This window comes from Mya arenaria, chromosome 12 (genome assembly GCF_026914265.1).
Source record: "Mya arenaria isolate MELC-2E11 chromosome 12, ASM2691426v1".
In the NCBI taxonomy this organism is placed as follows: Eukaryota; Metazoa; Mollusca; class Bivalvia; order Myida; family Myidae; genus Mya; species Mya arenaria.
Genome location: NC_069133.1, coordinates 29,464,385 through 29,536,473, shown reverse-complemented (window position 1 = coordinate 29,536,473; position 72,089 = coordinate 29,464,385). Strand labels below are relative to the sequence as shown.

Below are 72,089 nucleotides of genomic sequence, written 5' to 3'. Positions count from 1 at the left end.
TACCACGGATCCTGTAAGTTTACAGCATCAGCTAAATTCTCTGTATATGTATTCATGCAACTGGGGTTTAAAAATCAAAATAAGGAAACTAAAATATGTATGTTTGAAAGTGGGAAATGTCAGTGTATTTTTAGATGGTCAATTAATGACGATATTGTTGAAGTGGTGGGTAACTTTTGTTACTTAGGTATTAACTTTTCTTATACTGGGAATATGAATAATGCTGTAAAAATGCTGAATGAAATGCTGAATGAAAGGCATACAACCATCTACTATCTGTTTTTAGTAGATTAACACTAGATATTAAAAACAAACTATCGTTGTTTGATGCTCTAGTTGTACCAATTATTTTATATGGCTCGGAGATTTGGGGAGCATATGATCATAGCGAGCTAGATAAACTCCAATTAAAGTTCTGCAAACATAATCTTCGTGTCTTGTTGATTAAACAGACATCCAATGCCGCCGTTTAAGGCGAGCTAGGGCGGTTCCCATTGTCAGTTATATGTTATGAAAGGGCATTAAAATATTGGATACAAATTAATATGAATCCGAATTTATTAATGCACCGTGTGTTAACAAAACAATCCAATATTTATCATTATAATAACATACGTCCTGCTAGTAAAATAATATGGCACTCAGCTTTATCTGATTTGTTAAACAGCATGGGTTATGATAACTTGTTAGTTGATATTAATATCGATTACAATTATTTTCCTTTGTTAACCCAAAGAGAGCGGGATCAATATGTCCAAACGTGGTATGATAACTTAACATCTCAACCAAAAATGGAATACTATTGTAGATTTAAACAAGAATTTTATTTGAAGAATATTTGATGTGTGTCAAAAATGATAAACACCGAAAAGAATTAGCAAGATTTAGACTGTCATCTCATTCACTGGAAATAGAGACTGGTCGATATACTAATACTAACAGAGAAAACAGATATGTAAACTTTGTTCACATGACACTGTGGAGTCGGAATATCATTTTCTACTTTTTGTACAGCCTATTCAGATATTAGAAAAAAATATAATATGAAATTTAATTGGCCAAATATGTCTAAATTTAAATTATTAGGATATTGCTTTTGTAAGTATATATGTTATGTTATCACATAATTCCTTTATAAATCATTACACTTTTGTGTCTTGGCCATAAGTAGATAGTTTGTAAATGGCCAAAGGCAAACATACCGATTCGCCTATAAACTCTTGAAACTCTTGGTGATAGACAGAATGACTTTCCGAAAACAGCAACTTGACCTAGTTTGTGCTGAGAAACAAGGTTGTTATAGTGTAATAAAGCAAGATCCTCGGCCGGTTAGCAACAAGAGACAAAAAAAATAATATCATTCTTTACCAAGTACACATTATTATATATAATTAGAAACGGCTTTTGTAAAAAAACTTTTTCCAATCGTTTATTTTTTTTTAGACAGGGCTTTTTCTTGAGTAGCCACGGGTCCGACTATCGAACCCTTTCCCCTAGCAAAATGTTTATATGATATATTTCCCAATCTGGAGAAAAAATCCCTATGAAAAGTATTTTCTTCATTTTTGTTATGAATTATTTTTACCTGTAATGGTTTATTCAATCAAAGCGCGAATGCGCTGAAAGACTATCTGCAGGCAAATATGTGAGAGTTGCAAATTTTATTTGAACAATGGGAATGGGTGAAGGGCACATATATAAAAGTGAAAACTGTGCCAAGGGTCAAGAGAGCTTGTGCCCAGATCCCCATGTGTTTCATGTTACAATGCATGCCCTTTTCAATCGTTTCTAAAGGTTTTTCGTTGCTTCGATTAGATATCATACGATAGGAAAGTATAATACATAATATATTTTATACCATTTCCTTTTATAAACATACACGTTTTGTTTAAAGCTGTACTCTCACAGATTGACCATCTTAACAACTTTTTTTTAATTTTTGTCTGGAAAGAGCAAATTTTTGCGTAAATATCTGCAAACCAATGATATAAGATTGCTAACAAAAAATCAGATCGTAGATTTTCATATTTCCGTTCGAAAATTAATGTTTTATGGCTTAAACCGTTACTAACGGTTTAAGAAAAATGCATAAAACATCATTTTTTGTACTTAAATATAAAAATCTGCGATCTGATTTTTTGTCAGCAGTCTTATGTATAACTGGTTTCTATGGATTTTCGCAAAAATTGGCTCGTTCCAAGACAACAAAATAAAAAGTTGTCAAAACGTCCAATCCGTGAGAGTGCAGCTTTAAGGAAAATCATTTGTTTAAAACCAACTTCATCAATAATTCCCTTCAAAATGCACAGCTTATCATTTCAGTCGACGTTTTCATCCTCATGTATTTGAAGTTATAATGCATGCCCCTTTCAATCGTTTCTAAAAGGTTTTCGGTGCTTTGATTAGATATCATACGTTAGGCAAGTTTTATGAACATACACGTTTTAATTGTTTAAGGAAAATGATTTTATTTTACGAACAACTTTAGTAATAATTCCTTTCATAATGCAGAGCTTATCAGATGGTCTTTTTCCCACGGTGAGGGCAAACATGTGGTCAGTTAATGTATGTAGAAACTATGTTTAGAATATCGGTCAGTTAATGTAGTTCAAACTATTTGTAGATTATCGGAACTTGTCTGTTCTAAGAATGAGAATATGATTGTGCTTTTGTTTATTGATAAATTTAATGTTATGTATGTTTATGTAAGCATCTGTGTAGAAATAGTACTAGTGCTGTTTTGAATGCTTTCGTACTCTTTTGATGTTTTACAGGTTTAATCCGAACTATACTTTGATTCACCAAACGTACGCATGACTCACTGTCGTATCAGGGCATGTGTGCTTTATTGGCGCCGCTCTGAAGAGCGCGCCTATTATGGAATGGGAATTTATTTTAGTTAGTGGTAGGAGCGGTTTTTAATTTGATTGACAGTTGGGTTTTACTGTTATTTTATTATGATTAAAAAATGCAAATGGATGGCGATTGCATGGGTGTTAAAAATGCTATTTGTGGTTGAATAGATTGTCTTCAATTTATCTTCAAAACATTATATTTGAAGAACGACAAATAAGTTTAATAACTGTTCCCGTTTCGTTTACGTTTTCCGATTGGTTAACTGTAATATCATGTGCCGGAAATGTAAATATTCGGAGGAGTTTCGAATGAAATGTAAAATGTGTGGACCGGTAATTATGTGAATGGGAATAATTATGTTGTATGTTGTTTTGTTATGTTTACTGCATTAATAAACAATGAGTTAAGCTGTTTTCTTTAAAAACTTTAAATTTAATCGATATTGGATTAAATCATCACCTAACTTTATTTTTTAATGTGTTGAAGGTGACATTAGTGACAGTTGATTACGATACATCTAACAATTTGAGTCATTACAGTAAAACATGGATTATAAATGAATTATACGCGTAAGAGAAGATTTTCTGTCGAAAAAACTAATGTCAACAATCAGCATGGAATTGGGATATTCGTATCAAAGGGCTATTCATGTAAGTAACCTTGAGTAGTTGTGTAAGTTTATGAGTTCAAAAATGTTTGTTTTTTAATTTCTTTGGAATTCTTAAATCATTTTTATTTGCTAAACGTTAAGACAGCGTTTTAATATTTCTACATGTACTATAAATATACATGTTACATACTTTACATCTACTTATAATGCACCAGTCAATTGTAACCAAAGCCCCACCAGGTCCGAGGAATAGCTGGGACTTTGACTTTCTGTCCAGCCAACCCCGGGTAAAATCGTCGTCAGACGAACTGATGGTCAAATCCTCGCCATATGCCCCGTACCCCAGGGAGCCTAGGTAAGGCATATTCCCTGCTATATCTGGCTCAAAGACAAAACCACCGTATTCACCCGGCACTGCGAGGCCACCTGAAAGTTAAAAACACAGCCCATTTCCCCGGCATATCCCCATACCTGGAGGGCCGTGGTTACAATTGACTGGTGCATTATGTACATGTAACATATTTTTAAATGTACTTATGTACATCATTTATGTATATGATATGAGTATGTAATCTTTTATTTGATTGTTTTATCTTAGAAAAATATTAGACTTAAAAATACCCATTATTTGTTTACAAAGAAAAATATTAGACTTAAAAATACCCATTATTTGTTTACAAACTGCATATTTTCAAAATAAACCTACTTAGTATATTAAAAGATGTACATGGTTTCGGGCTGGAAGCCACAACAGCTTGGACACAAGCGACATTCATTTGCTTGGTGTAGGTCTCGTTGAAAGCCATACTGTTGTGAATCATTATCAACCATATGCACAACATCTACACATTTGTGCCTACCAACCCTTACTCTTGGCTAAAACGGATATTAGTGCATAATGTATAATTAATACATGTGCATTTGTATTTTACGGTTGTAGTTTCTGTTGGTTGATAATCAGAAGTCTAATTTCTTTCAGGCAGGAAAAGGACTGAATATTACTATTATATGAAGAATTCCAGCCTGCATTAAATACTTTGTTGGATCATTGAGACAGATTTGACATCCATGTATATCCACATCTGATAGAGATGATGTGAGTATTTCATATAAAACATATTTGAGTTGGTGTTTGTTGTTTTATAAACTCACTGTTTTCAATAATCCAGTGGTTGTGGTGGTGGTGATGGTGGTGGTGATGATAAATTTTTTTGATAAATTTAGTAATTTTCTTTATATTATATACATGTATGTATCAGCTTATTGTTGTTGTTTTTAAATAATGTTGAGAAATATTAAACTGTTTATATTTTATTTTGTATATGTATGGCAGTATTATTATTTATACAAATTAGTTAGAAAGTACTTTTTTTTTCTTTTACAGCACTAAACATTCTAGATGGGTAAAGACCTGTTAAATCAGCATTGACTCAGCATTGAGTAATTTTCATCTGTGCAGACACTACAAGTACAAACGCATGGGAACAAACCAAACTTCAAATGTTGAAGAGTGAAGAATTATTGTGAAAAGTTCTAAATGTTAGAATACCATTGACTAAATAAAACAAATAGACATCGATTACCAACAGAGACTGTTTACATGTTATAATATTCAAAAGACATTAGCTGAGAACTTTCACTCTGACATTTTTGGAGAGGCATTACAGCTACTTAGTGTTCTTGTTTCTTAACATATTTTAATTTAAAAGTACATTCATTGTTTTTAAATCTGAATTCTGAGTTAGTATCATAAGTAAAATTCATTTATTTGAATGATTACATTTTATGAATAAGTCCAATTGAGCTTTTTACAAGAAAAAGGTTGATTTTTAAGCAAAATTGTATAGTTACATGACATTATGTATATTTTCTTCAAAACTGAACGGTAAACTATCATAAATTGTCTTTTGAATTGTTCATTAGACATCATAGAAAATATTTAAATGATTTCAGCAGGTTGTCTTATTATTAACTATTTTTTATGAATTTATAAAACTGCTATATATTTTCAAACATCGAAATACTGCTCTGTTCCGAAGACTCACAAGATCAATCAAAACGATTTTTTTCCATGTGTATCAATAATATGTTCGGTTGAACGTAATTTTTCTGTTAACTGAAGTTTATTTTACCAGAAACTGTTGTGTTTATTTCATAATCTCTGATAATGTGAAAAAAAATCAAATAAAGACAAAATATTTTTAATTAACAGTAAAAAATCTTCAAAATTTGGATTAAAGTCCCATAACGTACCATGATAATGACTATGTTGTCCGTAAAAGCTTTATAAAAGTGTGTATTACTTATACCTTAATTCAGTTCAAATAATTATGGCTTAATTAATAGTTATATTGAGCTTTGTCAATTTGTGTTGATGTTTTGTTTTATGTACAATTACTACTTCTATTTCCTAACTTTTGTCTCATTTGTCAAATTGAATTGTTACATATTTAAGTGAAAAAACACACACACTATTTTTAAAGATGCACTCTTACTCCCCAATAAGACTTATGATAATTAATATTATTGTTTTCATTTTTCAAAATGGGTTGATAGATGTCAACAACAATGTTTCTAATGAAGGATCTTGAGTTCAATTTGCTAATAAGAATGAACTTAAAACATGGTATTTCTGCCTTGTGATACTATAGTAGACCACAGAAAATCTTTTAGCAATCACCAATTGATCATTTAATATTTGTCATGCATTCTGCTATTATAAACAGGGTGACAAGCTTGTTATCAGTAAACGATATTTCAGTAAATGCATTATTTAGTAAGTAGTTATTGTTTTTTCATTCAATTTGATGTGTGTTATATATACAATTATATGTATTGATTTCAAATAAGAGTTTCACTTTAAAGATGCTCATTTAAAGATAATGAACAGACACACAAAAACTAGACACATTTGATACTAATTATACCAATGATTATTGTTTTATATATAGGTGACCTCTGATTTGTTTTGGAGATATTCATAAATGGGTGTTATTCTTTATTGTCTTCAGTTTCTTATACATTTAAGGATTTTTATAATTGCTTTTCTGTTATATATTACAATGTAATTTAATGCAAATGAAAACACACTTTAAACTGGACACATTTTCTGGTATATATTCATTTAATGCACAAAGAAATTATTTTAAGTGTTCAGTATCACTTTCACACATTGTTTACTATTTTTTTTTTTGCATATTTGGCCTATTTATGCTTATTTGTGCATTGTTGTATTTCAAAACCTTTGTGAAAAATAGAAACAGTATTATTTTCATCATACATAGTCTTATACATATTCAGTTTGAATGCGTTATTTTTATCATATTTGAAAAAAATGCCATTGTTTAATAAGACACATGCTGTTTTTGTGTTAATATCGACTAAAACATCCATTTTCTACTCTTCTTTACTATGTAAATGAAGAAGTTAACATTAGTATTATTAAACAGCTAAAAACAAGGCATGTTATGTTATAAATGCATTTCATCTAGTAAACAATGTTCACTTTTTATATAACAGTTCAATAATTATGTTCTATTTATGTTTGCAACTTTACAGTTCAATAATTATGTTCTATTGATGTTTGCAACTTTCGGACGAAATGATAATATTTATTAAAGTACTACACAAATTGTTCAATTGTTATTTCATATCACTTCTTCATGATGAATGAGGTAACTTATTCTTCCCTACAAGTTGTCATTCCAGCATGGTGACGTTGCCCCCTCCCCCTATATGATTAGAACTGCAGTGTACATGAACAATAACTCTATTTCAGCGTATTGCAAGAGTTATTCCCTTTGTATCTTTTCCTGTCCGGAGCATAACTAGAAAACTACTTTTTTGGAATTTCATTAAACATCATTCAATGGTATTTAGCACAACGAGAGGAAGTGCAGTGCACAATGACTATAGCTGTTTTTAAGCTAATTACATAATTATTGCCCTTTGCCGCTTTTTCTTGACCAGAGCATTACTTTAAAACTACTTATGGTATTGAAATAAAACTTGGTATATGGGTATGTGGCAATGACAAAAAGTACAGTGCACAAGCACCCTAATTCTGTCTTGTTCATTAATGTACCCCACCCCTAATGAAATGTTCAACTTGAAAATCTTCCATTTCAATGCTTTTGCCTATGTTGTCATGCAGCAAACTACAAACATTTTGAGAATTTCATAGATGCGGTTCAATGCACCATAATATGCTTGTTGGCCTTGACATTTCTTGTTTTTCAACATATAACAAGTGCATAAACTATTAAACGGCGCCCTTTGATGCTTTGCATCAATGGTCTTTCTTGTATAAATTGAAAGCCTAATGTCTTAAACTATGCCAAGAATACACCTGAACGAAGCTTTTATGCAAAAAATGAAAACATCTCATGAGAAATATAAACGCCTAAAATCATAGGAATAGTATCTTGTTATTGTGTAGCAGGTAAATTATAGTATTTGAAGCATTAGTAACGCATAACCTGAGATACATTGCAACTGTTTTAACACTCAGACAATCATTTTCGTTTCTTATCTTATAAAAGTAAAATAGAAAATGCACCATTACAAATAAGCGTGCTTCAGGTCACGTCAGGTTATAATAACAAACCCTGCAGGCGATGGGACACTTGCGGTCGGTAATAATTTCTGGAACATCTAGCTTGAGTGAATATCATTATGTTACCTTCCTACCAGAGCCTCCATTATTTTGACCCGCACTTATCTGATAAATATAGCGATCTAAAAATAGTTATATTTTGCTAAAAATAAAACGCCGGGACACAGAATTACAGCGCGGAAATAGCCGAACAAGCGAAAACTCATACTCGGAATGCAATACAACCAATCTATTATTATGGTTTCGACGTCATTCGGCTAAACATAGAGCGCATTGAGACAAAAAATGGGTTAAAACGACATGAATAGAAGTAGTTCTTTGGAGTTTGCGGTCTTAAGACTACCTGTACGCAAGCGCAGATAGTCTAAAAACCTAATGAATTGTGTGATGTGATTTTGGCGATTAATGAATTGAGAAATCGTTGTTTTTTCATCACATTCAGAGATCATTATGCAATATTAACTGTGAGTTATTGCAATAGATATTTACACCCCAAGGATTGATATTTCAACTATTTCAAGTATGTTGAAAGAAAAAAGAAACTTATTTGCAGGAGACAGAAAAGCATGGCTTGTTTTGTTTTAATTGAAATACTTCCAAATTTTTAATGTAAAGCGATGTTGTTGTTGTTTTCAAAATGGCATATTTCGCTATAACTTGATGATTTTGCTTTTAAAAGTCAATGTTCCAATTGCCAAGTTATGCGTCAAAACCGAGTGTGTTAAATTGTAATACCATAATGGCTATTTCAGTACAGTTTGATTATATTTGTTGATGATGTGATCAATAATGTATTATTTCTGAAAACAAATATATTTTTGTTACTCTTATAAAAAATGATGAAAAAAAAGGATTTTTCTTGTCAAGGGTGATGTCATTTTTATCAAAAATTCTGAAATTGGGGTAAGGGTAATTCAAATTTAAATAAAATAGACATTTGACGGTAAATTTCTTTTAAATTTGTTTTTGAAACCACGTAATGATACTCATTAAAAACTTATCAAGCTGATCATAGTTTGAAATGATGCCCATTAAATAACGATTCTTTTGCTAGAATGAGATGTACTGTATTGGAAGAAGAGATTGCATATAGGATACTTCAAGGTAGCTTTATCCACATGCAGTTACTTGGTATTTTGACTGCGTTTTTGGCCAGTTCAGCTACGTATACCTGATTCGAGCGATTGTTCTCAAGTAACTGTGGCTTAATCCTCAAAAAAGCTACTTTAGTTCTCTGATAGCTTCATAAACAACACTGTTTAATTTATTGAACGTTGACCATGACCCGCAACCATAGTGATCAAATTATACGCTCATAATCAATACCTAGGGTGCCGTAAGCTTTTACTTATGTAGCGAATTTGGGCCGAGCGATACGTTGTTAAACTGTTGTCTGCCGCTTTTACAGTAAGGCGTAGGATTTTGCTATTGTACACTTTCACTTTCATTTTGAATAGTTAGGAAACCCGCTATATTTCAATTATCTTAAAAGTTATTATTTCATTGGCAAAATACGTTTCGGAAGAATAGGAGGCGTAAGGAAATAGTAAGTAGTCATAAACAAATAGTATTTGGATTGCTTATATATTTGTTATGCACTCAATGCTAAACTTTTAATATGGGGTATGAAATTAGTTTAGAGAGTGAATTTCTCAATAAAAACAACAGCTAATAATACAACTTGATCGTAAATTGAAATAAGATGGTTGAATAATAATAATCATGATGCGAACAGCGATTTATTATAATAATGTTGTTTTCTGAAAATATGAAAATATAAGGCGTAACCCCCTATGAAAAAGACTTTACGTTGAAAATGGACTATTCCAACTGGTTAGGACCGTCCAATGTGGTCACGTGATATCGTGGGTATAAATACAGCAAACCAGCGGGTTTTATTCATTCTTGTGCTGGCTTCTGCGAGAGCAACAACTTGATAAGACAAGGTGTACTATATTTATTGTCTCTAATAGGGGTTAAACACTATTTGTCCTAGCGGCAAATATACATGTTAATTCCCTAGGGGTTTATACCGAACTATCTATATTAATATAGATATAAGTATGGTATAAACTGTGAACCAGAGAGAGTATTAAATAGAAAAGCGCCTCCTTAACAATAGAAGTAATGAAAGTAAACTCAAAAGTCCTTACCATACATTGACATAATACTATTAAGTACAGTTTTTAAGTGAAAAGCTAGGGATATAGGAAAAGTTAGATAATTTAATATGTGCGTCTATGAAAACTGTAAATATTCCAATCTTTGTTGATTTATCATTGATTGAACGATAATTATTTTCACGATCCAATCATTTTAAATAATCATTAGTGCAAATTATTTTGGCAAAGTAGCCAAAGAGGAAAATCTTATATATAACCATTTGAAAGTTAGCCCCGGCACGTTACAAAATTTGGCGCCCAACGAGGGACTATTTGAATTTTCATATATATTCACAAACCTATGACAATGGCCGGAAGAAGTGATCGTGAACGTCATATGGAGCAAGAGATAGATGATTTAAGGCGACAGCTCCATATAATGAAGTTACAACAAGAAATTGATGCAATGCAACGAGAGATTGACATAACTTCATATAAAATAAATGCTTCTACACCAGTCAGAGAAAATATACCGCGTGGTAGGATGGATATGCCTAGTTCATTTGTTAAAAGAGAACTGGTAGAAACAACCCCAGCTTTTCATTTAAAATTGACAAGACCAAGACGGTTGTTGCCTGAAACGCCAAATAAATCAAGTGTTTCCTTTACAAACATAGCATGCCAGACGGAGTGCATGGATAATGACAGGCCAGATAAATTCGTTACTGAACGAAGGAAGAAGGCACGTTGTTCAGAAACTGTGCCATTAGAAGATACGAAGCAGATATGCAATAGTGGGGGCACAGTTGGTCGGGGTTTAACAATGAAGCCCGCGACTTATGATGGGACTAGTGCCTGGGCGGACTATAAAGCCCATTTCGAAGCATGTGCTTCATTGAATGGTTGGGATGACCATCAAAAAGGCCTGTATCTGTCTGTTTCATTGAGGAGACAGGCGCAAGGTGTATTCGGAAACCTTGCAAATAACACTACCGACTACAAGAAGTTGGTGAGTGCTTTGGAGGATCGATTTGCACCTCCAAATCAAACTGAATTGTACCGGGTACAGTTAAGGGACCGGCAACAAAGAGCTACTGAGACAATGTCAGAGCTAGGCCAGGATATTCGCCGTCTCACAAATTTGGCATATCCAAGCGCACCAAATGACGTGCGAGAAACGCTCGCAAAAGAGCAATTTATCGATTCATTGATAAATTCAGACATGCGATTGAAAGTTAAACAGGCTAGGCCTGTTGATTTAAACGATGCTGTTCGGCATGCTGTTGAACTAGAGTCCTTTTATCGTGCAGAGAAGCGGCAGAAAGGAATGGTTCGGGCTACCAACCATGATGAAGACAAACACTCAGGGGAGTCCATGTCTCAAATGAGGGAAGAAATTCGAGATCTTCGAGCAAAGTTGAACGCTCAAACACAATCGAAATCGTTCAGTAAAAATGAGAGTGGTAGTAGAAGTTATCAGCAAACACCGTACAAGAAACAGTTTTATACTGAAAACAGATCATTTGATAAACAGTCGAATGAAAGACACGTTGACAAAATGAAAGCATGTTTTGAGTGTGGGTCAGAACAACATTTAAGGTGGGACTGTCCAAATATTAAAAGTAAACCTTACGAGGGAAAGAAGGAAAATAATAAGCAACAACAGCAGCAAAGCTTAAAACAAGCTCATATTCAAACATCGGCTGGTTTATATGTGTCAGCTAAAATAGGGAGTATAGACGTCGCCTGCCTTGTAGACACAGGAGCTACGCTAACATTAATTTCCAGTAAAATATGGGAAATAATTAAAGGTTACCACATCCTTTCGACTTTTGAAGCTCCAATTGTAACGGCTTCTGGAAGTAACATGAATATAATCGGTAGCACAGAGCTTGCAATACAGCTTGGTGAAACGAGTTGCCCGATTAAAGTTGTAGTTGCAGACATGGATGTTGATGTTGTACTTGGGATTGATTTTATGAAAGTGCACACTGTTCATATCGATGTCGTACAGGACTCATTAACCATCAATGGGCAGAAAATTGCCTTGCAAAGCGTTGGGAAATTAGGTTGTTACCGCGTAGTGTTGATGGAAAAAGTTGACATTCCTCCAAAATCGGAAATGATTGTTACCGGAAGAATAAATGATCTTGGAGTAAACAGGTTTGGGCTAGGAATAGTGGAACCAAATGAAAGGTTTGTTGAACTTGGGAAAGGATTGGTTGCCCGAACGCTGGTGAATGTCATGGACAATATTCCATTGAGAATAGCAAACTTATCTGAAGAGACACGAACCTACTATCCGGGGACCAACGTAGCAGTTATAAGCAAGGTTGACCGAGTCGAGGAAACATCTGAAAAGATCAACAAATGTAGGACTTTACCTTCTCATATGACAGACTTGTATGAACGGGCAGCAGAGGGAATGTCTGATGTTGAGAAAAAGCAGATTTTGAATCTACTGATGAAGTATGCTCATATTTTCTCTAAATCGGACACTGATTTGGGTAGGACTGGAATAATACAACACCGTATACCCACTGGAGAGGCACGACCAATAAAACAGCCAACCAGAAGAATACCAGTGCATATGCAAGAGGAAGTTGACTCTCAAATTGATCAAATGTTAGAAAATGACATTATACAGCCGTCAACGAGTCCATGGGCAAGTGGTGTAGTTTTGGTTAAGAAAAAGGACGGTTCAAGGCGATTTTGTATAGACTATAGGCGTCTGAATGACATTACAATGAAGGACGCGTATCCACTGCCTAGAATAGATGAGTCTTTGGATCAACTGTCTGGTTCTGTCTATTTTTCTTGTTTGGACCTTAGTTCTGGCTACTGGCAGGTTGAAATGGCCAAGGAAGATAAGCCAAAAACTGCATTCTCGACACGTAGGGGACTATATGAATTCAATTTTATGCCATTCGGTTTATGTAATGCGCCAGCGACATTTGAGCGTCTCATTGAATGCGTATTAGCTGGACTGCATTGGCAAATTTGCTTAGTGTACTTAGATGACATTATTGTTACTGGGAAAACTTTTGAAGAAATGACACAAAATCTTGAAGCCATTTTCAAACGATTTGAAGGGGCTGGATTAAAATTGAAGCCAAGAAAATGTCAACTATTCAGGAAACAAGTGGAGTTCCTAGGTCATGTCATAAATGAAGCCGGGGTATCAACGGATCCGAAGAAAATTGAGTGTGTCAAGCAGTGGCCAACTCCGGAGAACGTAACAGAGGTACGATCTTTCTTAGGACTCTGTAGTTACTATCGGAGATTCATTGAGGGATATTCAAATGTTGCAAAACCACTTTATCAGCTGACAGAGAAAGGAAGAAGGTTTGAGTGGTCATCAGATTGTGAGAAAGCATTTGAAATGTTGAAAAATAAGTTGACTAGTGCACCTTTGCTAGCTCACCCAGTGTTTTCAGTTCCGTTTACACTGGATACGGACGCAAGTAACTTTGCCATTGGTGCCGTTCTCTCTCAAAAACAAGATGGAATAGAAAGAGTTGTGGCTTATGCAAGTCGAACCTTGTCAAAATCCGAGAGAAAATACTGCGTGACACGGAAGGAAATGCTAGCCCTAGTATTCTTTGTAAAGTATTTTAGGCATTACCTTTACGGCAGGAAATTCCTTCTCAGGACTGACCATGGATCTCTGAGGTGGTTGTTGAGTTTTAAAAATCCTGAAGGACAAGTTGCACGATGGTTGGAGGTTTTGTCAGCATATGATATAACTATTGAACGCAGACAAGGTAGAAAACATGGTAATGCAGACGGCTTGAGTAGAATACCATGTCGACAGTGTGGCATAAGCGACGAAGAAAAGCAGATTGATGCAAAGGAAACTGCAAAACCGGTAGAAGTTCACCGAGTGGCTGACGTACATCAGGGAGATACATCTTGGGACCTACAAAAACAACAACAGGAGGATCCAGATATTAAAACGGCTATGGGATGGGTTGTTAACGACAACAGACCAGCTAACAAGGAAATTGCATCAGGAAGTTATTGTCTGAAGTCGTTGTGGAACCAATTCGATTCTCTTGAGATTGATGATGGAATTTTAGTGAGAAGATGGATTAATAATGATACAAAAGAAATCGTCAAACAAGCAATTGTACCAAGCAAATGCAGAAGAAATGGTCTAAAATGTGCACATGATATCAAAGCAAGTGGTCATTTGGGAATAAGGAAAACATTAGCCAAAATTAAAAGAAAATTTTATTGGTCTGGCATACGAAATGACGTACGTATTTACATCGCTGGTTGTGAAGTCTGTTCCAGGAGAAAAGGTCCTAATAGAATTAAACGAGCTCCAATGCAGGTAGTTCGAAGTGGTTACCCAATGGAACGGATAGCCATTGACATATTGGGTGAGTTGCCAAAAACCGATCGGGGAAATCGCTACATAGTTGTGATATCGGATTATTTCACGAAGTGGACTGAAAGTTTTCCAATGCGGGATATGGAAGCCGCTACAGTTGCAAAGATTCTGATTGAGGAAGTTATTACCCGATTTGGTATCCCGTCCCAAATTCATTCGGATCAAGGAAGACAGTTTGAGAGTAAACTGTTTCAAGAGATGTGCGAGCTTTTACAAATAAACAAGACACGGACAACTCCATATCATCCTCAATCAGACGGTATGGTTGAGCGTTTTAACCGCACATTAACAACAATGCTGAGCGCATATGTCAATGAACACCACAACAACTGGGATGAACAGATTCAGTATGTCATGATGGCATATAGAAGCGCAGAGCATGAAACGACTGGGATGAGCCCAAACATGTTAATGTTAGGTAGAGAAGTTTGCACGCCCTTGGACATCGTTTTTGAAATGCCGTCAGATATCAAAGCAATACCTGACAATGAATGGGTATGGGAGCTGAAAGAAAGGTTAGAAGTAGCGCACGAAATGGTTAGACAAAATACTGGTGCATCAATACAACGACAAAAGCAGATTCATGACCGCAATATATCTTATGAAACATTTTCCGTAGGGGATCAAGTATACGTATATTTTCCTGTAAAGAAGGTTGGGACATCATCAAAATTTACCTCTTTTTGGAAAGGGCCATATACTGTTTTAAGGAAAATGTCCGTAGTGCTCTATGAAATCAATTGTGGTAGAAAGGGAATAGGGCAGGTTATACATTGTGATCGAATACGAAAATCTAAGAGTCAGGCATTAGATAGGGAAAATGATAATGTAGAGGTACATAACGAAGTAAGAGATGATCAAATGGTAGAATCTGATAATATCGATGATGAACATGATGTAGATTTAAATACTGATGATAGTTTTGATGTTCATGTCAGAAAACGTAGGAAACCTGTATGGGCTCAAGATTATGTATTTTCTTGTTCCAGGTCTGAGATGGCCAAGACAAAGGTAACGGCGCGGAAGTCGATGCAGCCTATATGCCCGCAATGTAAAAAGAGTGTACCACCCGACGAGAAGTTTGAGCAGCATCTTATCAAATGTACTGAAGAGAAAGAAAAGCTCATGTTAGCTCAACAGGCAAGTTGTGATGAATGTGGAAAAATCTTTAAAAGATTTTCATTCATGATGAAGCATAAGCAGATGGTGCATGCTACTGAGAAAGGTGATACAGTTAAGGATAAAGTTGAGCCTGGGTGTAGTGAAATTGACATTGAGAAGTCGGAAGCTGTTGATGAAGGATGGGATCGTGATCCTGATATTGAACTTGATTATAGTGATGAAGAAGAAAAGTGTGTTGAAAAGATGGATGTTGAAAATGATGATGATTTTGTAGAGGATACAATTAGTAAGAAGAAAGATCTCGCCGAGGAAAGTATTGCGGAGAAATGTACTGAGAATGAAGGAATGAAAGAAGTAAATGTTGATATGGCTATAGGCAGAGTAACGCGCAAACCCACTAAACCTTTACTTCCAGGGGTCAGAAAACGATGTGTGAGCGAAGTCAACGCGACCAAGAATGTCGAGTCCAATGTTAAAAGGAGGATTACGGTAACCGAGGACACTAGTCGGATTGAACAGAGTGACAGTAAAGTCAAAGGACATTGTCCTGTATCAACACCATTACCCCGAAAGATTGGTTTTAGTTTTCTGAGGTGTGTACAGGATGGAAAACAACGTCAGGAAATGACTATCCGAGAAAATGAGGACGTCAGTTTGGAGGCGAAGATTGTATGCCCCGAGAAGAAGACGATTTCCAAGCAGACATATTGTCTTGGAGATTATGTTGCTGATGGGTTAATCAAACCTGACAATATCATAATAGAAGTTTCTGAGGACGGGATGCTTCAAGTGAGCTTTGAAACTGAAAAATGAGTGTATTAAACATTATTGAAACCTTTGCGAACTGTTAAATTTTGAAGTAGATTTTTGTTTTTGTATGTGTATCAATGCTACAGCAGGAAGCTGAGGAGAAAGTTTATTTGTTAACAGCATCAAACTCATTTTTTTTTTTTTTTGCCATGTTGTTATTGTCGTTTTTGTAAATTTCATTAAAATGTGTTAAGCTTAGATTTGTTTGGATTGTTCGGTTCAAGTACACGTAAAATAGGTTTATCCCCGCGAGACGCGTGGTAATCGGAGGCGTGGGTAATGTAGCGAATTTGGGCCGAGCGATACGTTGTTAAACTGTTGTCTGCCGCTTTTACAGTAAGGCGTAGGATTTTGCTATTGTACACTTTCACTTTCATTTTGAATAGTTAGGAAACCCGCTATATTTCAATTATCTTAAAAGTTATTATTTCATTGGCAAAATACGTTTCGGAAGAATAGGAGGCGTAAGGAAATAGTAAGTAGTCATAAACAAATAGTATTTGGATTGCTTATATATTTGTTATGCACTCAATGCTAAACTTTTAATATGGGGTATGAAATTAGTTTAGAGAGTGAATTTCTCAATAAAAACAACAGCTAATAATACAACTTGATCGTAAATTGAAATAAGATGGTTGAATAATAATAATCATGATGCGAACAGCGATTTATTATAATAATGTTGTTTTCTGAAAATATGAAAATATAAGGCGTAACCCCCTATGAAAAAGACTTTACGTTGAAAATGGACTATTCCAACTGGTTAGGACCGTCCAATGTGGTCACGTGATATCGTGGGTATAAATACAGCAAACCAGCGGGTTTTATTCATTCTTGTGCTGGCTTCTGCGAGAGCAACAACTTGATAAGACAAGGTGTACTATATTTATTGTCTCTAATAGGGGTTAAACACTATTTGTCCTAGCGGCAAATATACATGTTAATTCCCTAGGGGTTTATACCGAACTATCTATATTAATATAGATATAAGTATGGTATAAACTGTGAACCAGAGAGAGTATTAAATAGAAAAGCGCCTCCTTAACAATAGAAGTAATGAAAGTAAACTCAAAAGTCCTTACCATACATTGACATAATACTATTAAGTACAGTTTTTAAGTGAAAAGCTAGGGATATAGGAAAAGTTAGATAATTTAATATGTGCGTCTATGAAAACTGTAAATATTCCAATCTTTGTTGATTTATCATTGATTGAACGATAATTATTTTCACGATCCAATCATTTTAAATAATCATTAGTGCAAATTATTTTGGCAAAGTAGCCAAAGAGGAAAATCTTATATATAACCATTTGAAAGTTAGCCCCGGCACGTTACACTTATATTTAGTATATTTTTGTATATTCTCTTTCTGCACATACAACCGGTTAAAAGTGATACTAAAATAATGGCCAACCACCGGTCATTCAAAATTCAAGTGTTTTTCTATTGCCTATCGCCAGTATCGGATACATTGCTATTTTTGTATTGTCGCGTATCACATTAAATACATATAGTGTGAAATTGCGCGTACATACTTCCTTAGTAGTAACGCTACTGTATCTCGTATCGACCGTTATCATGCGAGAGTTTGAAAAATTAAAATGGCGACCTCTCGTCGCTCACTTACTGAGCAAAATTCTCCATCACTTAATGACCCAGGTCGGGAATTATTTGAAGCTTGTCGGAATGGCGATTTAAACAAAGTAAAGAAACTTGTTAATCAGCATAATGTTAATTCCAAAGACACTGCGGGAAGAAAATCCTCGCCACTTCATTTTGCTGCTGGTAAGTTTGTTTTGTTTTTTTCTACGGTTCGGTGACCACGAATGCAAGTGATAATTGTTTGAGTATTTCTAAACTAAGCGCTTTATTGTATAGGTTGAAGAATAGCGTAACAGTTAATTGTGAAATTGCCTGCCAGGTTGTCAATTGCTGTAACAGTCTGGTTAGATTTGACCAATTGGGCATTATTGATTATCATTTTAATCATATATACTCATAACTGTTACCAACAACCTTTACACGATAAGATTTTATGAGCTCCGAAGATAGATCGTGACGAAACAAGTTTAGACGAAGAGGGGTTTAAAAAGGGCACAAGTCCTTATACAGAACCCAAAATCATCCTACAGGTATCCTACAGGTATTATGGCCATGGCAATTTTGACAGATTATCTCATTCTCAGCCTCCAAGACTAGCATTTACCACTGTTTTTTATATATTGTAATATTTTTTTTGGACACTGTATCAAACTTAAGAGATGTACAAGTGGTTTAAATTCTCAATATTAAACAAAAATTAACTTTAATTTTATTTGTTTAATCGGCACCAACACATACAAACCACAGGCATCTGGATCATTGTTTGTCTCTTAAATTTTGTTTAAAACCATTTTGGGTACATACAATGAGATAGACAACACATCTGAAGATATTTAGTGTCTTTCATATACAAAAAAGAAACAAGGTATGTAACTCAAATTTACCCGATTTCACAGTAGAGTCCAGTTTTATGCAAATTTCTCAACCAACATAAAAACAATCCATTTTTAAATAAGTGACATGGAAAGAAGAGTCAATTACCTTTAAAATGGTGTGCGATATGTTGGTATATCTATAATGTCTTTAGACAAACAAGCATAATTCAATGTCCAATTCTCGTGTTTTTCTTTAGTCGGAAAGAGTACAGCAAATTCAAATCTTCAATTTTCCCCGTGTAAACAGTACTAATGACAGTCCATTTCAAGTTATTTAACGTTTCAGTGTACAGATAAATTAATTCCATTTCTTAATATCACCATAAGACTAACACCACGGTTTAAGAAACAACCGTATCAGTCTTCAAATTAAATCCCTTAATAATATATAAAAAATTGAGGTTGGTAAAGTATTTATAACATATATTGAAGTAAAAACCAAACAAAAAATTGTATATCAGGCATATTTCGATAACGATCTTGTGTATTTCGATAATTATCATCATATTTCGGTAATCTAGCGTACACAACAATGATATATGTCTTGACATTTTGAGAACATTCACGCATATGATAAGACTTATACAAATGCCGTAATAGTCCCGACTTGCCTTCTGACTGACAGTCAACCGTTGCAACCGTTGCAACCGTTGCAATAGTCCCGACATGCCTTCTGAATGACAGTGAACTGTTGCAATCGCATGTATTGTCAAAACTGATGATTGTTTTGATAAGGCTTGTCGCTGTGCGGATGAAAGCATGTCAGCATAATTAATGCGTGTCGGTAATTAGCTTTGCCAGTGGAAGGCATGTCGGGTAAAGTGCAAACAAACAACCATACGGTATTACCATCGCAATAGTTTGTTCTATTGATGTTTTTCTAATGACAGACAGCGGGTGTTTTTCACACCTTCACACATTTGAAAAGATTTGATAGTGACAATAATGCTACTTTGCGTTATGCACATTCCTTTATTAATTTTTTAAAACAGTAACATACAACAAAATGATTTGTAAAATATCGAAACATTAAAATCATGAACAACGATTAATTGATATTAACCTCCTTTCCCAATTTTCCTTTGCCATTATAACTCAATCCAGTTAAAGTACTGACTCACATCGAGTTTTGTGAGTAGGGTCTCTTATGTAAAAAAGTAAACACTCGTGTTTGTTTTCAATTTATTTCTCAATAAATCATTTTAAAGTAAACATTCAATATATTTCTGTGTGTGTTAACTTGCGTGATTTTACCTATGTCAGTTGTTCTCAGGGATGATAAAATTCCGGATTGATCCGGAATTCCGGATTTAAGGCCTCACGGATCGATTTTGAGATATATGTAAATCCGTTGAGTTTTTTTCTAGGGAGGGAGGGGTACAGGGAGCGATTCGAGCTCTGTTCAAACAATATGGGTATGAAAGGTGAGTTTTCCGGAAGTGTAAAGCCGGAAATTAGCGAACCTATTTACGTCTTGCCAATCGAGCTATATGATTGGTTAAGATAGCATCGGGTGATTACGGAAATTACTGATCGGACTAGAAGACAGTATCCGGATATGACAGACGACGAAGACGAATAAACGAGTATTGGAAAAACACGACCACCACCAACTTCTAAAAACATCGATTCGTCGATTTAAAGGTATATTTGCTATTTTTTTTAAGAGAAATTCCCGAAACGTTTCTTTTAAAGTTAATAGAATGTGTTAAAACTGAGAATGTCTTTTGCGCAAGTAGCAATATTTCGGACATCCCGATTCGGACTTTTAAAATAAACGATTTTTATTTAACAATTTTTATTTGGCCGATTGAAGTTTACGATTTAAACCGTTTCTTTATAGTTCTCATAATGTTTAAAGCATTGTTCTCAATAAGAAGTGACTGTTGACCATAATGGAAGGTACAAATAAAAATTGGGTTGGTTAAAATTTAAAGAAAATATTAATTAATATTTTGTAGTAGTAATATATATTAAGTAGGAGCAGTCAGTTTATTTTCTATTTGAGACAGTTTAACAAATCTTCTTGATGACCCAGTTTGAGTGAGATTTAATTTCTATAGTTGTAATTTGTATTTCCAGGTATGTTGATGGTTCCAAAAGTCAGGGATGAACAGACACCTCAGCCAGTGCATCCGGTTGTTCCTGTCAACGACCGACAATTCAATGCAGAAGCCATGATTCTTGGATTTATGGCTGAACATGACCTACCATACTCCATGGCACCACATGTAGTGAGTTTTACTTAAGACACTTGCCAAAGATCTATACAAAAGCTCTCAGCGAATTAAAACTTCAAAGGTGTACAGCTTCATATAAGATGACTCAACAAACACAAACAATGAGAAAACTGCTGCAGCTATTTTTGTGCTATAGAGAAAGAAATAGTGTTGAGACATTTGTCCTCCTTAAAAATCACAAGGGCTGATTCTGAATCAATTTTCAAGGAATTTGAAAGCCTGTTTGAGAGACTTAAAATGCCGTGGGACAATCTAGTGTGTGTGCTACTGGACACATGTAACAACATGAGAGGAAAAATCTGGCTTGGAGACCAGAATACGTCAACTTGTCCCTCACCTTATAGACTTTGATGGTGACACAGCCCACCATGTCCACAACGGTTACCCTGCCAAAGCATTTATAGTCCCATTTGGATATTACTTGGAATAGTATATATAATATTTAATAATAATATTTTATTTTCATCAAATGTGCAGATAATGGAATAAATACTCTTATGATATATAAAAATTGAATACATAACACTTTTACAATAAACATTTGCAAGCTTGATAATTGATATGTTGTTCATTATTATTTATCAAATATCCCACAGTGTAGACTATTCATACACAGGCATTTGATCATAGCCAGTTGAGTTTTATGGGAAGTGGACAACTGAACCAAAATGTCTTATGCCTGTGACTTCAGGTAAAAAAGTAAATTTAACTTTGTTCAAAGACAAAAGTGTTAAACTTTACTGCTCAGATTCCTGATAATTGTTCTGATTGCGGAAGTCTCCTGTTGGATATAATTATATCTACCAAACCGAAAGGTGTACTCCTTGAACACTATTTTAAGGCAAAAAAGGGTATTAGAAACCCTGAAATACTGAACGCTTCCCCTTGTCCCCCCACCAGGGCTTTGCCCTGGACCCATCGGGGCCTTTAGCGGCCCCCTGAACCCCACGCAGACATTTTCAGGATTGGCAACTTGGCCCTGTTATCATCCCTGTGTTCTCTTCGGTGACGCAGTACATATACTTTCTATTATCGCGATTTTCCCTGGTCCGATATTTTCGACCTGAAAATGGACTTGGAAAAAAAACAGATGAAATTCTAATAGCATAGAAATGACGCAGGCAATTTTTAAGACGAGAATTGGGGGTAAAAAGTGTGTCCTATGCATGATATAATACGGTAAGTACTAGGCTTAATCATTAGGAATTTCAACTTTCGCAGGTGTTTAAACGTCAGCCCACTGCGACTCACCCGATATATTATCTAAGATTTTGAGTTGACAATGTGTTAGCCAATGAGGTTGTATTCTAAGTTCAACGGTACAAACAACATTTTTTCTCACCATTTTTGGGGCTTCTTATTGGTAAAAATGTGGCATGTTTAAGATTCCACCAACGCTTCCTAGTCTTCCCGATATTGTAGGCACGTTTGAAGTTTAAGCCTGTCTGAAAAAATATTTGCCTGTCCGAACAAACATGACACTGAAGCTGAAGCATATTGAGTACTGACGATTTTGATTGTGCCTTGTTGCAAACCAAGAACTAATGAAAACAGTTGTATAGATTGCCATTACAGATGTATCATATTTACTCATTTCAGTTTTTTTTTGTACTTTGGGAATATGACCTTGACCCATGAGATTGGGAATTTTGCCGGTCAAAAACTTAGATAAACCCTTATTTAGGTTAAGAACTTTCATTTGTAGTTATTGTAATTAATACCGCTTGAATTGTTATCTAAATAAAATAGTGGTAAAAGCAGTGCTCCAGCCAGGATTTGAAAAGGGCAGGGTGGAGTTTTGAAAAGGGCAAGCTACATGAGTCGTGTAGAGGTTGGGGTGGTTGTGGGGGGGGGGTCCACCCCTGTCACAAGGTGTTTGTTTTTTTGTGGGGTGGTTGGGGGGTTGGGGGGTCTCCCCCTAGAATTTGTTTTGTTTTAATACTCAATTTAAATCATTTTCCATGATTTTCAGACTTATACAAAATGGTGCTGTTGTTTTTTCTCAAAATTTAGAAGGGTGTGAAAATTTGTCTTTTTGTCTGTGGTAGTATGATTGTACATGTTTGGCATCTTCTTTAGTGCAATGTCACATATTTCTTTTAAAAGTTTGTAAGATGAAGACAAAAACAAACACAGTTAAACATCAAATAAATAGATACACACAACAAAAATAAATGTAGGGGACGAATCTTAGTTTGGTACGATCGGGTTTGGGTACGAATGTTACATTCAGCCTGTTTGTTATTTAAATGTCTTTGGTAAAATAATGTTTAATATGCTGATGTTTAAGAATAAAATGACAATAAAAATCACTACCCTGGTTTAAAAAATCACTTATTAAACATAGAACATTGATAAAATAACTCCGAAAATCGTTCTGATAAAATGGCGGTTTCGGCGAATTTTGACAAGATCGTGGACATGATAAGTAAATACTAAATAAAGCATCAACATAATTTTGTGGATTACAAAGAAATTTTCATCATGAATATTTTATAAATAAACTTTCAAAACATTTACTGAAAAGGTGATGTATTTGATTGTATTAGCGCCACCTTTCTTATGTTTACATATCGGCAGTGCCGTCTGCTTCAAATCAACAATGTTGAAAATGGCAAGTCTCGTCTGTACAATACCATAAACAATTATTTTAAAAGATTTAATTGTGCTTCACAACATTTTTCACCATCCCTTCGCATTTTCTATCGCATTTTACGAACTTTCATCATTGGTTGAACGAGTTCTCAATGTATATTCTGATTGGCTGACATTCAATAGGCACGACGCCTCCTGCCGATGTTTGCCTATTTGGCTCTTCCTAATTATCGGATTAGTAGATGACCGATTATGAATACACAGGTCGTCTGCTCACTACACAAATACACAATTAGCTGTCATATGACTTGGTCAATGCACATGGAAAGATGAAAGGGCAGTACGGCATATTTTAAGCAATCAATGGGGGCATGGTGACACCTAGCGGGAACACTATTATCATAAGTATTACGTAATTTGTCTCAATTATGACAGCGGATTAAGGGCTGTCAATTTTTTATAATGATTTCAATAGTAAAAAGGGCACTAACGGGATATTTGGGGCTAATAGAGCATTTGTGAAAAGGGCACTACTCAAAAAGGGGGCAGGGCGGTAAGAAAAGGGGCACGGGCGCTGCGCCATTGAAAAACGGGCTAGCTGGAGCACTGTAAAAGTGTTACAAAAATGAAGACAAAACAACTGCCAAAGACAGGCTGCTAAGTAATCGGGACCTGGGTATTATACTACTACCTTACCAGGTAGGGCTCAGTATCAAATGAAATGATCAATTAGATATTTGTATGGATAAGAAATGACTGATATCTGATACAATAATTTTTCTAGGATTAAATAGTAAACAGTAATAAACGAAGATTATATGATGAACTATCAACAGCTTGACCTTTTTATTTGCAAACTATGATATTAGGCAACACAGGTGAATAAAAACTGAACATGTGATCACACCAGGGCCATTGATTGCATTTTTCTTGAGAAAATATCATGGCATCCAAAGCGTCTTGATCAAGACAAGACTTTTGAGATAGTACAGTCTTCCCGAAATGTGCCGATCCGCCGGACATGTCTGGCAAATTTTGTACGAGTCTGGCAGGTCTTCCGTAAATGATGGTCCGGATGACAGACATATTTTGAGACGACTATAAATAGCGAAAAGGTACCTGAAAGCAAAATGTCTATAAAAACTGTTCGCTGATTATTTGCCTTAGCGGTAGTTAGTTGATCCAATACTGATATTGACGTCACACAACATCGCCAAAAGTCGGCCATTTCCGATATGCAATCATGATGTTGATTGCCGGGGATAAACGAGTAAATAAATCTGTAACGGCATTTTATTACAACTGTTTTGATTGGTTCATGGTTTCAACAAGGTACATGTACAATCAAAATCGTCAGCACTCAATATGGTTCATCTTCGGTCGAAATGGCGGAGGTTGGTGGAATCACCCGAAAGAACGAAAAACCGGAAACCACCTAAATGGTGGAGGTGTTGAAATAATTTTTTGCGAGACCAATAGTGTTTATTTTAACCAAATGACATGTCCATGTATTGTGTATATGGTTGTTTTTTGTGAATTAAATCAGAAAAGCATCAAAACCAGTTTACATTCATTTTTTTTACTCTTGCCTGTCCTGCCTGTCCGGCAGAATTTTTACAATTTCGGGAAGACTGATAGTATGTCTCCTGATGTTGTGTACACTTGCTCAGAAGCAACTGAAGTTCCTTGGACAACAAGGTACTTTGAAGCTAATTTGCCAACTTTGGAAGTTTATATTTGTTAGAATTCAAGAACTGAAGCGATGGATTCGATTTTGGTTGTTCTCTATTTAGTCTTAATTTCATACGCAGTCATCTCCAATGGTGACCAATAAATGATGCGGTAATGGATATTTTTGAATTGTATTGTTGGAGGTAAAAGCCGTACTTATGCATACATTCAATTTATTTCCACGGCACACAGTGAGCTCCCTGTCATTGCAACTGAGTGAGCTATATGATCTGGAAATCGTATATGCTGAAAGTCAAGTGAGCCAATTTCAACATGCTTATCCTATGTTAATTGATATTTAAAGAGTAATTGCTAAATGATTGTATTGACTTTGTAATGTTGTTTGTCACAACTTTCAATAATTAAATACACACCAATTTAGGTAAAGTTGGACATATTTTGTTAATAAATTATAACCGATTAATAAGGATTAAAAGTTTGAAAAACAATTGCTTTTGATTTTCAAATGCAATAGTGTTGTAGTTTCACGAATGAATTATATAAAGTTCTGAAGTCTACGCACATTATAAACATTCATTTATATGTTCACAAACCTGTTGGGTGTCGAAACAGCCAGCAGTACCATACTAGACAGAATCAGTCTGGCACACAATTTTGGAAAATCAATATGGCAGCACAATGGATGAAAATGATACAAAATCAATAAAGGATACATATGTTTTTCAACCTTTTATTTGATCGATATTTAAACCAATACGCTAACATTCGATGCGATATAAAACCAAACATCAAATACTGGTATTCAATTTGATACGAGAACCGGTACTCCACCCTAGTACCAGGACCCTGATTTGACACCATTGTATGTCTCTGTGTAAAGACGCTTACATGTAAGGGAAATAACTGTTTTGTTTATATTAATATCATAATTTTTTTCCATCAAAATTTTTGGAACTTCTGATTGGGAATTTTTATTTGAAAGTTTGGAAATAAGACACTTTTTGCCATTGGGAACATGACCGAATACTGGCCATAAAAATTGCTAAAAAAAACCTGCGTTTATCTCTGGCAATCATTATCATGATTCCATATTGGAACTGGTCGATGTTTTGTAACGTCAAATATCAATGTGGGATTGACTTACTACCGCTAAGGTGAATAATCAGCGAAAAGGCAAAGTTTTTTGCTAATTAGTCATCAAAATATGTCAGACATCCGGATCGTCATTTAGGAAAGAGCTGCCGGACACGTATAAAATTTGATAGACAAAATTTGAAAGACATGTCCCTTACCTCACAAAATCTATTTGGTGTCCTATATTTTCAATTTTTCAAAATATACCAGTAATTGAATTATTCAGGAATCTTTTTCACATTTTGGAAAAGTATATTTTTCAGCACCTTGAATGGGGCCAAAAAATAGGTCAGAACAGAAACACTTGAAAATATGATGAAATGTTGTACATCAAGAACAATCACATTAAATCAATATCATTACCTGAAATATAAAACAATGATTTACAATGATGAAGTATCAAAACATAACATAGAAACAAACGCAATTTTAAAACCATTGATTAGTTACGGACAAAAGACAGGTAGAAATGATGATAACTTCATTAATGTAAAACAATGACCAGATCAATTGGAAATGACCACTTTGTCAATAGTAATGAAAAATTTGTCAGCACAAAGACTGAGTGGTGATTGGCCTTTGACAAGTATAATTATGACACTTATTGTTTAGAGGCAGTAGATCAACTCTTAGGAAAACTCTTGTTTTAGATATTTTATAGCTACACTCTCACTGATGGAATGTTTTGACTACGTTTTTTTTTGTCTAGGAATGAGCAAAATTTTTTGCGGAAATGTATAGACACCAGTGATATAAGAAAACTGACTAAAGATTAGACTGCAGTTTTTTTTATATTTTTGGTTGAATAGTGATGTATTATGGCTAAAAGTGTACTAACGTTTTAAAGCTGCACTCTCACAGATTTACCATTTTTACAACTTTTTTACTTTTTGTCTTGGAAAAAGCAAATTTTTGCGTAAATATCTGCAAACCAATGATATTGTCCTTTCCGATACTTCGATTATCTTTCCCTGAATACTCTTCAAGTGGGCATGCGCAGAAAGCGGAAATTTACTTCCAGGGACTACACAAACCACAAGTGAAAGTGGAAAGTAAAGATTCAAAACTAATAAAGAAAACGGGCAGGAAAACCCCTAAGTACTGTTGTATTTGTAAAGGAATTTACAGAGGGAAGGTTATTGATTGGAGAAAAGTGTCATTGCACCGTTTTCCTCAGAACAAACGTTTAAAACGTGTGTGGGTGCAGCGATGTAAAACGGTCATGAGATCGTTCCAGTGGAATGAACACAGACGATTGTGTAGTGAGCATTTTGTTGGCTTCAGAGGACCTTCTTCCCAGCATACACTTCCATCTATGTTTCCAACTGAGACTGGTGCTACCAAAACCTTCCAGCCAACGGTATTTTTTATTTCTTATATTATTTTAAGTTCTTCCTTACATGCACCTCAAAATGAATTATGATATCAACAGTGCAAGAAAACAATGTCACTGCACTTATTTGTAATTTTTGTAATTTTATAAATAATTAAAGAATTGTTTTCAAATACTGCCTGGAAAAATGTGTACCATATAGCCTGGCAGATTTTGTACCAAAACATTTATCTGATACAGTTTCTTTTACAATTTCAGCTCCTTGATGAAGACGTAGATGATGATGTTGATGGTGATATGGTCAATGACGATTTAGACCTAGAACTGTCAAATGATGATAGTATACAGCAACAACTGTCATTTGTATCCCCTTCCGGACATGCCATTGATACCTCGGTCCACCTGCATGATTACTGCATCGGACCAGTACTACAGCCACAGAATCAGTCCTTTAGGTATTGTTCAATATATATATAATGCTTGTTGTGCTATAAAATCGATCTGATTAGTTAATTACTTCTGATCATTTTTCTTTATTCTTTAACAAAAATAGGAACATTTAAGTGTTTGTAAATGTTTAAGGCCAAAAAAACAAACAATTGGTTCGGGTTACCAGACTGTACATGTAAGATGTGGTAAATGGGTACATGATCAATTTGTATATGTTTCAGATGTTGTGACACACAGACTGAGAACAACTGTGCAGTGATGAAAGTACAATCTGAAGAAAGTTTCCTGGGAAAAACAGCAGACTTCAGTTCACAAACAGAACATTCTATTAGAGACTTTGGTGTACAATGTCAGCTACCTATGCTCACATATGATGACGTAAAATACAATGACGATTTGGTCAGTTTTTACACCGGAATCCCTAATCGAGTTGTGCTTGAAGCTTTGTTTGATGAAATCAAGGATGAAGCTGAAGTGCAGACATCAAGGCGCAAACTTAACTATAAAGATTCAGATGGAGGACGGCCAAGAACTCTTAGTGTTCTGGATGAATTGTTCATGGTGCTGATGCGCCTATGTCTAGGTCTGTTATTTGAAGATCTAGGTACTAGGTTTTGCATATCCACTTCACAATGTAGTGACACTGTTGAATGATGGATCAACTATTTACATGTACAATTATCCTTTCTTGTTCAATGGCCATCTCGTAAGGTAGTGAAAAATAACATGCCTGAACAATTGAAAGAGAAATATTCTAACACTAGAGTTATTATCGACTGCACTGAAATTTACAGTGAGACATCCAGTTCTCTTTCTTTGAAAAGTTTAATGTACAGTGATTACAAGTCTCACATGACTCATAAGATTTTGGTGGGTATAAGCCCAAATGGTGTTGCAACTTTTGTTTCTGACTGTTGGGTGGGCTGTACCAGTGACAAGAAACTCACAGAAAAATGTGGACTCTTGGACTTGCTTGAAGAAGGAGACGCCATAATGGTTGATAAGGGTTTCACTATTACAGACCTTACTACTCCAAGAGGCATTCATCTCATTATTCCACCATTTAAACAGAAAGGAAAACAATTCTCTAAACGTGAGGTTCTCCTTACAAAAGATATTGCAAGTTTACGAATACATGTTGAAAGGCAAGAACTTTCGAATATTGCATGGCAATATTCTTATAACACAGTCAAGGAGAATTTCTAAAGTGTTCAAAATATGCACATATTTGACAAATCTATGGCCACCACTTGTTCAATAATAACTCATGCGTCAATGAAAGCGTTTGTATATATCAAGCATTAGATTTAGGGATAAAAACTTGTATACTTCTAACTAGAACAACTTGTTGATCTTTCTTCTAATGAAATTGTAATTTTGTTTTTAAATCAATTTTTCGAGCAAGTTATATGATATAATTATGAGATTACACATTTATTTGATTCAGGTTGGACAAAAATGGATAAGGAAATATGCTCATGCGAATGGATTTCAAGATTTGAAACATGCATTAAGTGATCAATTTATTGATGTAATTTTTTGTTTGTGAAACATCTGCTTTGTATTTTGTGGTTTTATTATTTGTAACATTTCTAAGAATAAAAGTTTGGCTCTGAAATGAGTTTTTTTTATTTGCCTATGTAATTGATCTACCACGTACTTCAAATCATGAGTATTGAATTGCTTATCTCTTAAAGGATTTTTCAGTATGAACCATTTTCATATCAGTTTCATAATTGAACTAAGTGGAAATAAGAACAGGCAAGAGTGCCATAGATCAAACTGAAATGCCCGACAAATGTTAACTTTAAGATACATTAGATTAAAAAAACTAGCCCCATGCTATATATTATGTCCTAATGTTTAAAGGGACTGTACACCAGATTGGCACCAATAAAGTTTTTTTCTGTAACAAATCTCAGGACAAATTATTTAATAAAATGTTTTACTCTTCTGATATCATTATTGTAAAGAAATACCAAAATGTAAAAATAAATTGAGCTATGGTTCGAACCAGTGTCACCAAAATAGCTGTCCAGTGTTGTATCCACTTTGCTACGAAGGCTTACCTGAAACCATATGAATGTTTAAGCTAATATACCTAACTTGGTTATATCCCATGATATCATCAACTAGCAAATCACGCATAAGAATGAATTCTACTAGGTATACATACCCAGTAAAAAAAAATTAATAAAGAAATATGGAAAAACATATGCGAAAATAAATTAATTGTATACTATGTGGTACTTCAGTTTGTTAGTTTCAATGCATTGTACACATTGATACCAATTTTTTTATGTCAGTTTTTGACAAGTTTTTTTGTTTTTTTTTCGCTATTTCATCACACGGTGTATAGCCACTTTAAGTTTTGCACCATGCAAACATAAAGTAACACTCATTTGTTGTTTTTAATCAGCAAGTCAGAAAAGGAACTCGACTCGACAGTCTTGAGTTATGGGCCGTGCAGTAGCTACATGCAAACCAATATTCAATTGAACATCATCAATTGTTTTCGAGTAAAAATCAGCTTCTTTCATGGGTGAAAGTTTTCCGGTCTTCTCAGGGGTCATTTTTCTAAATCGTGTAAACCCGGGGAGTTTTTCGGAGGGGGGGGGTGGAGGGGGTACCCCAAACCCCATCATCAGCATCGCGATCTACTCAAAATCGAAGATAAAACAAAGTTAAATTTTCTGGTTTCCCAATTTCGTTCTATAAATAGCGTTGTAGTCGTTTCTTTTCGTAAATTGTATATGCCCCCCCCCCGGGTAAAATACCCGACCTGCAAGGACACACTGCTGGTAAAATCCCTGCCAAATGGCCCCGAAACCCGAATACCTATGTGAGGCCCATTCCCGACTATTTTCAATATGAAGACAAAACCACATTTCCGTTCGAAAATTAATGCTTTATGGCCTAAACCGTTACTATTATAAACGGTTTAAGAAAAATGCATAAAACATCAATTTTTGAACTTAAATACCAAAATCTGCAATGTATTTTTTTGTCAGCAGTCTTATTTAACAGGTTGTCATGGATTTTCGCAAAAATTGGCTCGTTCCAAAACAAAACAAAACAAAAGTTGTCAAAACGTTCAATCTGTGAGAGTGCACCTTTAAGGAATTTTCGGCCGTTTTTCAGAAAAATTTAGATATGTTCTATTGTGAGTTACCTTATATTGAAGACTGAATTAAAGGCATTGGTACCAAAATCACCTGAACCTGAGACAAAAAGTTTAAACGATGGCAAAACCGTCAGTCTGTGAGATTGCAGCCTTAAAAAGGTTTCCCCAAATTGCTCCAGAGGCAATGGGTATGTCAAATCCCACCAAACCTGATGACTTTAGCCTCTAGTTGCAGAATCTCTCTTGTCCCATGACTCTCATGTTACTTGGTATAAAAAATTCTTCATGATTTACATTTTAATCATATTAGAAGGAAGGAATATTTGGAAATACCTAAAATGATTTCAGGTTATGAATTTTGAGTTAAAAAGGGACTGCCTCAACAATTCACTAGATGGTACTAAGCAGTACACGCTCATTTATATCTATTTACAACGCTTCGTTTATTATTTGACTAACCCAAGTCAAAATTATGTGATCCTACTACCAGTAGGCTAGTAGTTCTTGAACAGCAGTAGTTGTCGGACAGTCTCAGTTTTCGCCTCATTTTGGAATTACATATCAATGTGCCTGGTTATTATCCTATAATCAATCAGGTGCTCGAAACATTTCTGTAGGTAACAACACTTGACAACGCAAAGAAATTGTAAAAGTTGACCATTACATTTAAAATGATTTTACTGCCGCTGGGAATCTCCCATTACATTAAATTAAAGGTAAGAATATCTTACAATGCACATTTTTAACATTTACCAATGATTGTTCCCCGATATTAAAAAGGAACGTTGCAAGGTTTGCTGTATGTATTGATGTGTTATGAAATGTTTCATAAAAACAAAATTATTTAAATGGCAAATGATTGCTTTAAAGCTAAAATTTCTTGTGTAAATATTCAACTTTAAGAAAATTTAGAAATGCTTAGACAATATTTCTGGTTTTGGTGTAGATATTAGAAAGTGTCCTAAGACAACTGCTGTTGAACAAGAATTTGACATCTTTGTATACATCATTCAGAACAAAAGTAAAGAAAGAAACATTTTTTTGAATCATATAATTTCGCATTATTTGAACATAAATTTAAAGATTTTTTTATTAGAATGTCTTCAAAAATCAGGAAAATATCTTGCCTAGTGGTAGTCTATTGAAATTTTATCACGCTGCAGGAAACTTGTGTCATAAGCCATGTTATGAAATCAAAAGTTTGCATTCAACACGTTTGTGATGAGGTGAAAAGCAGAAGATATTCAGCTGTGCTTTATTGAAATTTTGTATTTTGATTGTTTTATACCTCGGTTGTTAAAATAATTTTTGATTTTTTTTTTAAAATGTATGAATTAAAATACCCACAAAAATGTATATTTTAGTGAAAACCTAAAATTTAGTGATGACAAATATATTTTAATTTACAGTGACACTACCTTTTAAGTTGTAGTCCTTCAATATGAGTTCAAAACAAATCATTGGTAAAATTGGTTCTCTATTTGTAGGGTTTGGGAGAAAAGACGTTGTGGAGCACCTGCTAGACTTTGGAGCAAGTGTCCATGCCCGTGACGATGGGGGTTTGATTCCGCTCCATAACGCTTGCTCTTTCGGCCATGCTGAGGTTGTTCAGTTATTACTTCGACATGGGGCAGACGGGAATGCTCGCGATAACTGGAACTACACCCCACTCCATGAGGCTGCCATTAAGGGCAAGATCGATGTTTGTATAGGTATGTACCAGTTACCTTACTTTGATATATTGAGATGCTAATTGCATTCTGTCATTTATGAAGTAGAACTTGTGTGTACTAATAAGTGATTCATCTGAATGAAATTTTCAGCATTATCAAAATATTGGAAATCTGAATTAGCTTTAAAATGTTAAACTCACTAAAGGTTGGTCATTACAACATCATTAATGTCAAACATGGCATCCATTAATCACTTGCCAATTAATTGGGTTTCTCTTTTAGACAGGCAGTTTGAAATCAACTCAAGCCTCTCTCAATGACTAAAACTGCCATTATGATCAATTGCAGTCAATTTTGCTGAGTTGCCTTGTCAAAAGTTGCCCATAATAATACCCCTTTTCCTGGCCCCTAATTGCCCCTAGTTGATGAGGGTATTGGTGAAGGGCCACTATTGTACAGTTGTTCCTTTAGGGGCAATGTAAGGGGTTAATTGCTGATTGACAGCCTGTGACACTTGATAACAAGGGGCTTTAAACACACCTGTCAACTTTGTATTATCTTTATATTGGCTGGTGGATGACCACTTTATCACCTTAAATTTAGACTACTATTGTTAATGTTGTCTTTAACATAAATAAAACTTGCTGTAGGGTAGCTATGCCTTCAATTCTTAGGAAAACATTTGTGCTTTTTGTCATTTAACTCTGAAATTGTACACAGTAACTTGTTGTTGAATCTTGTGAAACGTTTTGTTAAAAAACTGGATAGAGAAATGGTGACTTTCTTACTTGTTTGTAGTAAACTGTTCAATTGGCCCTTGAATTACCTGGATTATCAGATTAGAGTGCCCTCACTGGTCACACATTATGCAATATAGGCCCAAAACATTCACCTACAGATGATACTGTGCCTTCAGTTTGAGCTGATTGTTATCAAACTTTCCTAGGGGGATATGATTAAGAGTAATGTTTGATCCAAACTATACCAAGTTTAAGTAGCCATGTGCTGGTGTAGACAACATAATTTACTGTGTATTTGGCATGGATTTTTTATTGAAAAATAATCAATAAGAATTGCACAGGTTTATCATAATTTTCTTTGTGTGGTCAAGTGGAGTAAAGTAACAGTTACCTTTTGTGTGTTGATTGCCACACAATATGTAGAAAGGATTAAAATCACTGTTGGCTTTGTCAGAGAATGCTTGGGCCAAATACGTGTGGAATTATGTTGGAGCATACATAATGTTATGACACACTAGTAGCATGCTCTACTATATGCAGAAGCAGGGATTTGAAATTATGTGATAACAGAAAAAGGCAGCAAAATAGTGTTTTACTGGATTTTATAAATTTTACAATTTTATTGTGATAACTGGATATTTTATAGGATACTTGTAGAAATGAACTATTAGATTTTACTACACTGTGTTTTAGGATGATTTTAATGAGTATTTGTATGTAAGGGATTACTACTGTACTTTTAAGTTGATTTTTAAAATCATTTTTAAAAAGAGGAAAGTTCACATTTGACTGTTTGGATGAAGTGCTAATGTACAATGTTCGGGTTACTCAGCTTCTCTTTACTGGTCATAGAGGTTTGTGTTGTGTTCATTTACACACTGCAAATTTATCCAGAATTGCAGACATCAGAGTTTTATGGTGACGCTTCATTTTCTGATGAGAACTAATGCAACAACTTCCCTCTTAAAGTGTTCTGACTGTTAGAATCTGTGATCATTTACTTATTATTGCAAGACTCACAAATATTCAGTGCATAGGAATTTTCTTGCGAAATAGAGCATGAAGTTTCGGCCAGATGCGGTTGGTGGCCACTGCGGCACGTGGGATACGTCTGATTATCGGCCAAAATCATCAAGACGTCTACAGTACTCAGAATATCATTCTGACGTTGAATCATCATACTCCATAGAATGTTCCAACAACTTTTATGTCAAACCCCAACCCTCGTTTGACACTTTTGGGCCTTCATCATTGAACCCCGTCAACATTTCACCAGTTGATGAGTCAAATCAGCTAGTGGACAAGAAGGCATACCGTGTTAGGAAAGATCAAGGAGTGAGGGAAAGAGCCGAAAACAGGTTTAGGTCAAGAGAAAACAACTGTGATGTAAGTTCCGAGAATGAGTCTGCCCACAGGATGAACGGTCGAACCAGACATCTTTTCAAGAACTCCTTGGAGTCAAATCCTTGTCCTACATCTTGTTCTGAGTGGGATGTTTCAGAAGTTTCAACCCAGTATTTGACCAAACGGGAATACAGACGGAAGAAAGGTGATGACTGGGAAGTTTTTACGCTTTATCCCGAACCCTCGCCTGTGAAAGTGGATAAACATGAGAAAAGAAGACGAAGACGATCAATTGAGTGGGACACTTCATCAGTGTTTGAGAAAACAAAGAATAAAAAGAAAACATACTCGTATGAAATGAAAAAGTCTCGATATTGGGAGGAACTGTCAACAATTTACAAGGAGAAGCCGAGTAATGACTATCGCTCAAAAAGAAATAAGGACTACTATGAACCTACTATTCCACTTGTAGAAAAGTATGACCCTACTTATAAAAATCCTCAGCCAAAAAGCAAAATTAGCCTGACATCAACCTGTTCAAAACAGTCACAGTACAAAAGAAACCAAGATGTCCACTCTGACATTGACTGGGCAGAACTGTCTAGCATATACCCGGAACGGGTTGGTACGCGTCTAGACTCAACTCCACGAAATCTCTCCGATCTGTCAAGCATTCACCCAAGTGAGCTTACGGCGCTGACGACAACTGTGCTCAGTGATCCCACAAGCCTGTGCACTAATTTTGTGCCCTCAAATCCTAACAATACTGTTGTTTCTTCAGTGCTACTACAACAAGGGGGTGACCCAAATATTCGAAACACCGATGGAAAGACAGCCCTTGACCTTGCTGATCCCTCTGCCAAGGCTGTACTTACTGGTGAGTGCTGTCACATGATTTGATAGTCACTGATACATTCGTTGGCTCATATTGCAATAGGATACTGAAAGTAATTGAATATGAAAATTTCCTGAAAACCAGAATAGATGGTATTTTTTTGGACTGAGCAAAAATATTTCACATACTGACTAGATACTAGTACACTCTTTTGAAGATTTGTATTTTTACATTGTTGACATGAATAAGACAAATGTGATTTTACTTTAAAATTCTTCAATAAATGCTAAAAAAGTGGATAACTGTTTCAGGTGAGTACAAGAAGGATGAACTGCTGGAGGCAGCACGGAGTGGTAATGAGGAGAAGCTCATGTCCCTCCTAACACCGCTCAATGTCAACTGTCACGCTTCAGATGGCAGAAAGGTACCTCAGCTCTTGTGAACTTTAAGCGTCTAAAATATTATGGAAGGCAGTTAGGAGTGACCTAAACATCAATTGTTGTTATTTGTAACTCAAATATATATTTGGTTATTCCTGCACATGCCAGGCCAATACATAAATAGATGCTACTGTTTTATGTTAAAAATGCAATATTTAAAGCTTTTCAAATACTTCTATAAAGAATAAATGTGCATTGGGTATTGAATTTATATGAAAATATATGAATAAGTTCTGTGGCTAAATAAAATTGTGCAACATTACAAGTGCAGATATTTTCATATAAGGTATTTTCATTGCATATTTCGAGAAAAATATGAGAAAATGCTTGTAGGTCATTGAACCAATTGTGTATAGGATAGATACTTGTGTGACATCACTTCCCAAGCATCATAAAAACAACAGTATTATAAACTTTTATTTATACTGATGTTTGATTGAAATGTCTGAGATTTTTGTATATCAGTGAAAGTTGTCCCGCTAAGTTTACACACTTCATAAAGAAACATTAATATATATTTTTTAATGAAGCATATTTGTCTGGAGGGGATAACTCACATGAGTTCCAAAACTAATTATTTTGCTTAACTTCAAATTGATTGGTCAGTTGACAATAAATAAGTCATGAAAAAGTAGGTGGAAGGAGCAGAAATAAGGAACCAAATTCTGACCAAGTGCCATAGTTTTCACCAATACTAGAATCCTGTGTTTCTTGACAGTACATAATGGTAGACCGCTTTTTACATATTCGTTCTTCATTCCAGTCCACCCCGCTACACCTTGCGGCAGGCTACAACAGGACGCGCATTGTCCAGCTCCTCCTACAACATGGGGCAGATGTTCATGCCAAGGATAAGGGGTACATATTTTATATATTGGCGATAGTTCTCAAAAATGGAGTGATTCTCTTATATAAAGTTCTGTTCAGCCATTTAATTTTAGTCCTGTTAGAAATGTGACCTTTTAATTTTAACTTCAAATTCAGAGGCCAAAATCTGGGTATGTTAACCATCATTGATTTTAGACTTTTAGACAAACAAGCCCAAATTTTTCGACTAGTGCTTGGCAACCAATAAATTTAACATGCCATGCTATTTAAAATAAAAAAGTTAAAAGTAAACCACTTGATCACAACTTTCATTTGCAAATAATTAAAATGGACATATTTGATTACAGAAACTCATCCAATCAATAACATGAGGGAACAATAGTAACAACTCCGCCATCTACTTAGGGGGAATATGTTCCCATAAGCAACAGAAAAATTTCCATCACAGTAACCATTTTTTCACGTTTTTGCCAGCTTTCACCCATTCAGTTTGCTATATTCAAATTGATGATAAACATCCCACTGTTTGGTGTTGTAGATATAAATTGTGGCCTTTAAGGAAAATACATTAAAAATCAGGCAATAGTCTCTGAAGCATAAAACTTTTCCATCACAGTGGTTATGTTAATCATTTGAGCTTAATGAAGTACGCTATTTTGTCAGGATTATCATGAAGTGAGATCATTTTCAAAATTAGGCAAAGTTACATAAATCATACGGAAGAACGTTTGATGTTATGCAGTAAATTATTGTTTGACATTTCAGGAACCAAATTATATATTCATAAAATAGTGATATTGCTCATTCTGTGTATGATAATGATACTTATTTTCTGAATCATATTTAATCTTAAATTCAAATTAGTTGCACACTCATTTAATAACCATAAATAGGTTGGACCTTTTGTTAAGTTGGTGGCATTAACACTCTGACAGAATTACACTGAACCTCAACTTAAGATATCCAGCCATTAGAATTGGCGGTTTTTGTGTGGCCTGTGTAGCAAGGAAGTCACACAGGGGAGTACTTTGTTGGGATTGTTTGCATCATACAGTGGAAACTCACTAAACCGGATCTCCACAAAACCGGAATCCCCGCGATACCGGACTTTTTTCAGAGTTCTGGTTTTCCCCTTCTATTTTCAATGTAAAATAATCCCTACAAACCCGTCACCTCGGAATTCCGGATGCCGGACAAAAAATCAAGAAAATTTGATAGTTGTCAACTTAATTTTACATCACAAAACCGGACATATATTTATTCAAACATGTCAAAATGATTATGTGTATTGGGAATTCGCGAATCGCGTGTCACTTTGTCACTTTGTTTTGACAGCCGGTGCGTCGTTAAATATTGCACCTGTGATGTTGTGTTAACTCGATAATCGATAATGATGCGCTGTGGTTGCGCTGTTCATTGACTGCCGCGCGATAATCAAACTAGTGAAAAGAAAATTGATTGAAACATTAATTTGTTTGTTGCTGAAAATAAAGAACTAGAAACAGTTATTAAGTGATCATTTTGGAGGGTTGTTTTATCTAAAGACTTCTATGATTGAATCAAATTAGAGCGGTGCGTTAATTAAACTATCAAACATACTTAACAAGCATTAAATTACGCGAGTTGTTTTATTTGAAGACTTGGAAAAAAAGATGATTATAAAAATGCAGAATTGTTTAATTATGTTTATCACTTTTGCATGTGCTTTAATCATGTCTCAACCTCCGTCTAAACGTCAACTTCCCTTTAAAGGTTAACTCAGTTAATATTTTGAGTAAACTTTCTCCGTACATCAAATCCTCACTAAACCGGAATCCTCACTAAACCGGAAATTTTGCCTAGTCCGGACCTTGTCCGGTTTAGTGAGTTTCCACTGTACTTTCAAACAGCTTGGTGTAATCTCTTCAAACTTTGTATGTACATTGGCCATGGTCTGGAAATGAGCCCGAATGATATGAGTCTAAGGTCAAGGTCAGAGATATTTTCTAGAGAAATTATGGGCACTTTCGTTGCTGATCAATAGCTTTTGAACGAAATGATGTACATACTTCACATTCAGTATGCACGTTAGTCATGGTCAATAGATGAACTTTATTGATTATTGATTGGTCAATAGGTCGAAGGTCAAGGTGACCTTTACTGTAACAATTTTGGGAACTTTTGTTTCCAATTAATAACTTGGTATGCACTTAGGACTTTTACTAGGAAATTATGTGTGTTCCTGGCTGGCTTCACATCAAAGTCGCATAATTCTAGTTGTAATCAGATATTCCTATTTCAGAACTCTATCAAACTTTTATTGAAATGCCATGCAATGCATGTCAATCAGAATTTATGCTGTATACAACTTACCTGCAATTCCTGTCATCCTGTTTTCAGCGGCCTGGTGCCTTTACACAATGCCTGCTCCTATGGACATTTTGAAGTCACAGAAATGCTGCTAAAGGTTTGTTCTTTGTGAAATGATTGAAGTTTTTTTTTTTTAAATCCAAATTTAAATTGAATAATCATTAATAATGCTTTTGTTTTAATTTTGTTTAATAGTGTTGTAATTAACAATTTCTAACATCCTGTTGTAATCTGATTTTATGGCTATTAGAGTATGTCCTCAAATTTGAATATTTTTTGTGCATACCTTTACCTACATGTAGCTGAAGGGATCAGTCAAAGAGTTTTGGACGGTGATGTTCTTTGTTCATGATGTTTATTCTTTTTTTATATTATGGTTAAACTCTTTATTTCTGCATTAAGGATAGTGCAGTAAAAAATAGAATTCTTAACTTTAATTGATAGGAATCCAAACTGACAAGCTTACTTTCGCTTTCTGTTTAGGCGGGTGCCAACGTGAATGCGATGGACCTTTGGCAGTTTACTCCCCTTCATGAAGCTGCATCCAAGTCTCGCATAGAGGTTTGCTCCCTGCTTCTTGCACATGGAGCAGATCCAACCCTTGTCAACTGTCACTCAAAGAGCGCTCTAGATTCGGCACCCACTAGAGAACTTCAAGAGAGAGTGCAGTGTATGTGTTTCCTATTTAAACACCCAACTAGGGTTATCTCAGATCTTTGAAAAAATACTGAATTGCAAGTTGTAGGTCTTAAAATGGTATTGCAGTTTGTATGTAGGATTGTGTATTTAGGTCGATTTCCACTTTTTGATATGGACAGTCTATTTGATGGGCATATAAGAAGTTCTTTTATTATCATTGCTATTAAAATCATTGTAGTAATTACATAGGAGTATAGTTTTGAGAAGTTCATGATAGCAATGATTTCTTTGGTGATTGTTGATGCCTTTGACAGACTTTTGATATATACCATGTGTATGTGTGCGTTTCATTTTCAGATGAGTTTAAGGGTCATTCATTATTGGAAGGTGCCAGACAGACGGACCTGAGTAGGGTGAGAAAATATCTTGAGGTGGTTGCCTTCAAACATCCATACACAGGTGATACTGCACTGGTAAGTCATGACGTTTTTTACCCAAGACTTCATACAATATTATGAGGGCTGTTCTTAAAGTTTGTGGACAGGAGCAAATTCATTGCACCAATTAATAATGTAAACAATATAACATATATAAGATGCCTTGCAATAAATTGTTAAGAAGCATTGACAATTTTTTCATAGATATTGATTTGAAGTATTTCTATGTGCTGTTTTTAAATACCACCCCTTTGCACACTATGTAATGGCATCTTGAAGTAAAAACTTTATTTTCAATGACTATAATCTGTCCATATTGCTCTAGTTACTGGAGTGTTATCGCCCATAAATTTATTAAAGAAATTACCTCCAATCAGTATCCAGTCAATATCAATAACATTTGAAACCTTTGTGCAGACATCACTTAATTTAGTCAGAATGTGTATTGGCATGATATCTCAGACAAGTTTGGTACCCAGTCCTTTCGCTCTAGACACTAGTTATTGCCCTTTCATTATAGAAAATACCTGAAATTGGTCGTGTAGCTCAATGACTTAAGAAGCCTTGTCCAATCATCACCATATTTTATCAGACTGTAAATTGGCATGATTTCTCAGACATGATCTAGTCACTCAAGAGTAATCACCCTTCAGTTATAAAAATTATCTCAAATCACTGACTCTGCGAAATTAACGGTAGCCCGATCGCCCGAGGCGACGAAAGAATGACCCGGTCTACGAAAAAATCCTTTAAGATAGCCTGACGGGCGATGAAAATAAAAGCGTCGAGCTTGTTGATAAAAAAATTGTCGGGGCGATATTTACCTCGACACCGTGTACCTATTTCCAGAAATATCTCATCGGTACGGCGTGATGTGATATCCCTTGACGAGATATACCGTAATTCACCTTAGAGTTCGGACACCTTAAAATAATTATTTTTTTCGCTGTCCGAATTCATAGAAAATAACCATTTTTACATTTTATCTACATGTATGTTAAACCTGCCTTTTTTCTTCATGTTTGCATTTTACCACTTATTAATTTATCCGTAGTTGTTAATGATTATAAACTTATTTATTACGCCTTCATCAAGTTAATTAAAATCCCATTAAACACCATTTTATTCATGCAATTAACTGAATAAACACCTTCTACCGGCTTTAGATCAAACAGTCACACTGTGTGACGTCATATAACTCAAAGTTATACCCACGAGGATCTCGTGGAGAGCATGGACATTGTTATGCAGGATTTATGCGTCTGAGTGGTGTTTTCGATTGTAGCACAAGTATTGCATTTCTAACTTTAATTCATCACATTAGATAGTTACCTGTATCATTGAATGTGTTGACTTTTATTCTTCTATTGATGTTTCAATTAGTATTACTGTACGATTATTACTTCATACAGTCTATAAGTGTGGTACAAGTTTCAAAGTTTATTGGCAGATCGTTTTACAAACATGTCATGTCTTTGTTTCTAATCTCTTGATTGCCCTTGTTGTTTATTTAATCCTCCAATTAATATATCACACTTCCTTTTCAACAGGCAATAAATCGTTTAGGATGGGGTAGTAACTAATTAACTTGTCACAGTGGTGTACCTGGTATACGGTTAGGTAATCTAGCCAGTCAAATGCATTGTAAGGATAAAGATCAATTATCTTTGTCTGTGAAACTTAGTAACTGTGAAAGTTATGATCGATGTCCTTTGGGTGTCCGAAAATTATTTAACTTTAATGTAGATATTTATTTTTGGATGTTCACTACACATTTAAAGGAAATAGTATGTGCTCGCTGAAGTTCTTTAGCTAGACAGGGCCCTCAACTCTGGCAACAAACAAATGAAACAAGCATTTTGCAATATGCAAAAACATGTTAAATCACATCCAGTCACATCTATTTACTGAATAAAATGAGATTCAGATCAGTTTGTATATCATTTTGTCTCTTTAAAAATAAAAATTATTCACAATAATCTCCGTGTTTTTTTCTGTCAACTTCTGGGCCACAGAAATCTGGCTTGGGCTACAGAAATCTCAGTGTCTGTAGCCACATTGGCTACCAGGGTAAAAAGGTTAATTTCGCACACTGAATCAGTATTATGTGATTACTTACTTAAGAAGCCTTTGTCCTATCATCATCTTTAGTCAGAATGTGTATGGATCTTGGTTAAGTTTGATAATAAGCCATGTTGCCTCAGTCACTGCAGAGTTATGACCTTGGAATTGGCAAAAACTGTATTTAGTGTCCGCTCTCTAAATTTGACTTAATGTTCAACCACTTATGATCAAACTTGGTGTCCTAGAATAAGGATGGCCATTTGATTTGACAGTTGGCGCTCTTGTTTCTCATGTCTTATTATGTGAGTTAAATTGTGGTTGCACAATACCCATGAAATCCCTATAAGGCAGATTTCAAAACGGTTTCAAGATCAGAAACCTTGTTTTTAAGCTGGAATTGGATGAAATGCGATGAAATTTATAACTAATTTGGAGAAAATAAATATATGCACACATTCCAACCAAATGTTTAAGTGATCATGTGTAAGGCAAAAATGTATAAACTGCTAAACATAAAATGATGAGGTATTTTGCTCCTTGTTTAACGTCAATTTCATTGTTTTTAACGTTGCTATATTCGCCAGAGTTTCTTAATCCCATAAATTCCTGACATGTTTATGATCATTTGAACTAAGTACATTCCAGTAATTAAATATCAATTTTATGTTGTTATGTTGCATATGAATGTATGCATCCTGCAAACTTTGTATTTAACATTTTATACCACAAAACCTTTATAAACCTTTATAAAAGGCTTTGACAGATCAGTTCCATGTTACAGCACTGTGCAGCTGCCTCTCCATTTCCCAAACGGAAGCAAGTTGTGGATGCACTGGTTCGCAAGGGGGCTAACTTGAATGAAAAGAATAAAGATCACTTAACTCCGCTACACATCGCTGCAGATAAAGCGCACTATGATGTCATGGATGTCTTACTTAAACACAACGCCAAGGTAAGAATGTAACTGTCCTGTTAACTGAATAATCATCCTTGGTTCAGTGCATCTAATTGAACACAATGCCTGTTTACATGTTGAGGCCTGTATGGCCCTCTATGATGTGGTTAACAAGGGGCACGTTCCGTAAACAGATTATTAAGCTTCAAAATTCAGTGTACATTCATGTTTGAAAATCAGGTTATTCAACCAAACATATGTTGCAGGTTAATGCCTTGGACGGCCTCGGGCAGACAGCATTACATCGAGTAGCACAACAAGGAAACATCCAGGCATGTCGACTTCTCATACAGCATGCCATTGATACCAGTATACGATCTCTACAGGGCTACACTGCTGCCGAGATAGGAACAGAAAATATACAAAAAATGTTGAAAGGTATGGCACACTGTTCTGTCTGTCTCAGAAACTTTTGTGCAAATGAAGATATCCAGATAGGTCAGTTGGATGTAAAGAAATGAAATGAACTGTACGTTGTTGACATCTAAAGTTTATCAGCATGCCATTTCCAGTATAAACAAAATGGTGTAAAGAATGTTGAACTGGATTTAAATCAATCAAAAAGCCAGAACAATCAACACATCACAGCACATTTTAGACATCTTGTGAATATTTAAATAGTATTGTTGACCTTTGTTAAAGTATTTGATGTTGTATTTCAGATGACCCGGTCCCCCAGGTGGGTACAGACATAGATCTACAGTTGCTGGAGGCTGCCAAGGCCGGGGACATGGAGGTGGTCAGGGTAGGTGAACGCTAATATCATTGTCTAGCACAGTGTATTTATACATGATAAGGCAAAAAATGAATTAAATGACAGAGAAAACTCACCACACCTGATTGTAAATAAAACAGTTTCTCAAAAGATTTGTCATAAACTTTTTTTTTTTCTCATTTATTTTTCACATCGATAATATATCAGTACAGTTTTAAATTCTCAACATATTCAACATATCTATGTATGTTGATAGGAAATACATTCAGAAACAATAATGCTCTCACACATGCACACGCACATTTGTCATAAACTTATTACTTGTAAATAAAACAGTTTCTCAAAAGATTTGTCATAAACTTACTACAAAGTGGGCTGGACTAAAGAAACAGTCAAAATTCAATTTAAGAAATTGGTAGTGGCCCACCTTAATGCAGCCACCATGGAGACAAAGATGATAGTCACTGAAGCCCCTTACATTTAATTATGGGTTATAATTTGATAATGGTGATATGTACTGTGAGCATGTTGTGTATTTCCCAGAAATTGATAGCTGCCCATCCTCATGCTGTGAACTGTCGAGACTTGGATGGACGTCACTCTACACCGCTACATTTCGCTGCCGGTTATAATCGGGTAGCGGTGGTAGAGTATTTGCTACAACACGGGGCAGATGTACATGCAAAAGACAAGGGGTAAGTTATGTCTCATGACACTGATATTGAGATGAATAGTCAAAAGATCCTTTATGAATAGTTGGTAGATCCTTTATGAATAGTCAGTAAATCCTTTATGAAAAGTCAGTAGATAGACCTTTAATGAATAGTCAGTAGAGGTTTTATGAATAGTAGGTAGAGCCTTTATGAAAGGTCAGTAGAGCCTTTATCAATAGTCAGTAGAGCCTTCATAAAAGGTCAGAAGAGCCTTTTTCAATAGTCAGTAGAGCCTTTATAGAAGGTCAATATAGCCTTTATCAATAGTCAAAAGAGCCTTTATGAATAGTTGGTAGAGCCTTTATGAATAGTAGGTAGAGCCTTTATGAAAGGTCAGTAGAGCCTTTATGAATACTCAGTAGAGCCTTTATGAATAGTTGGTAGAGCCTTTATGAATAGTAGGTAGAGCCTTTATGAAAGGTCAGTAGAGCCTTTATCAATAGTCAGTAGAGCCTTTATAAAAGGTCAGAAGAGCCTTTATCAATAGTCAGTTGAGCCTTTAAAAAAGGTCAGTAGAGCCTTTATGAATAGTTGGTAGAGCCTTTATGAATAGTAGGTAGAGCCTTTATGAAAGGATAGTGGAGCCTTTATGAATAGTCTGTAGAGCCCTTATTAAGAGTCATTAGATCCTTTATGAATATTAGGTAGAGCTTTTATGAATAGTCAGAAGAGCCTTAATGAGAGGCTGTAGAGCATTTATTTAAGGATTAAAATTCGACCTTTTGCATTGTATTGGGGGTATGGTACACAATGGGGCTGTTCAACCAGCATTTTGAACTGGGCCAATGCATATCATAACCCAATAAAATGCAAAAGGTCGAATTTTAATACTCATATTTACATTTATTTAAATGTACATTTCTGCTAAAATAAATTTATTAATCAAGAGCATTTTCTCTCTTTTTTTTCTCTCGTTGTTCTCAACGGTGGGTAAATTCGAACAGCTACAGTAACCTAAATCTATAAAACAATGAATGCGCAGAAATAATAGTTCATTGGTTTAATTTCTATATTTTCAAGGAAAAGTATATTTTAACAACATATTATAACTGTATTACAGCTAGTTTAATACAACTGGAGCTGTGAAAAATAAACAGTATCAAGAAAACAACCAAAATATTGCCACCTACAAAGTTCTCATTATATGTCGCGATAATACGCGAGCGTTTGTTAGTTTGTTTGAGTTTTCAAATTGGAGAGAAATTCCAGTCAATTTACCGTATTTTCTCGACTATAAGACGGGGAAATTTGGTCCTGATTTTGAACCTCAAAGTAGGGGGCCTGTCTTATAGGCGAGTCTATAAGAATTTCATAAAGAATAGAATCATAATCAGGAATATTCAACATAAGCTATTCAACTGACTGATTCATTGTCTGTGGATGACACCCCCAATAAAAGTGACACGATCACAACCATTGGATTAAGACGACCATAGATCTGCTTTGTTTCGCTACCATGAACACTCAATATAATACATGTTATCGGTCCAAACAGTTGTTTTTCACAGGAGACATATTTTGTTACCTTTAAAATAAAAATATTTTGACAATTTGTTTTTTTAAAAATGCATTGTTATTTTTTCTATGTCGTAAATAAAACTTACTTTTTCCTTACTATATTAAGCTTTGCATATATCATGCACATGCATGTAACTAGCAGATTTCAATACATATTTCATTTATCGTTACATTCATTTATCCGCAATCATCAATTGTTATTTATTACTCAAAATTTGAGTCCCATCAACTGCAATCCAAACAAACACTTGCGAAAATATCACTCATTAACACATGTAATGGAATTTGTTCTGTTTGTCGGCTGCAGATCAAACAGTACAATTTGTGACGTCACAGCACGAGCTTTGTAAAGATCAAAGATGCACTGCAATGGTTTGTATTTAAATAGGTCAATCAAATACGTATGAACCCACTTAAATCCCAATATTGTGTCTAGGCTGGTTCAAACATACCATACCATCAGAAAATAAAAATCAATAATCCCAAGTAAATGAATAAAAATTTAGTTGATATTTGACTGTTAAGCTTGAACATTATCACAGACTTGGAGAATTTCAAGTGCTGGATTTGCTTAAAAAATCTACCCCATCTTATAAACGAGTCTAGACAAAAACACCAGATTTCATGGGCAAAGTAGGGGGTCGTCTTATAAGCAGATCGCCTTATTGTCAGGAAAATACGGTACTTGTTGAGCATTATGTTGATGGATCAGTTGGGGGTATGAACCATGTTGGAATACCGAGTTGGACAAATTAGCCAGTGCTTTGTCATTCTTTGGAAGTTAACATCGGACAGTGGTGGTGGGTGGGGTAACATGTCTAGCAATGGGAACTTTCGGCGAAGGAAAGAGGATGCGAGAAGACTTAGTGTTGAACTGAGCTCTTTCTTCGTTCGGACGTTGCTGGGTGCACTAATGTTATTGTTTCGTTTCCTAGATTTCATGTTTTGTCAGATGCTTTATTTTTACCAAATGTCAATTCTGAAATAAGTCGTCATCATTGTCATTTAATATTTCTTCAACTGTTTCATCCATCATGAAATCAAAATCTACATTAAAATCAATCAAATTATTGTTGCTCATTTTGTTTTAACTGCTTTAATGCAGATTTTAGTTTTGCAGGATGCCAATAATTTTACGATTTCATTGAAAAAATAGTTCCATGGTAAATATGCACCGCCCATTAGTACTATTGCGCCCAATGACAGGAGAGAAGTATCGAACAAATGCACGCGATTTCGATAGGAAATGCCATTGCACTTTATACAGAAATAAAGTGAAATTGATAAACAACAATGAAGGAATTAAGGAATGAAGTGTTAATGTAAATATTTAGTGTCAGTAGATCATTTATGAATAGTCAGTAGATCCTTAATTAAGAGTCAGAAGAGCCTTTATGAAGAGACAGTAGAGCATTTATTTAGGGTCAGTAGATCATTTATGAATAGTCAGTAGAGACTTTATTAAGAGTCGGAAGAGCCTTTATGAAGAGACAGTAGAGCATTTATTTAGGGTCAGTAGATCATTTATGAATAGTCAGTAGAGACTTTATTAAGAGTCGGAAGAGGCTTTATGAAGAGACAGTACTGCATTTATTTAGGGTCAGTAGAGCTTTTTTGAGAAAGTATTTTATTCTCCTCCAAACAAATGCTTGTATTTTGTATTGTGTTTTTTATATTTCAGAGGACTGGTGCCTCTACACAATGCCTGCTCTTATGGCCATTATGAAGTCACTGAGCTATTAATAAAGGTTCGTTACAAATAATTAATGGTATAAAAAAAAACATTTTTCAAAGCATAAGAAATTGTAAATTGAATACTAGATTGCTTTAGATAAAATTCAATAAAAACTTAATGTATTACTTAACGTGAGATAACCATTGCAGTGTCTCTGTAAATTACCTCAAAAACATAAACATATATGGATACTAATGTTTGCAAAGGGATTATATTGTAACCATTGCAGTGTCTCTGTAAATTACCTCAAAAACATAAACATATATGGATACTAATGTTTGCAAAGGGATTTAGTGATCTGATTTTAGCATTGAGTAGTTGCAGTGTTAACTCCGCCCAGAACTGATGCCTGCTCACTTTAAGGTTCGGGAATGTCAAAAAACTGCCAGTGGTAGATGAATAAGTTTAATATGACAAAATTGCTGAATTAAAACTGTCAGATTGTGCTGAAACCAGAGTGAAATATACTTTGGTGTGCTCCTAATATAACTGTCAGTCAACAACACGCAGAGTGGGGTGGTATAATATTCTGATTGATGCAAAATTGCGATGAAAACATGCTTTGTTTAGCTTATTGACAGGCCAAGTTTATTTGTAAACAGTACTAGTATTAACTTCCCAAACCATCTGCCAGCAATGTGAATACAGCACAATGATCTTATTGCAGCATGGAGCTTGTGTAAATGTAGCTGATCTATGGAAGTTCACCCCCCTACATGAGGCCGCTGCCAAGGGGAAATTTGAAATCTGCAAACTACTATTAAAGGTAGGAAGCCAGCAGAACATGTTTCTACTAGGTTCTGCTTAGTGGCACGATGTTAATGTATGTACACAGATATCTGCACCATTTGATTTGTGGTTAATTCTGGCCTAGCAATGAAGTAGAGCCTATCTGACATCTCCTAAACTGTCTGGCTATTTTAGTTAAAACTTGACCTTGGATGGTCCCCATACAAAATTGTTCACAAGGAAAGTAATTTCCATGTAGAATCACGAGGCCTTGCGCTAAGATATTTGGTGTGTTACAGTATGAAATGGTCCTCTACAGTGTCTGTTCAAATTATGCCCCTGGGGTTAAAGCTGGACCCGACCCGGGGTCACAAGTTTCCTATAGACTTATATAGAGAAATCTTTTAATATCTTCTTGTCTGAAACTGCAACAATACATGTCTGCACATATTGTCTTGACTGTTTCCAGCATGGTGCTGACGTCAACAAGAAGAATCGTGATGGAAACACGCCGCTCGACTTGGTTAAAGATGGAGATCAGGATGTAGCTGACCTGCTCCGAGGTGAGAAATACGCTCACAGTGATATGGCAATATTTTGGCTTGTGTTTTTTTAATGAGATTAACAGATGTAATTTCTTTAACGCCGGACAAAAAACTAACTTTTGGTCAATTTAAATATGCATTTCGCTTACTTTGTGTTCTCTCCAGGTTTGATAAAGACATGGTATTGTTTTCCTCAAAAGTGCACATTGAAGGGTGTCATTTTATTCTCCTTAATGGGCCATCTACCCTGCTTTAATCATTTTATGAGTTTTGCAGTGATATTCATAGTTTTCTTGACTTAAGTTACTGACTTAAAACTTACATGCATCTGAATAAACCAAAAACCAAAAAACAATGTGTCACATTCCGCTCAGTTTTTTTCACTTGTCTTTATTTATTTAAAATGCTGATATGCTAGAACTTAATCACTTTTAAAATCACTGCTCTTTATGAAAAATAAAGTTTTTAAAAAGAACATGAAAAATGCGGTCTTGCAGAATCTGCCATTTTCTGACATTGTAGATACAAGGAAATTACTTATAGTATATAAATATGAGATGCTTTGGAGTGTATTAGCATATAACGCTTACTTGAGAATAATAATGTTAACAGAGGTGTAGCCTATTTTATCATACCAAACACCTTTTATTTACACTGGTTACGTCTGCAATTATACAAAGAGCCTTCAAGATCATATCGTTATCCGGGGTTATTATAACATCATACGATATACTGTTTCCTGTTTTTTGAAATTTCTATTTTTAGATTTTGCATCTTCTTAATGAATTTCCAAATTAACTAGCTTACTGGTACATTTATAAAGAAATTCAACACACACATAATGTGCAACTTCATTAATTTTTAAATTAATAAAACATCAAATAAGAAGTTTATTTAACAGTACACAATTAGGTTTTTCTCTCTCATTAGTTGTTGGTCCAAAAGATTATTTTCTACAGAAAGTCAACTTGATCTTTTGGAAAGTTTTTAGACCCAGGCAAGGGTAACATTAATAATATCACTTGGTGAAAAGCCTTATTTCAGGGTTACAAAATGGGTTGGCCAATGTTGTGTATATGAGAATTTATCATAGGGTATTAATATAAATGTAACATAGGGCGTGAACAGTTTTTTGGTTATAAACCAAACTTTATTCATGGATATTTTACAAAACTATTGAATTTTTGTCAATGAAGGTGACATAGTTTATTTTCCTGGCCAATGTTTACAAATATTTGTGATGATCATCTGCTTCAAAAGCAACAATGTGTGTGCGTGGTTTATGCAATATCAAAAACAACTGTTTTCTTTAGTTTTTAAATATTTGACCACTGTTTTTACCATTCTGTCACAATTTTCTTGCATTTGACAAACTTTTGATAAGGGTCTTCTCAATGTACATTCTGGTTGGCCTCACCTACTGACAATGTTACAATAATTGGCTGTAATTTGCTCTATCATGGGATTACTAGATTTCCAGTTGTGAAAACACATGTCGTCTGCCCATAACACAAAATGCACAAGAAGCTGTAAAATGACAAGGACAAGGCAGATGGCATGATGAAAGGACACCAAGGCGTGGTGTCAGCCTTAAAATGCCTGACTGTCACTAGTCTGTCAAGAAGTGCATAATAAATATGATACAGAAAGATATGTTATCCTCAATAATATCCTTTATAACTATTGATGGCTTTGAGGTAACCTGATTTGAGTCATATTAAGTAGCAATCATAGCTAACTACAATCTCATCTAGTGGATCATTTATAAACATGCTCAATATTTTTTGTTTGTTTAACGTTTTGAGTATGTACCATTTATGTAAAGGGGATGCTGCACTCCTGGAAGCTGCCAAGAAGGGCAATCTAGCTCGAGTCCAGAAACTGGCCACCCCCGAGAACATCAACTGTCGAGACACGCAGGGAAGAAACTCTACACCTCTTCATCTTGCAGGTAAGCCCTGGCATTACTTCCCTTTAGGCTAGTTTGTCTTAACTTAATCTATTTTCAAGTTAGAAACTAGTATTGTATTTGAACAGTGCATATTCATTCAGACATAGAATTGGAGGTAAGACTCTAATACTATATGCATTCAGACATACATATGCATTCAGACATAGAATTGGAGGAAAGACTCTTAATACTAGATGCATTCAGACATAAAATTGGAAGTAGGACGCTATTACTATATGCATTCAGACATACATATGCATTCAGACATAGAATTGGAGGTAAGACTCTTAATACTATATGCATTCAGACATAGAATTGGAGGTAAGACTCTAATACTTTATGCATTCAGACATACATATGCATTCAGACATAGAATTGGAGGTAAGACTCTAATACTTTATGCATTCAGACATACATATGCATTCAGACATAGAATTGGAGGTAAGACACTTAATACTATATGCATTCAGACATAGAATTGGAGGTAAGACTCTAATACTATTTACATTCAGACATAGAATTTGAGCCAATATGGTTTAAATTTGTTACAAAAGACGGAATTTTGGTCAAATATGGCATCATTTTTCTTCTGTCTGGGTTTGTCAAAGGATGTAGCTTGCTGTATTGGGTATTGGGGCAAATACAATGTGAGTCTTGTTGTCTGTCAAATAAATGAAATTTCCATGGGTAACTTTCCAATTTAGCTTGTACCTTTGGCTTTTTTACTTCTTACTTCTACTAATTCTGATAATTGGTTCATTTTGATATTCACTTCTCCTTTCAGCTGGCTACAACAATGTAGAGGTTGCCGAGTTTCTGCTGGAAAATGGAGCGGATGTGAATGTGCAAGACAAGGGAGGGCTAATACCGCTCCATAACGCCTCCTCATACGGGGTCAGTTGGAAAATATACTCACTACCTTCACTGTGTATAATTGCCATGTGCAAGACTTCTGGCTTTGTCACTCTCAAATGATTCTGTCAGAAAAGAAGGTGTCTTTTGTTAAGAACAAAACCACATGAACTTATTTCAATTCTTTTAAACTGTGAAGGTCATAAAACCTCACGATCCTGTTCTAACTGACTTGAATTAGTTTAATTCAAAGAGATGTAGCTGCTTTAATAGGCCAGCATGTCTCCAAGTCTGCTACTAATTCTGTTATATGACAATAACAAGTTTCAGCGAGTGACTGGGAGGAATATTTAGTCTTATGTATTGTCTGTAGGGAATGCGTTACATGCCAGGCTGGAATACTAATTTGGTAGAAACCTGTTCACCAAGGAATAAATGTTTGAAAATGTGTGATTTCCTATAAAATCTGTTAGTCTTAGGTCCCTGATTACTTTTCCAAAAATGATGCAAGTTATTGTTTCAATATAGCTTAGGTGCAAGTAAATTGAATATTAGCCTGTCTAATAAATAATTAGTTTGGAACAACAGAGCACATGTGGTGTATAGGTTGAGTTCTCTATTGTACATCCAAGATGCATGAACGTTATCACACATAATCACTACCACTGTACTCCTTTACAGACCTGCACACTTTATGACTTAAAAGCTTCTCAATTTTGAAAACATAAGTCTCTTTTCCTGTTCCGAAATACTTCACATTCTAAAGTGGATCGAAAGTCTCAAAGTCTCTAGGTCATTGTGTTGTAAGACATGGAAAACTTAAACTAAAGAATCGTGTGATAAATATTAAGACCTAATTGTATATTAGCCTCCCGAGGGACTGTTTTTTGAAATTGGGTTGATTACCATTAGAGTGAATCTGTTTGTCAAGGAATTAATGTTTCAAATTGTCAACCAGGAGTTGCAGAAAAAGGGATATAATTACATTTAAAAGAATTAAACTGTATTATTTAAGGTTTAATTTGTTTCAAAAGCTGTTGGATAAAAATACAAGTCAACCTTTACGAGCGTCTTTAACTTTTGAAAAGAAATCTTCAGATGTTGTCAACTTTTTTTTCTGTGTCATAAATACAACAGCAGTTTGTAGTCAATCTTTATGAAACTCAAGTCAGAATATATATATCAGCATGCTATTTAGGACCAGTGAATATATAGATTATCTCTGGTGAAAAACTAGGTCAATAGGTTTATTCAAGAAAAAAAGGGTTCATAAATTCAACTATATATATCCAATGTTCATGAAACTAGGTCAGAACATTTGGCAAAATGATATGTAAGACCAGTGTATATGAATTATTTTGTCTCAAAGCAGTCACTAGGTCAAATATTAAGCCAAAATAATCTTATTCCTTTCACAAACTCATCAGTGTTCATCCAATTTCAAAGACGCTCTCACAATACAGGTGTCATGGAAACCTTTTGGAGTGAATTTAAAGCTGTGTGTATTGCCTTTAAAACGTTGATCATCTAAATTAGGTATTGCATAATTATAATCATGCCTGCATAATGCTCCATAAGGCTAAGTAATGCAATAAATGGTAGCGAAAAGCAGCATTTAATTCTCCCTATATGAACCTACAACCTGCTGCAATGTAGCATTTGTTAAAATCAAAATTCTGCCTTTAATGTGGTTTCCCCATTTACTCCTTGTCATGTACTGCTTTAGGTATAAATCATGGCAATTAGAGATTTTAGTTGCATTTTTTTTACGAAAGGCATAATTTTGGAATTATTGGCTTTCTAGGAACATGCAGACTTACTCAAACTCTTTCGCTTATAATAACATGATAAAACTAAAATGTAAGCTTATATCCAAGAATTTATCTTATCATATTTCTGCTCTTAGCCCATTCAGTTAGAATCCAGATTGTGGTGACTGTTGCCTCAATGGTAAATGCCATTCTTGGAATGGTAATATATTTACACAGGAATTCTTGTTTGTGGTTGTTATAACATAAACCTCAATTTGTAGTGTGTCAATATTCTAGTACTCAAGTGAAATAAAGGATTGAGATTATAAAAATTGTATTTGAAGCATTACAATATCTTAAATGAGAGACAGACCTCACAAACCTAACAATCTTGTTGTTTCACATTTTGAATTAATGTCCATTCCCTCCTTCTACAGCACATTGACATAGCAGCACTGCTGATAAAGTACAACACGTCTGTGAACGCTGTGGACCGTTGGGGGTTCACTCCGCTCCATGAAGCCTCGCAGAAGGGACGAACACAACTGTGCTCCCTCCTGGTCAGTGTATAATGTACTCTTTTGCTTACAATTATTTCAAGCATATTTACAATACTACTTTTTCAAGTTAAAAAGTGAAAAGACATAGTGAAGTATTTAGTTGATTATATTACGTTTCTTTGCAGCTTGCCCATGGTGCAGACCCGAGCATGAAGAACCAGGAGGGACAGACGCCGCTTGATCTTACCACGGTAAGTGTTGTATAAATGAAACAAGATCAGTCTCACTGAACTAGTATAAGTAACCATTTCTGACTGGAGAGGTTTGAACTCTGCTAGATCTCACCATAGTATGTGTTGTACCGGTATTCACCATAGCATGTGTTGTACCGGTATTCACCATAGCATGTGTTGTACCGGTATTCACCATAGCATGTGTTGTACCGGTATTCACCATAGCATGTGTTGTACCGGTATTCACCATAGCATGTGTTGTACCGGTATTCACCATAGCATGTGTTGTACCGGTATTCACCATAGCATGTGTTGTACCGGTATTCACCATAGCATGTGTTGTACCGGTATTCACCATAGCATGTGTTGTACCGGTATTCACCATAGCATGTGTTGTACCGGTATTCACCATAGCATGTGTTGTACCGGTATTCACCATAGCATGTGTTGTACCGGTATTCACCATAGCATGTGTTGTACCGGTATTCACCATAGCATGTGTTGTACCGGTATTCACCATAGCATGTGTTGTACCGGTATTCACCATAGTATGTGTTGTACCGGTATTCACCATAGCATGTGTTGTACCGGTATTCACCATAGTATGTGTTGTACCGGTATTCACCATAGCATGTGTTGTACCGGTATTCACCATAGTATGTGTTGTACCGGTATTCACCATAGCATGTGTTGTACCGGTATTCACCATAGTATGTGTTGTACCGGTATTCACCATAGCATGTGTTGTACCGGTATTCACCATAGTATGTGTTGTACCGGTATTCACCATAGCATGTGTTGTACCGGTATTCACCATAGTATGTGTTGTACCGGTATTCACCATAGCATGTGTTGTACCGGTATTCACCATAGCATGTGTTGTACCGGTATTCACCATAGCATGTGTTGTACCGGTATTCACCATAGCATGTGTTGTACCGGTATTCACCATAGCATGTGTTGTACCGGTATTCACCATAGCATGTGTTGTACCGGTATTCACCATAGCATGTGTTGTACCGGTATTCACCATAGCATGTGTTGTACCGGTATTCACCATAGCATGTGTTGTACCGGTATTCACCATAGCATGTGTTGTACCGGTATTCACCATAGTATGTGTTGTACCGGTATTCACCATAGCATGTGTTGTACCGGTATTCACCATAGCATGTGTTGTACCGGTATTCACCATAGCATGTGTTGTACCGGTATTCACCATAGCATGTGTTGTACCGGTATTCACCATAGCATGTGTTGTACCGGTATTCACCATAGCATGTGTTGTACCGGTATTCACCATAGCATGTGTTGTACCGGTATTCACCATAGCATGTGTTGTACCGGTATTCACCATAGCATGTGTTGTACCGGTATTCACCATAGCATGTGTTGTACCGGTATTCACCATAGCATGTGTTGTACCGGTATTCACCATAGCATGTGTTGTACCGGTATTCACCATAGCATGTGTTGTACCGGTATTCACCATAGCATGTGTTGTACCGGTATTCACCATAGCATGTGTTGTACCGGTATTCACCATAGCATGTGTTGTACCGGTATTCACCATTGCATTTTAGCCATGCATACTTATTGGCCCTGTCCTAGGCGTAATACAAGCACTTATCTGGATATGAACTGGCATGCTGCTTTGAACTAATCAGCCAGATTCAGTATCAAACATGACTTCATGTTCTCCTAACTCTTTCAATCATTGTCTGGAACATATCATCTGCCAAGTTAGCTGAATGCAATGGTTAGAACATGTGTCTTTCAAAATATCTTCAGAAATGGGAATATATTTTTTCCTAGTTTTGAAATGAAACAAATTTGCTGTTTCATTGTCTCGTTAATTAAAGGGTATTGCCCAAGAACACAGTATTTCTTCAGAAATAAAATGACATTCCAAACCCCAGTTTTTTAAATTGAATTTATAATAATCATTTTTAGCTCAGATTTCAAATTTAAAAGACATGAATGTTGGTTTGAAATCTCTAATTTAAATCTTTTATACATGTGAGGACTTCAACATTTGTTAAGTAATTTCTTTGTCTTGAAATGTGACAATGCCCTCTTCAATGCTAAAATCAACTATAATTGGGTCTTTACTATATGATGTGATGACAGATTAGTGTCTGAGCGGTTTCTTCAGGATTCAATCTCATAAAAACTGTCAAAAGAAAGAGTTCTGTTATTTAATCAATAGTACTGAAGTAAAGCAGCAAATGGTTATATGATATAGTGAAATAAAAAAATAAAAAAGTTGAAGAAAATCTCCTGAAATTAGTGAAAGGCGATATTGCTCTCATTTTTATGTAGAAAATTGTCACAACAACTTTGCACTTAATTATTGAAGCACAAAATGAAAGCGTCTTTGAAACTAAACATTGAAATTTAACTCCAGTTTTATGTATAGATATTGATTTTTTTTTAAAAAGCATTTTTGCAAAGCTATTAATTAAAATTGGAAATCTTAAAGTATGAGGTACCAAGTGTTATATGAGAGTAAAGGTATGGCTATGTGGTTTTGAATATTTTAGTCTCATTTCGATGTAACAATTCTCATTTCTATAATACTTTATATGTTCCCATATTACAGACCTTATTCCTATATACAGGCCTTATTACCACAGTACAGGCCTCAAAGAAAATGCCATAGTACAGGCTGTGTCCCCATAGTAACTTGAGGAATAAGGCCTGTACTATAGAAATAAGGCCTATACTATGGGATAAGGCCTATACTATGGGATAAGGCCTATACTATGGGATAAGGCCTATACTATGGGATAAGGTCTATACTATGGGATATGGCCTAATATGGGATAAGGTCTATACTATGGGATATGGCCTATACTATGGGATAAGGCCTATACTATGGGATAAGGCCTTTACTATGGGATAAGGCCTATACTATGGGATATGGCCTATACTATGGGATAAGGCCTATACTATGGGATAAGGCCTATACTATGGGATATGGCCTATACTATGGGATAAGGCCTATACTATGGGATATGGCCTATACTATGGGATAAGGCCTATACTATGGGATAAGGTCTATACTATGGGATAAGGCCTATACTATGGGATAAGGTCTATACTGTGGGATAAGGCCTATACTATGGGATAAGGCCTATACTGTGGGATAAGGCCTATACTATGGGATAAGGCCTATACTATGGGATATGGCCTATACTATGGGATAAGGCCTCTACTATGGGATATGGCCTATACTATGGGATAAGGCCTATACTATGGGATAAGGCCTATACTATGGGATAAGGCCTATACTATGGGATAAGGCCTATACTATGGGATAAGGTCTATACTATGGGATAAGGCCTATACTATGGGATAAGGCCTATACTATGGGATAAGGTCTATACTATGGGATAAGGCCTATGGATAAGGCCTATACTATGGGATAAGGCCTATACTATGGGATAAGGTCTATACTATGGGATAAGGTCTATACTATGGGATAAGGTCTATACTATGGGATAAGGTCTATACTATGGGATAAGGTCTATACTATGGGATAAGGCCTATACTATGGGATAAGGCCTATACTATGGGATAAGGCCTATACTATGGGATAAGGTCTATACTATGGGATAAGGCCTATACTATGGGATAAGGCCTATACTATGGGATATGGCCTATACTATGGGATAAGGCCTCTACTATGGGATAAGGCCTATACTATGGGATAAGGCCTATACTATGGGATAGGTCTATACTATGGGATAAGGCCTATACTATGGGATAAGGTCTATACTATGGGATAAGGCCTATACTATGGGATAAGGCCTATACTATGGGATAAGGCCTATACTATGGGATAAGGCCTATACTATGGGATATGGCCTATACTATGGGATAAGGCCTATACTATGGGATAAGGCCTATACTATGGGACCTTTATACTATGGGATATGGCCTATACTATGGGATATGGCCTATACTATGGGATAAGGCCTATACTATGGGATATGGCCTATACTATGGGATAAGGCCTATACTATGGGATAAGGCCTATACCATGGGATAAGGCCTATACTATGGGAATCAGACCTGTACTATTGGAATAAGAACTGTATTATTGGGATTAGGCAAGTACTATGGGAATAAGGCCTGTACTATGGGATTAAAGCCTGTGCTATGGGGATATGGCAAGCCATGTGGGGTTAAGACCTGTACTTTGGGAATACGGCCTGTAATACGGGGATATGGCAAGCCATGTGGGGTTAAGGCCTGTTCTGTGGGAATATGGCAAGCCTTATGGGAATAAGGCCTGTACTTTGTGAATATGGCAAGCCATATGCGATTAAGGCCTGTACTTTGGGGATATGGCAAGCCATATGGGATTAAGGCCTGTACTTTGTGAATATGGCAAGCCATATGCGATTAAGGCCTGTACTTTGGGGATATGGCAAGCCATATGGGATGAAGGCCTGTACAATGGGGATATGGCAAGCCATATGGGATTAAGGCCTGTACTATGGGGATATGGCAAGCCATGTGGGATTAAGGCCTGTACTATGGGAATAAGGCAAGCCCTATGTGAATAAGGCCTGTAGTATGGGAATAAGGCCTGTACAATGGGGATATGGCAAGCCATATAGGATTAAGGCCTGTACTATGGGGATATGGCAAGCCATATGGGATGAAGGCCTGTACAGTGGGAATATGGCAAGCCATATGCGATTAAGGCCTGTACTTTGTGAATATGGCAAGCCATATGCGATTAAGGCCTGTACTTTGGGGATATGGCAAGCCATATGGGATTAAGGCCTGTACTTTGTGAATATGGCAAGCCATATGCGATTAAGGCCTGTACTTTGGGGATATGGCAAGCCATATGGGATGAAGGCCTGTACAGTGGGGATATGGCAAGCCATATGGGATGAAGGCCTGTACTACGGGAATAAAGCAAGCCCCATTGGAATAAGGCCTGTACTATGGGGATAAGGCAAGCCCTATTGGAATAAGGCCTGTTCTATGTTAATACGACCTGTACTATGGGAATAAGGCATGTGCTATGGGAATAAGGCCTCTGGGTGATTAAGACATGCCATAGTACCTTATACCTATAGTACAGGCCTTATTCCCATAGTACCTTATTCCTATAGTACAGACCTTATTCCCATAGTATAGACCTTATCCCTTAGTACCTTAAATTCTTCAGTACAGGCCTTATTCCCATAGTATAGGCCTTATCCCATAGTACCTTATTTCTACAGTACAGGCCTTATTCCTATAGTATAGGCCTTATCCCCATAGTACCTTATTTCTACAGTACAGGCTTTCCCATAGTATAGACCTTATCCCCATAGTACCTTATTCCTATAGTACAAGCATTATCCCCATAGTATCTTATTCCTAAAGTATAGACCTTATCCCCATAGTATCTTATTCCTAAAGTATAGACCTTATCCCCATAGTACCTTATTCTCATAGTATAGACCTTATCCCCATAGTACCTTATTCCCATAGTATAGACCTTATCCCCATAGTACCTTATTCCCATTGTATAGACCTTATCCCCATAGTACGTTATTCCCATAGTATAGACCTTATCCCCATAGTACGTTATTCCCATAGTATAGACCTTATCCCCATAGTACCTTATTCCCATAGTATAGACCTTATCCCCATAGTACCTTATTCCTATAGTACAAGCATTATCCCTATAGTACCTTATTCCCATAGTATAGACCTTATCCCCATAGTACCTTATTCCTAAAGTATAGACCTTATCCCCATAGTACCTTATTCCTATAGTACAAGCATTATCCCCATAGTACCTTATTCCTAAAGTATAGACCTTATCCCCATAGTACCTTATTCCCATAGTATAGACCTTATCCCCATAGTACCTTATTCCCATAGTATAGACCTTATCCCCATAGTACCTTATTCCTATAGTACAAGCATTATCCCCATAGTACCTTATTCCTAAAGTATAGACCTTATCCCCATAGTACCTTATTCCCATAGTATAGACCTTATCCCCATAGTACCTTATTCCTAAAGTATAGACCTTATCCCCATAGTACCTTATTCCTATAGTACAAGCATTATCCCCATAGTACCTTATTCCTAAAGTATAGACCTTATCCCCATAGTACCTTATTCCCATAGTATAGACCTTATCCCCATAGTACCTTATTCCCATAGTATAGACCTTATCCCCATAGTACCTTATTCCCATAGTATAGACCTTATCCCCATAGTACCTTATTCCTAAAGTATTGACCTTATCCCCATAGTACCTTATTCCTTAAGTACAAGCTTTAGAAGCACAGCACAGGTTTTATTTCTATATGTACTGTGTGTATATATTATTTCCTCAGTTAATGCCTTTTACAGGCTATTTTAGTATCTAATTTTGGTTCCTATGTTGTAGGCTGATGATGTGCGGGCATTGCTGCAAGATGCTATGCCGTCTGTTGCTACACTCCCTGTCATCACAAGTGATAACAGTAGTACCAGCTCTTCATGTACAAGGTAAAACTTTCTTTATACTTAAAAGTGAAAGGTTTTCGTCTTTTTGACTTTTCTTTAAGTACAGTGGACTGGGTGTATTGTTTAAGATTGCCTATGATAATAAATAGAAAAAAGTTTGGCCTTTAAGCAATCAAAGTTATACACAATGAGCTTTGAATTTTTAACAACTGAACTTTACATATCTAGCTTGTCAAGAAAAAAGTTGAGGTACGTTGATACCCTTGTTGTTGTTGCTGTCAGCAGCATCTTTTTCTTTGAAACTTTGACCTTGGACATAACTCAAGAAACATTCAAGATATTCAGATGTAGCTTGGTGCACACGTTGCCAGAGACAGTATGCAAGGCTCATTACTCTAGCTTCAATTTTGTCATGTTTTGGCACTTTTTAAACTAAAAAACCAACAACAACAACATATTACTGGTGGTGTTTGCTGCCATGCTCTTTTTGGTACTTATGGCCCTCACATATTAGTCATTATTGAAGCACTCCATTCCATTAATTTAAGTTGTCTCTATTTTTGTTCATGTTAATGTACAGCAGATAATAAAGTCATCCCACAAACCTCCATTTTATGTTAAATGAGAATCTCATGCGTTTTTTTCCTGACCTCACATGTAATTCAGAAATGGAAGTTTAAAGGAAATCTACTGAAGTATAGATGTAGTTTTAGGTGTTAGCTAATGTGTGTCATTGTTAATTATTTCAGTCTATTTAATGGGACAGCGGATGGAGTGTCAGGGGCGATGGGTGGTGCCCCCACATCGCCCCAAGGTGGGGACGGTGCAATAGAGCGTACTGTTGCTGAGGGTGAACGCACTATAGAGACAATGAGTGTTTCTTCATTTCTGTCCAATATCGGTCTTGAGCAGTTACGGGACATTTTCGAACAAGAGCAGATAACTATGGACATCCTTGTTGAAATGGGGCATGATGAATTGAAGGATATTGGTATTAACGCATACGGACATCGCCATAAGATTCTGAAAGGCATGGAAAAACTCCTGCAAGGCAAAGGTAACATTATGTGTTCAACATGTGTCATAGACAAATCCAGTATTCTCGGTAAGAGAAGCTTTGAAACTCTTACACCCAGAAAATTTGTCGCCAAAAATGCACAAGGTTTCAAAAGAACAACTGTTTGAAAGACATTTCAATGCAAGACTTAAGTGACCTGTGACTAGCTGCGAACCGAGCATGTGCTATATATTGTGGTCCAGTGGTGTGTACTTATTCTGCAAAGACTGTGTCTAAGCTAGCAGGATGATCCAATGTTTGCATGCCTTTTCTTTCATTTATTTGGCTTTGAAAGTATATGCCTACTTGTTTTGTTTGTATATAGAGCAATATCTGCTTTACTGCTTATGTTGTTTGTGATATCTTTTGTTGCATGCTTTTATCTGGATTTTTAAGCAAGATTATGTGCAATAGCTCAGGTTTTATATGATTAAGCATTTGATTTTTTTTTGTTTTATGGTTTAAAACTTGCACATGTGTTCACTGTAACTTGCAGTTATGTCTTTCAACACTTGTCCTTTACTATTTTGTATTTATTACTGGTGTTTAGCTATTTATAATATACCTGTAACTTTATGTCATAGCTAGCTAGTTTTCTAGATCTTGCTGTTTTCTGCTTTTTGCTCGACTAAATTTCTTCAAATTGATTTTTTTACTTATCTTAAAATGAGCACAAAATTAATGCTCTCAGCTTTTCTTTTGTAATATTGTTATTCTTTCATGCTTAAGTTAAATGTTTTATTAAATAAGCTAAAAGTAGGGTAGTATATGCCCTTTAAGACCTTATTGAATTTGCAGTAATTTTCCACAGAAAAGATTACTTTTGCTTTAATATCCACTGTAAACCCTGTAATATTATATGTTTCTCAAGTAGAGTAGTTGAACTAGTATTATTTCTTTATCATGTTTATTTGTCTCTTGTAATATTAATGTATGTGTAATAAATTTTAGAAGATTAAGTGATATCAGTTTTCATAAAGTTGCATGGCAATATTAAACTGATTTTCTTGAGTGAAATTGTATATGTCAGCAACAATGTAAACAAGTCATTTCAGACAGAAATGAATTTATCATTAGAACTGTTAGTAGACTACCTAAGCAAACTATCTAAATATTGAAACAATAATGAGTATTTATCATGATGAAACTCGATTGAGTAATGTCTGATACCGATGGTTGAGTAATGTCTGGTACCGATGGTTGAGTTATGTCTGATACAGATGATTGAGTAATGTCTGATACCGATGGTTGAGTTATGTCTGATACCGATGGTTGAGTAATGTCTGATACTGATGATTGAGTAATGTCTGATACTGATGGTTGAGTTATGTCTGGTACTGATGGTTATGTCTGATACCGATAATTGAGTTATGTCTGATACCAATGGTTGAGTAATGTCTGATACCGATGGTTGAGTAATGCCTGATACCGATGGTTGAGTAATGTCTGATACTGATGGTTGAGTTATGTCTGATACCGATTATTGAGTTATGTCTGATACCAATGGTTGAGTAATGTCTGATACTGATGGTTGAGTTATGTCTGATACCGATTATTGAGTTATGTCTGATACCAATGATTAAGTTATGTCTGATACCGATGATTGAGTAATGTCTGACACAGATGATTGAGTTATGTCTGATACCGATGGTTGAGTTATGTTTGATACCGATGATTGAGTGATGTCTGATACCGATGATTGAGTAATGTCTGACACTGATGGTTGAGTTATGTCTGATACCGATGAATGAGTTATGTCTTATACGGATAACTGAGTTATGTCTGATACTGATGATTGACTTATGTCTGATACCTATATGGTTGAGTTATGTCTGATATCGATGATTGAGTAAAAATGTTTTCCTTGTAAGATTTAGATTTAAAAATAAGCTTCTTTATTTAATAATACTTTCTCATAAAAACATAACACTAAATAAATGTATGACTTGCTGAAATATTGCCAAATAAGCAATTATTTTATTCCATTTTAATAGATTGCTAATCATCATGTTGAGTGTTATATTTTCTGACCAATAGAAATATAGCAATGTTATATTACTCATGTGTTATACCAAAACAACATTTGATGGTTATATTAACTGAAAAAAATGTACCCCATGTGATAAATGTAATGCAGGCTGTTAAACTTTCATACTACTTGTGTTTAAACTTATTATTTTCATTGGATTTCAAAATAATTACTGATCCAGATTTCTTGACCGATGTATACATGGAAAGGTCAATATGACTGAAGTCTTTATGACCATATGTGTAGCAAGTAACTTCACTGAAAGTGACTTTGTTCATGGGTTAAGCTTCCAGTTCATCTGAAGGGCATTCAATTTTATCCTCTTGTTAAACCTGAGTTAAAAAGAACAACATTGTCATGCAATGAGTAGCATTAATGTTGTGCAAATTTATGCAAGTAACTTTTATTATAAAGAGAAACATTCATAGTGGAAAAATGTTTTAAATGATAAGAATTTATTTCAATGCATTTCAGGGTATTTTGAAAATAACAGTGGATTATAACATATCCTCTCTGTTTGATATGGTGAAATTGTTAATGTTATTCCACTGATGCGGGTAATTAAGCCCATTTCACTGGGAAAAAATGAAATAAATGCACACGGTGCTTGGTAGGAAATCAAAGATGTCAATTCCTTATGATGTCACTGAGCAAATATTTGGCATTAAGTCCATCCAATTAAACAAGATTATTAGCTTGTCTGTTTTTAAAGAAGGAAGTTATTATGATAGCCTTCAAGCTTGGTATTGCAAAACTGGAACCTTTGGCCTAAATTACAAACCTTGAATGCTGTTCACATGAAACTTATACATACGTTACGTAACAGTGTATGCACATGTCTAGAAAGGCTCGTTACTCTGGTTTAAGAAGGAGGATGAAATTCTTAATCATATTCCTATATGTAGGTGAAATATATCATCATTAACTTATTTCTTTTTTGATCTGCAATTTCAGATCTGAATGAAGATTCAGAGATGAAAACTCCAAGGCGACTTGTTTGTAAGTATGAGTAAAATGTGATAAGTTAACACTTGTTTTCATATCATTATTCAACAAATATATTTTGTTGAGTTTAATACTTTTAGTTAAGTTTATTGCTAGTTCAATTGTTTGCACATTACACTCTGTTTAAGGTAAGAATTTGTGACTGCTTTAAATAACGTATCTTGATTAGCTAATTTTTCCAATTTTTAAAATGCACCTTAGTATAAAACTAATGCATTTCAACACTAAAAAAAGTTGGATTCCGATTACAATTCAAGAATCGCAGTGTCAGCATTTCAACAGCAGTGTACAATGTTGATAGTATTCACTTATACACAGTAATAAATGTTAAAACGATTTAATATGATCATAAAATGAATATTTCTTTCCCTTTTCCCCAGCGGGTAGCCAGTCCTTCCAATCTTCACAAGGCACAGTATTGATAGACTTGTTACCAGATGATTCAGAGTACCAGTCTGTCGAAGAGCAGATGCAGTCAACTATACGTGAACACAAGGATCGGGCCGGTGGTTACTTCCACAAGTATAACACTATCAAGGTAATCACATGAGTTTTTCAGGGTTTTGCAACTAGAGAAACAATAACAATTAACCCTCTTAACATCTGTTTTTGTTAGAAACCAAATTGATAAGTCATTTTGACTTGTAATCTTTATCTTTAGACCAGTTTGCACAATTATTTGATTGGTTTATAGTGAATATTGGATAAATATTGACCAATCAATGAACATTGTGTCCAACTGACCAAACCATAGGATTGACTAGTTTCACACTGATGTATGTGGTGAGTTTATCTCTGAGGGTTGGCTGCAGGTTATTGCTTTAAACAAAAATCTACCAAAATTGTATTGTATATGTTCCAGTGGTGTTCAAGAAGCTATTATTTGCCTCGTAACAAATCATTAACAATTACTGTTTTATTTTCAGATTCAAAAAGTTCGCAACAAGAAGCTAATGGACAAGTATCAACATCGTAAGAAGGAAGTTGCGGATGAGAATCATGGTCATGATAATGAGCGACTCTTGTTCCATGGCTCACCCTTCTTACAGACTATTGTCCAGAAAGGCTTTGATGAGAGGCACGCCTACATAGGGGGCATGTTTGGGGCAGGTCAGTTTATACTTGAATTTTAGAAGCTTATTGGTATTTTGGAAAATAGTTCATGTGTTGTCATAGAGTTGGTGTCATTGTTGGCCTGTGTGCAAAAACTTTGGCCACATCTCAAAAACCCAAGATATTCAAATAAAATTTGGGTAACATGTAAAAGAAAGCCCATAACCCTGGACATAATAATTGTAGAGTTACGCCTCTTTTTGGCTTAAAATACCCCAGACCTGTGTTAACATTTGCTCAGTGATGCTTATGGCCTGTATTCACTATCGTATGGAGTCGAGTTTGACATTCAGACTCAGAAAAGAAAAATCTTTTTTCATTTTTTGTAATAATGCTTTCAAGAAGCAAATATGATGAAAGTTGTTGTACTCGTTACAAATAATCTGTTCAATCAAAGAATCATATTTTGAATTTGTTATAGTTATATTGCAGAGTTTCTGTTAAAGGAAGAAGAAATTGGTAAAACTTCCAAAATTGATTCCTAAGTACAAAAACTTCCATAAATGTAAAGAAAACATCCAAAGTTGAAAGCTTGGAAGTTCAAATATCAAAAAACTGGTGTCAGTATTACTATTATGGTCACAATTCCAATCAGTCTTGATGTACAATGAATTAAAGTAATATGAATCTTTGAATTTGGCAAGTTATAGTTAGGTTTTAAACACATTAGTTAAAAAATATAGGCACAAAATATTTTATTCGAGAGACTTAAACTTCCAAGTTTTAGTAAAAAAACTTCCAAAATTGATAAACAGGAAGTTCATACTTCCAGTTTCAAGTGTTTAATGGAAGCCCTGTATATGACAGATATTTTGAAACGATTAAAAATCCAGTTTTCTGAACCTCAGACTCAGACCCTAGACCGTAGTGGATACGACCCTGGTGCTGGTTTATGATCATGACATTGTACATCAATATAACTAGGTCCCATTTGTATTAAGCAGTATTCCTTAGGCTACTATGTTTGTCTACTAAGATTTTATGACATACCTCACCTTTCCATTATAGGAATATATTTTGCTGAGAATTCCTCGAAATCCAACCAGTATGTGTATGGCATTGGTGGTGGCACTGGATGTCCTCTGCACAAGGACCGATCATGTTACGTGTGTCATCGACAGCTCATACTGTGTCGTGTAACGTTGGGGAAATCATTTCTACAGTTCAGCTCAATTCGAATGGCGCACGCACCTCCAGGTCACCATTCTGTAATTGGTCGCCCAAGTAATGGCGGGCTCAGTTATCCAGAATATGTCGTTTATAGAGGAGAACAGGTATGTTTCAGTGATAGCTTTATATAAAACTATACCAGATTATCCAATAATTCAAAGAAAAAAGTCAAGGTATTGTCATATCCTTGCTGTCCTGATGGTCAATGATGTCCTGGTACAAAGACTTTTACCTTGTAAGAACTAAAAAAAGCTGCTGGAGACAATAATGTGAAACTTTGTAGACATGTTACCAGTGGCAGTTGTTACATGCGTAGCAAGGCCAATAATATTGGTCTAAGAATTATTGAGTTGTCTCTTTAAAGTCTCAAAAAAGACCATAGGTATTTTTTCTAAGAAGTTTACATTAAACTTAGTGAGGGACGTCACTCACATCCATTATGGTTAGCATCAGCAGACGAGAACAAATAAACGTAGTAATATATTTAAAGTTTCAAAAATTGTACGATAGATTTAATGTACAAGTATGATTCTGTCTTTAAAAAATAGACAAGTATGCATGCTTTAAGGTGGCATCATTGTTCACTGCGTCCTATCTATGGTATTGATCTTTTAAAAAAATGCCTGCGTTCTATCTATGATGGTGTCCTATACACATTGATTTACAGTATGTGTTTGAATGACATTTCAGGCATACCCCGAGTACCTGGTGACCTTCCAAATTCTCAAGCCAGCAGAGGGGGAGGCTGTTCCAGAATGCATGCAGCGGCCCTGACCTCCATCATAGTTCATAGAAATGACCTGATAAACTCACCACATACATCAGTATGAAAATAATGGTTCTATATGAATAAAGTATCATGTGTGAATAATTACAGATCTGTCAGCTGGTACTTACATTAGGTGCAAAGTCAGCACTACTCCATTGTGTGTTTCACATGATCTTGACATGTGAGTAAAACAGCTTGTGTGAAAAGGAACAAGTCTGTTGGTGTAAGAACATACCAAGTCCATTGACAGTTATAACACCATTGTGTTAAGTGGCGCTGACTGCTTAAACATGGAATTGTGGTAGCAGAAAGTGAAACTGTAAAAACTACCTAATTTATACTAGGAATAAGGGCAGTCTTGCAGGTAACTGTTACCGGTAGTATTCTACTCGTGTTAATGTATTGTATAAACCAAGGCAAAAATCTCGTGAATTACAAAGTTAGATTGTGAATATGTTAATTGACCATTCATGGAGGAGGAGTAATAGCAATCTGTATTATATAAGCTATGGCTTAAACAGGTTTTCATCTGTTTATAAACTAGCAGAATAAAGTAAATGTGCCTAAAACACATGTTTTTGGTATGGTTAATACTGAAGGTGTATCACACTTAATCCCCAAACATCTTAAGAAATTAAGACAAATGTCTTATCATGCACATTTACTATTTTCTGCTGGTATATTTATGACCCAGAACAAGGCATTGTCTCAAACTGTCCAGATGTGTAAATATTGTTCAGGTATTTTAAGTGTCTTTGGGTATGCTGTGTGCTATGAAATACCATGTGTTAATATATAATCTCATAATTGTAAATGTGTTAAAATGCATGTGTTGTTTTAATGAAGTGTATAATGGTTTTTGTATTACGAATATCTTCTTGGTTAAGTTAACATTATATTTTGAATTAATAACATTGTTCTATCCAGGAATCAGGAAGGAAGCTGATAATGTACCCCTTCTTAACATAGCATAAACAAGTTCATCTGTCATTTATGAAGTCACAGGATAGTTTTCACTTATCTATGAAATTATGATAGTACCTTTGTGACTCAAGGCAACCGCGCTGCCTTTATCTATATGGAATTATTGTCTGAGAGTAATGCAGAGCAACCCTCGAGGAAGTATTTTATCATCAAATTGAAATTTGTTATCTACATAATTATGTGAATTTTCTCATACAAAATGAATATAATTTCTGTGTGTGTAAATATTACAAATGTACAAATATTTATAGTGCATGGCATTTTTCTTGATTACAGAAAACAGTCATTCAGTACAAGGGCAGGAATGGATTTTAGTTTGGTCAATACTTCCCATTTTCTGATGAATGTATGTTGCCATGATTATTTTCTTTCTGGAATACTCTGATTTTCCCCCATCAGCATTTCTGCTACTATAGTTGTATGTTGATGCGCACTTTATTGGTACGTTTACTTTAGCCTTGACTGTCAGGATTGGATGAATTACGCCCTTATGATTGGATGAATTACGCCCTAATGATTAGATGAATTACGCCCTAATGATTGGATGAATTACGCCCTAATGACTCACGATGAGTTTGAGAAATTGTTTTTATTTAGTTGATTTTTTAGTGAAAAATGAATTTTCAGTACCGTATTTTGGGTTAATTATTTAATGAAAAAAGAAAATTTTAAAACTGCCTATTTAGTCTGATGAACTGTCATTTTATACTCTTCTATCTACGTCTAGTTATTTTATATACCTAAAGCTTGAGTGTTACCCCTGGTCTCAGTATTTGAACATTGTCAGTGTATTTCTGAAACACATCAAATCAGATTCTTATTATTCAAATAGAAGGTGACTTATGCTTCCAAATTCTCAATTATTCAAATGTTTGGGAGATATTCCATACATTTTTGCTGTTCTATAAATGATAATCTATATTTCCATCTGACATGAAATGATTTAGAAAAAATCTACAAAAGATATTATGTTTATTATACAAAAGAACTGCTCTTCAATTCAATTATTTAAAACTGAAACCATATTTTTAAGTAGTGATTTTCGAAAAGTTGAAATGAACCAAACTTAATACATGTATCTGTAGGTGTTATAGTTCATGGTTGTAAATCATGTCTGCTGTTGTACCAGGTTTCAACTGTTGCACTTCAGAGAAAAAGTGAAGCAGTTGTGTTTCTGTTTTCAATTGCACTCAACATTTTCACTTCTACTCCTGAATTATGTATATTTTGTTAATGAAGTGTATATTGCTAATGCTTTGTTGGAGGTCTCAGTAAACAATAAATTATAAATACTTGTACACCATTATTTGTTTTACTTTATCATATGTCTGGCCAACTGATGGAAAATCTGGCCAACTGGTGGAAGATCTGGCCAACTGATTGAAAATCTGGCCAACTGATGAAAAATCTGGCCAAATGATGGAAAATCTGGCCAACTAAATCTGGCCAACTGATGAAAAATCTGGCCAACTGGTGGAAGATCAAGCTGGCTGACTGAAAATGAAAAAATAACAATCATTATTAAAAAAGCCCAGTGTTACTCTGAAAAGAAATGATAATGCATGGATTCTAGCACTACTAAAAGAATGACATAAAAATTGTAAAGCTCTAGTCTTATATTTTAGCGATTTGACCATTTTTGGTAGTTTTTGCAAGAAGCATAATGCTTATATTTTGCAAAATTGAAGGATTTAACACTTGTTAAAGTGTTATAGTCAGTTACTGAGAGATTGACAAACAAAATGTTTCAAATATATTAACATTTTAACGAAAAATTGTCTACTTTCTTTTAGAAACACAGATACATTTAGCAGAGGTGAATTGCTCACTGAAAGATATCCTTAAATTCACAAAGGGAATTGGATTTCAGTTTGATTAAACTTGGACAAAAAAAAATGTGCATACTGTTCACAGCCTAAATTATGTTGAGTTACAGTTTACTCATAGTTAGCTAACCAATCAAATTGATAAGGTTACACATATGGCTATATTTATCAAGTGATACATAACCTGTTGGTCTATTTGAGTTAGCTAGAACATTGGTCTTTTAATGGGTTATGACTTCTCCAATTACATCGCCTTTCAAACTTGCTACTGCTATAAGTGTATATATGCAGTATTCAATTATGATCAAACTCTAAACTGTGACGTTGAACTTTGATGTAGGGACGAATCATCTTTATGTACCAAACACATGTTCAAAGAAATTTTATAATCTCTCCGTGTATAGAAAAGTTACCGACTGGACTTGAAAAACTATTCTGTATATGCATATATGAAGCATTCCAAAATGATAAACTGTAAATGTGGCCCTTGACCTTTGAGGAACAGATGTGGGTGTTGCACAAACTTTTATGCTCTTTACACATGTGCCATGTAATTTTAAA

General features: G+C 35.3%; 1 protein-coding gene across 2 annotated transcripts; it reads left to right on the top strand.

Annotated features, from left to right (window-relative positions):
- The first annotated feature begins 18,101 nt into the window (after nt 1-18,101).
- Nucleotides 18,102-71,000, top strand: LOC128211419 (poly [ADP-ribose] polymerase tankyrase-1-like). 2 transcript variants are annotated; one of them, XM_052916193.1, is made up of 26 exons: nt 18,102-18,298; nt 33,046-33,270; nt 36,097-36,192; nt 36,462-36,574; nt 37,354-37,448; nt 39,798-39,864; nt 40,251-40,437; nt 40,764-40,879; nt 43,689-43,859; nt 44,069-44,240; nt 44,525-44,607; nt 45,121-45,272; nt 48,490-48,556; nt 49,211-49,309; nt 49,742-49,835; nt 51,643-51,768; nt 52,553-52,662; nt 54,809-54,931; nt 55,057-55,122; nt 61,517-61,617; nt 62,325-62,632; nt 65,616-65,660; nt 66,047-66,204; nt 66,593-66,776; nt 67,788-68,053; nt 68,640-71,000. In XM_052916193.1, the coding sequence occupies exons 1-26, from the start codon at nt 18,115-18,117 to the stop codon at nt 68,721-68,723; spliced, it is 3,492 nt and encodes a 1,163-aa protein (XP_052772153.1). In that variant the 5' UTR covers nt 18,102-18,114; the 3' UTR covers nt 68,724-71,000. The 2 variants fall into 2 exon arrangements, with proteins under 2 accessions (XP_052772153.1, XP_052772152.1); XM_052916192.1 differs by lacking the exons at nt 18,102-18,298; nt 33,046-33,270 and having other exon boundaries at nt 35,016-36,192.
- Nucleotides 71,001-72,089: the final 1,089 nt, after the last annotated feature.

Coding starts and splice junctions, on each gene's coding strand:
- LOC128211419 (XM_052916192.1), top strand. CDS start 35,031: ATGAAGTTTCGGCCAGATGCGGTTGGTGGCCACTGCGGCACGTGGGAT. Junction 52,663..54,808: donor ATAACGCCTCCTCATACGGG/GTCAGTTGGAAA, acceptor CTCCTTCTACAG/CACATTGACATAGCAGCACT. Junction 65,661..66,046: donor AACTCCAAGGCGACTTGTTT/GTAAGTATGAGT, acceptor CCTTTTCCCCAG/CGGGTAGCCAGTCCTTCCAA.